Here is a 60,948-nt window from a genome sequence, read left to right on the forward strand (position 1 = left end):
AAACTTGGGATATTTATAGGTAGGGGTTGGGGAGAGCGGGAAAGTTTGGCGCGGTTACATATGATTGGATATATCAAACATCCGTTCCCAAGCCTGGTTTCCATCTAGCCCCCATTCCAATTATCCTAATTTACATCTGTATCTTGCTCCTGGGAGAATTCCTTTCAAGTGACTTCCGTTTACTCAGGTATTTTATTGCCTCTATCTTGGGTCTTTTGTGCCTTTGAAATGTTTATTTAAGCCCTTGGAATGCACCCCAGGGGCAGCTAACACTTGAGTGTAAATTGAAACTCTGAACCTAAGAAACCTATGTAAATTGAAACTCTGAACCTAAGAAACCTAATTTTGAGACCTAAAATTTCATTTTTACAATTTATTCTTTCACAGTCAGTATTTGTAGCATAGTGTTTGGCTTGTTAGGATGCATGTTATTACATAATCATCATTGTGTCTATTGTTTTTTCCTGAGTCATTCCCGTATTCCCCTTCATCCACCCCTGTGGTTGGCACAAGATGTCAGCGTATGTGAATAGCCTGTTTGAAGTAGCATAGGATCTTGTTATCCCAGTAAATGAAGAGGAATGGATGATTTCAAGACTGAGAACTCTGGCTGACCTTTTGGCTACCTCATAAATAATTCCAAAAAGGCTCTTTCTAGTTGCCCTGGGGGAAAGCCTGGAGGAGTAGTCCAGGCAAAGCCACAGAGCTTACCCCAGACTATCCAGAGTCTTTTCTGCTCATGGACATTCTATAGAAGCTGACCTTCTGAAAGGTCTGAAATAAGTCTGTTCTCATGTCCAAAAGGGAATAGCTCCAGGACCTCCTGTTTGTAGTCAGAGGAGGCAGTAATGGAGATTTTATTAAGAGTTATATTCTTATATTTAATACTTCATTTCTGGAACCAACTAATCTTATTGAAAATGTGTTACTCCATCAAGAGTTTGAAGAGGAGACACCCAGAAGTCCACCCATGCCCCTCCACCATGGGTGCCACTACCAAGTATGTGGTAAGTATGTGGTAAGTATGTGGTAAGTATGTGGTAAGTATGTGTTGTGCCAAGTATGTGGTGAGAGATAAGAGACAAAAGGAAGGTGAATTGTTTGTGTACTGTGAAGAGAAGTAGAACTGGAGATAGAAGGGTATGGAGGAACATCCATCTCCTGGCAGGTGGAAGAGCTGACCCTAGGTCCTGAGAAAAGGAGAGCTGGCTTTGTCCCTTTGCAGTACTTGGGAAAGCAGGGGCCTACACCTCTCCTGGGCAGTATAGAGGAGATGGCCCTGTTAGCCAGGGCATAAAAGAGCTAGTAGACTGACCAACTCAGCTTCTGCCCAAGTCCAGATCTAGGGCGTTGAGTTGGCCACCCAAACATCTACCCCATTATGAAGTTCTAATGAAATGAAGGAAGACAGCCCTGCAGATCTAAAGCTGCAGTGTCCCCATGACATAGGACAACAACAGGTTATCTGAGGGGAATCCTGGTGAGGATCCAGTATTGATAGTTGTAGCAGAACCCAGACCAATGACTTCATTGCAGTGAACATTTACAGGCAAAGCTGTTTGGGCCAAAGAGGTATACAGTGTGACATACAGTGACACTGCAGTTTCCACAGTGAGAATTTGTTTGTTGTTGCATTATATTTTTATTTTTTGTTTTTTTTTGGGGGGGGGGTTGTAAGGGCAGAGGGTGGGTATAAAAATGGGGAGGTGAGTGAGACTGGGGTGCATGGTGTGAAAATGTTTGAAGAGATGAATTCCCAGAGCCTTTGTGGGAAGCAGACCCAGACGAATGATAATAAAAAATTTATTATCTAAATTTTATACTTTTCCAATCCATCCAGGAGTCACTAAGACCATTACTCTTCCTTAGATCCTTAGTGGTCATTTTCTTTCTAACAATATGTGAATTGCAGCAATGGCAACTTTATAATCCATTGGGTAACTGGCCATGGCACACTGTTCTTCCAGTTCACACATATCTGCTATTCTTAAGTTGTTATGTATTTTACTTTTTAAAAAGATTTATATACATTCCAGCCATTGCAACCCTCCTCCCAGTGCCCCCTTTCACAGTTCCTCATCTCATTCCTCCTCCCCCTTGCTTCCAAGAGGGTGCCCCCCAGGCCTCCCCCTTCCCTGGGGCCTCAAATCTTTCCAGGTTTAAGTGTGTCTTCTCCCACTGAGGCCAGACCAGGCAGGCCTCTCTGCTATATATGTTCTAGCTGCCTCAGACCAGCCTGGTATGCTGTGTATGCTCCTGGTTGGTGGCTCAGTCTCTGGGAGCTCCCTAGGGTCTGGGTTAGTTGAGACTTCTGGTCTTCCTAAAAAATCACCCTTCCCTTCAGCTTCTTCAATTCTTTTCCTAGTTCAACCAGTTTCATGAGGTCCCATTTGTCAAAGGTTGATCTTAAAGCCTGAGTCATTGGTGTTCTGTTCAGGAAATCTTCCCTTGTACTGAGGTGTTTGAAGTTATTTCTCACTTTTTCTTTTATTAGATTCAGTGTATCTGAATTCAGTGTATCTGGTTTTATGTTGAGGTCCTTGATCCACTTGGACTTGAGCTTTGTAAGGAGACAAAAATGGATCAATTTGCATTCTTCTTCATGCAGACTGCCAGTTAGACCAGCCCCATTTGCTGAAAGTGCTTTCATTTTTTCACTGGATGGTTTTGGTTTCGTTGTCAAAGATCAAGTAACCATAGGTGTATGGGTTTACTTCTGGGCCTTCAATTCTATTCCATTGATCTACCTCTCTGTCTCTGTACCAATACCATGTGGGGTTTTTTTTTGTTTTTTTGTTTTTTTTTTTTTTTCACCATTGCTCTGTAGTACAGCTTGAGGTCAGGGATGATGATTCCCTCAGAAGTTCTTTTATTGTTGAGAATAGTTTTCAATATCCTAGGGTTTTTGTTTGTTTGTTTGTTTTTTGTTATTCTGGATGAATTTGAGAATTGCTCTTTCTATCTCTGTGAATTGAGTTGGAATTTTGTTGGAATTTGCATAGACTCTGTAGATTGTTTTTGGTAGGATAGCCATTTTTACTGTCTTAATCTTACTGATCCATGAGCATTGGAGATCTTTCTGTCTTCTGAGATCTTCTTCAATTTCTTTCTCCAGAGACTTGAAGTTTTTGTCATATAGATCTTTCAATTGCTTGGTTAAAGTTACACCAAGATATTTTATATTATTTGTGTCTATTGTGAAGGGTGTTGTTTCCCTAATTTCTTCTTTTCTTTTTTATTGGATATTTTATTTATTTACATTTCAGATGTCATCCCCTTTTCCCATTTCCCCTCCCTAGAGCCCCTCTCTTCAATCCCCCCTTCTCCTTTTTGCTTTTATACCATTTTAATTAATGCAAGTATTAAGATCAGTTCTAGGTTGAGGGACTAGCAATACAATAGATGCAAAAAAATAAATAACTCTCTCTGGGGGTCCATTTTCACGTGCAAGCCATGTACTTTGGCTGCCAACATGTTGATGTTATGAAAGACACACTTTAACAAGATGTTTCCTAATTTCTTTCTCAGCCCATTTATCCTTTGTGTAGAGGAAGGCTACTGATTTGTTTGAGTTAACTTTATATCCAGCCACTTTGCTGAAGTTGTTTATTGGGTATAGGAACTCTCTGGTAGAATTTCTGGGGATGCTTATATCACCTGCAAATAGTTATACCTTGAATTATTCCTTTCCAATTTGTATTCCTTTGACCTCCCTTTGTTGTCTAATTGCTCTAGCTAGAATTTTGAGTACTATATTGAATAAATTGGGAAAGAGTGGACATCCTTGTCCCTGAGTTTAGTGGCATTGCTTCAAGTTTTTGTCCATTTAATTTGAGGTTTACTCTTGCTTTATTATGTTTAGATATGTGCCTTAAATTCCTGATCTTTCCAAAACTTTTAACATGAAGAGGTGTTATATTTTGTCAAAGGCTTTTATAGCATCTAATGAGATGGTCATGTGATTTTTTTCTTTGAATTCATTTATATAGTGGATTACAAAGATGGATTTCTATATATTGAATCATCCCTGCATTCATGGGATGAAGCCTACTTTTTTGTTTTGTTTTTTTGTTTGTTTGTTTGTTTGAGACAGGGTTTCTCTGTCTAGCCTTGGCTGCCCTGGAACTCACTCGGTAGACCAGGCTGGCCTCGAACTCAGAAATCCGCCTGCCTCTGCCTCCCAAGTGCTGGGATTATAGGCATGCGCCACCACTGCCCAGGGGGATGAAGCCTAGTTGGCCGTGGTAAATGATGGTTTTGATGTGTTCTTGGATTTAGTTTGAGAGGATTTTCTTGAGTATTTTTACATGCATATGCATAAGCAAAATTGTTCTGAAGTTCTCTTTCTCTGTTGGATATTTGTGTAGTTTAGGTATCAGTGTAACTGTGGCTTCATAGAATGGATTAGATAGTATTCCCTCTATTTCTATTTTGTGGAATAGTTTGAGGAGTATTGGTATTAAGTCTTCTTTGAAGGTCTGATAGAATTCTGCACTAAAACCATCTGGCTCTGAGCTTGTTTGTTTGGTTTTTGCTTGGGATCCTTTTAATGTCTGCTTCTATTTCCTTAGGGTTTATGGGATAATTTAGATAGTTTATCTGGTCCTGATTTAACTTTGGTATCTAGTTTCTGTCTAGATCAACCATTTCATCTAGATTTTCCAGTTTTGTTGAGTATAGGTTTTTGTAGTTGGTTCTGAAGATTTTTTTTTTTTTAATTTCCTCAGTTTCTGTTGTTATCTCTCCCTTTTCACTTCTGATTTTGTTTAGTTGGATACTGTCTCTGTGCTCTTTAGTTAGTTTGGCAAGGGTTTATTTATCTTGTTGATTTTCTCAAAGAACCAGCTCTTTATTTTGTTGATTCTTTGTATAGTTCTCTTTGTTTGTAATTAGTTGATTTCAGCTCTAAGTTTGATTATTTCTTGCCATCTACCCTTCTTGGGTGTTTTTGCTTCTTTTTGTTCTAGAGCTTTCAGATGTGCTGTTAAGTTGCTAGTGTAAGATCTCTACAGTTCCTTTATGAAAGCACTCAGTGCTATGAACTTTCCTCTTAGCACTGCTTTCATTGTGTCCCATAAGTTTGTGCCTTCATTTTTGTTAAATTCTAGAAAGTCTTTTCTCTCTCTCTCTCTCTCTCTCTCTCTCTCTCTCACTCTCTCTCTCTCTCTCTTTCTCTCTCTCTCTCCCTCCCTCTCCTTCCCCCTCTCTCCCTTCCTTCCTTCCTTCCTTCCTTCCTTTCTTTCTTTCTTTCTTTCTTTCTTTCTTTCTTTCTTTCTTCCTTTCTTCCTTTCTTCCTTTCTTCCTTTCTTCCTTCCCTGACCAAGTTATCATTGAGTATAGAATTATTAAGTTTCCATCAATATGTGGGCTTTCTGTTGTTTTTGTTGTTATTGAAGACCAGCCTTAGTCTTTGGTGAGCTGATAGAAAGCATGGGATTATTTCAATTTTGTACCTGTTGAGGCTTGTTTTGTGATTGATTGTATGGTCAATTTTAGAGAAGGTGCCAGGAGGTAGTGAGAAGAAGGCATATTCTTTTGTTTTAGGGTGGAATGTTCTGTAGATATCTGTTAAATCCATTTGGTTCATAACATCTGTTAGTTTCACTGTGTCTCTGTTTAGTTTTGTGTTTCCACGAAACTGTCCATTGGTGAGAGTGGGGTGTTGAAGTCTCCCACTATTATTATTTGAGGTTCAATGTGTGTTTTGATATTTAGTAATGTTTCTTTTATAAATGTGGGTGCCCTTGCATTTGGGGCATAGATGTTCAGAATCAAGAACTCTTGATGGATTTTTCCTCTGCTGAACATGAAATGTCCTTCCCCATCTTTTTAAATAACTTTTGGTTGAAAGTCTATTTTATTGAATATAAGGATGGATACTCCAGCTTCTTTCTTGGAACCATTTGCTTGAAAACAATTTTTCCAGCCTTTTAGTCTTATGTAGTGTCTGTCTTTGACTATGAGGCATTTCCTGTATGCAGCAAAGTACAGAGTCCTATTTATGTATCCTGTCTGTTAGTCTATGTCTTTTTATTGGGGAATTGAATCCATTGATGTTGAGAGATATTAAAGACTAATCATTGTTGTTTCCTGTTATTTTTGTTGTTAGAGGTAGTATGTTTGTGTGGCTCTCTTCTTTTGGGTTTGTTGTGAGATAAATACTTTCTTGGTTTTCTTTGGGTGTAATTTCCCTCCTTATGTTGGAGTTTCCCCTCTATTATCCTTTGTAGGCCTGGATTAGTGGAAAGATATTATTTAAATTTGGTTTTGTCATGTAATATCTTGGTTTCTCCATATACAGTGATTGAGAATTTTGCTGGGTATAGTAGCCTGGGCTGGCATTTGTGTTCTCTTAGGGACTGTGTGATGTCTGTCTAAGATCTTCTGGCATTTAGAGTGTCCGTTAAGAAGTCCAGTGTAATTCTGATAGGTCTGACTTTACATGTTACTTGACCTCTTTCCCTTACCACTTTTAATATTCTTTCTTTGTTCTGTGCATTTGGTGTTTTGATTATCATGTGATGAGAGAAATTTTTTTTCTAGTCCAATCTCTTTGGTGTTCTGTAGGCTTTTTGTATGCTTCTGGCCATCTCTTCCTTTAGGTTAGGGAAGTATTCTCCTATGGTTTTGCTGAAGATATTTTCTGGCCCTTCGATTTGGGAATCTTCACTCTCTTTTATTCCTATTATTCTTAGGTTTGTCATTTTCATCGTGTCCTGAATTTTCTGGATGTTTTGTGTTAGGAGCTTTTTGCACATTGTATTTTCTTTGACTATTATATCAATATCTTCTATGGTATCCTCTAGGCCTCAGATTCTCTCTTCTATCTTTTGTATTCGGTTGGTGTTGCGTCTGTAACTCATGATCTCTTTTCTAAGTTTTCCATTTCCCGGGTTGTCTTCATTTGTGATTTCTTCATTGTTTATATATCCATTTTTATATCCTGGATGTTTTTGTTTAGTTCTTTCACCTGTTTGATTGTGTTTTCCTGTATTTCTTTAAGGGATTCATGTGTTTCATCTTTAAGATCTTTTACCTGTTTAACCTGTGTTCTCCTGTATTTCTTTCTCTTTTTTTTTGACCTTTTATTGGATATTTTATTTACATTTCAGGTGCCATCCCCTTTCCCCATTTCCCCTACCTAGAAAACCCCTATCCCATGCTCCCATCTCCTTTTTGCTTTTATATAATTTTTTAATGTTAACCAAAGGTTTTATAAGTTTGGTAATACTCAATATCAATCAGAAGTGTAACCCAATACCCAACCTAGTTATATCAACTATCTTTGACTGGCAGAGACATGTGAACATCTGCCTCCATGTCCCCCCCTCTCTTTTCTCTCTTTCATCACCTAGTTCCTCCTCTCCTTCTCCTCCTCCTCTCCTTACTCCTCCTTTCCTCTCCTTACTCCTCCTACCTTAACTACTCCTACATATCACCCTTTCTGTTAAAATAAAACTTTTCTCTCAAAATACAATTAGAGCATAACTATACCAATCTGTGTCAGTAAGGTACAAGATAGACCTAATACCCAGTCCATCATTTTGTTGACTAAACAGAACCTCTGTCATCTCTCCTAACTAAAACACTTAGTTCTGAACCTGTTTTTTTTTTTTTTTTTTTTTTTTTTCTTGGCTTTAGAATGAATGTCAGCTGAAAACCATCCTCTCAAATCTTTTCTCTCAAAGTAAATAGCCAGGATTGGCTATGAGACTATAAGTTTTCAATCCCGTCAGAAATCCAGAATGAATGAGTTAACTGAAATTATGGGAAGCTCAAAGCATAGCTTCTAAAACTTAGCCAATTTATAGAGACCGCTGAGCACCTGGACAGTCCCTATACTACAAAACATTGGAGCATCTGATCTTCAGCCTTCTGGCCCAGGATCATCTGACAGACCTAGTACTGCAGAATTACTAAGGGCTGATTACTCTGTATTGTCAGATATAATTAGTCAACTATTTCACAAGTGTGTCCTTTTCTGGACAGGAATGTGTCTGTAGATGGAAAAAGGCAATTCTAGCCTAGTGGCTGTCTCACCACAACTGGAGTAACTCCAAAGATGCTCAATTTCTTCTTAGAATCTAAGACAGGAAGCTACAAGGAGGAGACAGGTCTCTAATCAAAATGAACATTAATACAGAAATGTTTATAATGTCAATTCTGTGGACTTCTGATGTTTTGAAAACCAACTATCCATGTAAGGTAATCTGGACTGTTGTCTGTTAACTCCTCTCAGCTATTTCTAAAAAATATATAGAAAACATCCTATTAATAAACTCAGAGCCATGAATTTGCTATAGGCCCTTAACTCACAGGCTAACCATCTCAAATCAGTTAAAAAAAGTTAGAGAAGGACTGGGTCTAAGCCTTGTATTCCTAAATGTGTTATACAGGCACAATGCCTATGAGAGTAACAATATTCATCTCACTTTTATATCAATAAGAAGCTGATACCACTGAAAACCTTAAATTTGAAATCAAAGTAAATTTTGTACCATTTAAGAAATTATAACTTCATCTTTATAACAAGTATACATATTTCTACCAATAGGTTGTGGCTATGCAATAAATCCTAGCTAATCCTTCCTGTTCCAAAAACCACTACTTTTCCCTAGAAAGACAGCCCATAACTTCTTCAAGCTGATTATGGGCATTGAGATATTAAAAAAGGGCGGGGGTGGGGGGAGCGTAAATTGAAAAGCCTCTGATGCTGTGTCTTTACTGCATCCAGCTGGAATTCCAGGCCATCAGAGGTTCGAGCAGGTCTGCTCAGCTTGCTTGATGAGTAAATGTGTATTTTTCAATATACAATTCTCAAAACAAATTTTAGTATCAAGATTATGTTTTGTTTGAATTCTGGAATCTAGTCTTCTGGCAGCCTGCCTCTGTCATGTCTAATCCATATAATTCTGAGAGTTTCTATGAGGGTGTGTTCCCACCATCCTCCCATTTTCACCTCCCTACTCTCAAATTCCCCAACACTAGGGAATCCAAACTTTCAGGCACCAAGGCCCTCCACTTCCACTGATGCCTGGCAAGGCCACCCTCAACTACCTATGCAGGTAGAGCCATGAGTCCCTCCCTTTGTGTTCTCAGGCTGGAGATTTTAGAATGGCTACTCCAGCTTGTTTCTTAGGACCATTTGCTTGAAAACTTGTTTTCCAGCCTTTTACTCTAAGGTAGAGTCTGTCTTTGTCACTGAGGTGGGTTTCCTGTATACAGTTCCTGTATGGGGAACTGAGTCCATTGATGTTAAGAGATACTAAGGAACAGGGATTGTTGCTTCCTGTTATTTTTGTTATTAGAGGTGAAATTATCTTTGTGTGGCTATCTTCTTTTGGATTTGTTGGAAGAGGGTTACTTCTTGCTCTTTCTAGGGTATAATTTTTCTCCTTATATTGGAGCTTTCCTGCTATTATCCTTTGTAATGCTGGGTTTATGGAAAGATATTGTGTAAATTTGGTTTTGTCGTGGAGTATCTTGGTTTCTCCATCTATGGTAATTGAGAGTTTTGCTGGGTATAGTAGCCTGGGCTGGCATTTGTGTTCTCTTAGGGTCTGTATGACATCTGTCCAGCATTTTCTAGCTTTTATAGTATCTGGTGAGAAGTCTGGTGTAATTCTGATAGGTCTGCCTTTATATGTTACTTGGCCTTTCTCCCTTACTGCATTTAATATTCTTTCTTTGTTTTGTGCACTTGCTGTTTTGATTATTATGTGACAGGAGGTATTTCTTTTCTGGTCTAGTCTAGTTGTCGTTCTATAGGCTTCGTGTATGTTTATGGTCATCTCGTTCTTTAGATTAGGGAAGTTTTCTTCTATAATTTTGTTGAAGGTATTTATTGGCCCTTTACGTTGGGAATCTTCACTCTCATCTATACCTATTATTCTTAGGTTTGGTCTTCTCATTGTTTCCTGGATTTCCTGGATGTTCTGTGTTAAGAACTTTTTGTATTTGAGTTTTCTTTGACAGTTGTGTCAGTATTTTCTATGGTATCTTCTGCACCTGAGATTCTCTCGTCTATCTCTTGTATTCTGTTGGTGATGCTTGTGTCTATGACTCCTGATCTCTTTCCTAGGTTTTCTATCTCCAGGGTTGTCTCCCTTTGTGACTTCTTTATTGTTTCTACTTCCATTTTTATGTCCTGAATGGTTTTGTTCAATTCCTTTACCTGTTTGGTTGTGTTCTCTTGTAATTCTTTAAGGGATTTTTGTGTTTCCTCTTTAAGGGTTACTACCTGTTTACCTGTGTTCTCCTCAAATTCTTTGAGAGTGTTATTTATGTCCTTCTTAAAGTCCTCTATCATCATCATTAGAAGTGATTTTAAATCTGAATCTTGCTTTCCTAGTAATATGGGGAATTCAGGACTTTCTTGTGTGGGAGAACTAGATTCTAATGATGCCAAGTACCCTGGGTTGCTGATGCTTATGTTCTTGTACTTGCCTTTCGCCATCTGGAGTGCCTTAGTACTACCTGCCCTGTCTGACTGGAGCCTGTCTTTCCTATTATCTTGGTTGTATCAGAACTGTGTGGGGTGGGTGCTACTACTAGGGTAAGAGTTGGGGCCCAAAATTTGCTCAGTGCTCAGGGGCAGAAAGGAAAGAACCAGTGCTCCTGGCCAGGAGTGACTTCCTGGGTCCTAGTCGATCTCAGTTACCCCCTGTTTGGGGCAGGCATTACTGTCTGCTTACCTAAGATACTGCCCAGGTTAGAGCTCCTGGGAGCCTTGCTTCCCCTGGGTTCTTTGAGATTGGGGGCAGAGCTGCCACCCAAAATCTGCTCAGTGCTGGGGCCCAGACAGGAAGGAACCAGTGTTCTGGGCTGAGAGTGACTTCCTGGGTCCTACTGGGTCCCAGTTACTCCCTGTTTGGGCTGGGCATTGCTGTCTGTTTACCTAAAATACTGCTCAGATTAGAGCACCTGGGAGCCCTGCTTCCTCTGGGTTCTTAGAGATTGGGGGCAGAGCTGCCCCCCAAAATCTTCTCAATGCTCAGGCCCAGATCCGAAGGTTCTCCTGTATTTCTTTAAGGAACTTATTTATGTCCTCCTTATTTAAGTCCTCTATTGTCATCATGAGATGTGATTTTAGAGCAGAATCTTGCTTTTCAGGTGTGTTAGGTATCCAGGGCTTGCTGTGGTTGGAGAACTGGGTTCTGATGGTACCAAGTGGCTTTGGTTTCTGTTGCTTATGTTCTTGTGCTTCCCTCTCACCATCTGGCTATCTCTAGTGTTAACTGTCCTTGCTGTCTCTGACTGAGGTTTTTCCCTCCTGTGATCCTGGCTATGCTGGACCTCCTGGGAGTCAAGCTCTTCTGGATGAGTGTGTGTGGTGGGTGCTGGAGCAACTGATGTACCGTGGGCACAGTTGTGGACCAGATGGATGATGTGTCTCTAGCAAGGCAGATAGTTCTTGCATCTTCTGAGCCCCATTGCAGGGGGGTCACAATTAGGTCAGGAATTGGGGTTGGGGATGTCTCACCTGTGAGCCTGGCTATGACAGACCTCCTGGGATTCAAGCTGTCTCTGGGTGTGGAAGCAGGTCTAGAGAGCCAGCCCTACCTCTTTTTTACTTTTTAAGATAAGATTTAAGTTGACAGCAAAATTGAGATTTGGTTCTGACTTGTGGCCTGAAGTCAAACCTCCATTATTAGTGCCTTGTAGCTGAGTGGTACAGCTGTTAAAGTGCTGTTTCTGATGCATCATGATCACCTAACACCTGTGGATTGTCTTACAGCTCTTGCTTGGAGTGGTGCACTCTATGAACTTCTATAGTGATACATGTTCATCACTACAGTGTCACACAGAATATCTGGATTGTCCTCAGTCTCCTGTGTACCACCTCTGACATTCCCTGATCATTTACTGTTTGTTTTTCCTTGTCAGAATATCACAGAGTTGTAGTTCTATAAAGCTAAAATTGTGATTTGAAACCTTTGTTTGTTTGTTTGTTTGTTTGTTTTTTTGGGGGGGGGGCATGTTTTGAGATAGGGTGTCACTATGTAGCCTTTATTGCCCTGACACTTTCTATGTAGTCCAACATGGCTTCATGCCCAGCTCTTGTTTCAAACTTTTAATTTTGAGATAAATATAGATTTACAGAAAACTTGGAATAAGAGTACAGAGAGTAGCCACACATCCCTAACCAGCTTTTTCTAATGTACACTCTAACACAGTCATGTTTGTCAAAATTAAAGAATTGATATTGATGCAATATAATCCACTGAACCAGACTTTTTTTTTTTTGTACATCTCCAGTTTTTCTGCTAGCACCCTTTTTATTTAATGGCACAATTTAGAATGCTATGTGTTGTATTTCCTTGATTATAATACTATGTGTATTTCCTTGATTTGAATAGTTTCTGAGTTTTTCCTTTTTTTATGATATAAATAAACTTTTTCAGACTTCTAGAGCTGAATGAATTTAATACATCTATTTGTTTAAATACACATCTTGCCTTGATTTAGATTTACAAAATTCACAGACAGAACAGAGGCTTATGTGTCCCACACTCAGCTTCCCTTATTCTTAAAATCATCCACTAATATATTTGTAGTAGTATATTTCTACTACTTCCTTATTGGTCAGTTTTTTAGGGGTGCCATCACATGGTTCCTATATTCTTTGAGTATAGCTTTGTCTATTATATTTAATGTTTATTTAATTTATTTTCTTCACATGTCATTTCTTCAGTTCTGGAATTTGAAACCTCCAGGTACCTGAGAAATACATTTTTGTTCATTATTATCTACCCAATCTCTTATTTCAGCACAACATTAACAGGAAAAAAATTGTCAGATGTTAGAAACTTTACTGATATTGCTGGGTGTTTCCTAGAGCAGAGCTTTCTAGAAGCACACCCTGCTCTTATTTTGAAGCAAAAATGTCATAATTGGTTTTTCTGGGGTCTGTTTCCCTTACTCAGTCTTTTTATAGAGCTAGAGTTAATGTCTTTTCTGCTTGAATCGGGATCTCTCAGTTGAGAAGCAGTACTACAGGATTATAGGATTAATAGAAAATACTCTTTGTCTTTGAAAGGGTGTTGGAAATGAAACCTTTTGACTGGTCTCAGATTCAGGCAGATCACTTCTGAGATAACTATTCTCTACTGAACTGTTTTCATATTTCCCAGTGATGTCAGTACTCTGGCTCCCTGGGAGGCCTCCCTCTCAGGGATCATCACACCATCTTGCTGGGCCCTGGAGATACTATCTGCTTGTCCTGGCACAGCTCCCAGGCCTGAGACATGGTGAGAGCAGATATGGCTCCCTCCTGTCTCACCCACAAAGATGTGAATTTCAGCATTTTGAGTGATGGGTTTGCGGTTATAAATGATGAGAAATGTTCATGGAATGGAAGTAACAGTGAATTAAGTTAAGGGCACTGCCTAAAACCCAACTGTTGAATCTTTTAAGACTGTAAAACTTTGAGGACTTTTTTGCTTTCATAAATATTTCTTTATTATAAATCACCATTATGATTAGCACCTGGAACTTTCTGTAGGCTGAGGTAACCAAACCATGAAGACTGAGGAATTATAAATATCACAAAAATGCAGTGTCATTTTTGCTCTCTGTAGCACAGTCTTTGATAACTGTGGTTTTGGATTTGAATGAGTTTGTTAAATATATAAGCAACAATTAGAAGACAACAAGATAGATGCAGCAGATAGGTCACAAAACATTCGCAATGTTCAGTAGGAATTATTGGAGGAGCCCAATTGAGAGTATAAAAAAAAGTACCATGACTAGAGAGGCCCCATTGAGATGGTCACATTGGAATTACTGATGGAAAGAATTCTGGGGACACTATCCCAGAGATGAGCATATGCTTTCTTATTCCCTCCACAGGCTTTTAATGCCAATGGGTAAACAATAGCAACCTCTGTTGGGAATGGTTTACCTTTGGCAGTTTCAAAAACAGTGTTTTAAAAATACCCTTAGCTGTTTGCTATGTTCCTTTCTTATTATCACTGAGTTAGGTGACTGGGACAGGGAATTTTAAAATAAATATACTGGAGTTGTGGACAAAAGAGCCTTCATTACCCCCCAGACTCTGCTTTTAACAAGTCTCTTTAATAGCACATGACAATTTGCCAATAGAAAACATATTGCATATGTCTATAAACAGACATGGTTTTCATTATCTATATCACTGTCCCCACCAATGAAACAAAACTGCATATAGTTCCCTAAAAATGACTCATGTATTTTCTGTGATTTTATTCATAAAAGATTTTTCTTGAGACTTTTTTTCCTTCTAAATTGCAAATTGTCTTCTATATGGAAACATGCTAGATGGGTCATTTGTATACTAGCTTGCTTACTCATGTTGCTTACTGGTTTTCTAACACCCTTCTAGAAAATGTCTCCTAAGGCAGTGGACATTCTTTTAGGCAGTTAGTGGGAGCTGGAGTGTGAAAGGCTTAAACTGAGAAACAATGGACCATATCTTGAGATCCCTTTCAGTTTTAAAAATTTTCTCTTTCCAAAATAGCTTGTTTTTCTATAAAAATATGTTTTGTACTTAAGTATATCTGGAGTCTAACATATGGCTCTATTAACGCACACCTGAGGATAGTTACAGAATATAAACACAAATCGAGGGCCTCAGATTCAACTTAACCAGTGATGAGAGAACAGTTAAAATCAAAATGGCTTATCCTCTCAGGCCTAGCTCTTAAAAGCATTTCAAGCTAATGTAAGCTCTGACAATAGGTGTGAGTCAGGAATAGAAAGAGTTCTGAGATGATCACAGGCAGCCTGAGTAGTCTGCATCTTTAACGCTGTGCCTTGAACTAAATTTGACTCATCAAAACATTCTTATTAAAAGAGCAATTTTGTTTTTAATTATGCACATGAATATATGTGTCTGTATGTGGGCATATGCACATACGTATGCACATAGGTGAGGCCAGAAGGCACTGGGTCCTCTGGAGCTGCAATTCAGCTATAGTAAGCTGTCTGACATAGGTGCTGGAAAAGGAACTCAGGTCCTTTGCAAGAGCAGTGTACATGTTTAATCACTGAGCCATCTCTCCAGATCCTAAACATTTATTTACTTATTAAACTATTCATTTGTTACAAAGCATGTTTTAATTATGTTTTTCAACTTCAAACAACAGCAACCAACTTAGACTACATTTAATTTTAATGTGTAGATAGGAAAAAAATTAACAGAGAACTAAATAACAAGGCTAGAATAGTTCATAGTAGATTTGGCTATGCCTTTCCACTAGTTTGTATCCACACTCTGTGTAGTATGTTTTTGTAGCTTCTGATTAAGTAAGAGAGACTGTTTCTTATCACCTCTTAAATGTAGGATGATTCTGTGACTTGCTTCTGTCAGTGGAATACATGGATACCATGAAGGGACAAATTTAAACCTAGGCTTCTTTTTATCTTTCTTTATTCTCTCCAGGTATTATATGACCCACATATAGCCTACATTTGCCTCAAACTCATTATGTAGTACTGACTGGCCTTGAACTCTCAATTTTCTTACATTTGCCTGTTAAGTGCTGGGATAAATGGTAGACCTCCTACCTCTTCCTTGTACACAATCTAACTCCGTGTACATGGTATCCCTCAAGGATACCATAAAAGAACAAGTTTGAAGCTATTTAAACTATTCATTTAGAATGGGTTTCGAGAAATCTTGTGATTTTCTATTATCTCATCTGGAAAATTTCCCAGTTGTCTCAGAAAGAAATACAGAAGATGAGATACCATGAGATGAAGAACAGCCAATCTCAGCTAAAAAATTTCTAACGCAACAGCCTCCTGTTCTTTAAGAGACTTCTGTAGATTTATGTGCACGTCTCAAGTCTAGAAGAGATGCCATGCACATATAAGTCCAAAATTGTCATCATCAGAATTTTGAGATAACTTAGTGCTACCGAGTTTGGGATTGTTTGCTACACAGTAAAAGCACACCAAGACTTCAGAAAATAGGGCCTCTGGGACTCCTCTACAAATCTGCCATGTTGTATGCCTTTTACCATTCTTAGACCCTCTTCATTCCTTGGGTCAGATGCCATCAACTACGTAGGATGAAATAGAGTGGCTTAACAGAATTGTCTTGGTTCTGAGGGGCAGAGGAAGGAGAAGTCCATCCAGGCATGTTGGCACATGTCTGTAACCTCAGCATTTAGGAAGCTGGGGTAAGACCATCTCACATTCATAATCAGGATAGGCTCTGTAGTGAAACATCTCAGAAGCAACACAAAACAACAATTAAATCTCACACAAAAAGAAGTTCCTTAAAGGTTCATGCTAAAAGGAAAAAGAGGTTTTGGGTTCATGCAACACATGTTTATTCTAAACACTCATTTTGTGTTCTCAATGAAGAACTTAAAACCTTCACTCTCAGCAAGAAAGGATCAAGTCTAACAAAAAGTCTGGAAAGCCACTAGATGCTAGGCAAGGGACAGTGACTCATTTTCAGGAAAGGAGTTCTGAAGGAAACAGAATTGAACTGAGGTAGTGAACTGTATGAAAACACAGGGGAGGCTGGGAGCACAAGAGACCTCTGGAACATTTAGAGTTGCATGAGTAAACACTGCCATAGTAAGCTATTTATACCTGGTTTGCCCCTACAAGGAAGCAGGGAAATTATGTTCCTAGACTCTCCAGTTCCTGTAGTTTATCCCCTGCAGATTTACTTTTTACCTGCTTTACTTGACTCTGCTATCTGCTACAGGGGCTAATAGGCCAGAGATTGTCATTTGCCCGGAGTAACAGAGAATGTGAAAAGGTTAATGTGAGCCTTGAGGCTGGGCAGGTGTAGGTGCTTGTTAAAGAATTTATATTTATTCCTACCAACAATAAGCAAGTTGTTGGAGGTATGTGGCAAGGGTATTTGTTCTAGCTCATTTGCATTTCAAAGAGATCAACCAAATTAATAAAAATATTATCCTTAAAAATATAGGGTCAAGCCAAAAGCAAGTCAAAAAAAAGACAGCAAGGGACAGCAAAAGAGGGAGATCAATTAAGCCATGGTTTTGTAGGCAAGAAATGATGGCTTCAATTAAAGGGAGTGGAACAGAGAAATGGGAAGTTATGACATCCTGAAGGGAGATCTGAAGGAACCAGCAGCATCTAACTTTAATAACTCTATTGTTTTCTTGGAGGCAACTGAGAGTTTAGAAAACTTTCATGTCTCATAACTGAGTTTCCCTTATGTCAAATGATGTATACCTACTCTGAAGAAATTGGTGATAAGCTTTTGTCTACACAATGCTGTGATATACCCCCCCTTCCCGTTTTCATCAGGAGCAATAAATAGTTCTCTTTGGTTCCATTTGAGTTTAGATAGACCACATCCACTTGGAGTCATGATGTCAGACAGAGGCCAGATTGGAACTAGAAACAGATGGGAGAGTAGTCTTGCCAGTCTCAGCAAATCTCATGCTTTGCTCTTCATGATCAGAGGTTAAGTGTTCAGAGAAAGTGTGTCTGTCACAACTAGATCAACTGAAATAACAAGGCAGCAAGGTGTGTGTAACAGGAGGGACAAAAAGAACAACTGACAAATTTGTGTTCACTTTCTGGGAAGGGTGGAGGAGGAAGGGGTAGCATTCTTACTCAAAGGGGTTTGGACAGAAAGCAAAGAAAATAACTTGAGTTGAGATTTCTTTATATCTGATAGTGTGGACTTTGGCGATCTATCTGTCTGTTTCTCTGTCTGTCTGCTGTCTATCATTTACCTATCACCTGTTTATCTATCTATCTATCTATCTATCTATCTATCTATCTATCTATCTGTCTGCCTATCTATTCTACCTTGATATTCAAAGAATATCTGGAATGCAATTAGTATGTTACATATGAACAAAGACTAGATCACTTGGGACCTGGTGGTGATGGTAGACAGAGGAGGTGTCTAAAGGAAGGCAGTTAGGCCTCAAGACTCGGTTTTAAACATTTGTTTTTATCTCCAAATGGCCTTTTTTTTTTTTTTTTTTTAAATATAGATGGGCATGATTCAAAGAAGACTAATACACATTATAGCTCCTATCATTTGTCACCTTACCAGCCACATGGCTTCAATACATTAACAATGATGTTAATAATGAATTGTTTGTTTTTTGTAAGTCGTGAAATTGTATCATCAACTGCACAATTCTATTGCAGCGTGTTGCTGTAATGTGTGTGTATGCTTGTGTGTGTGTGTGTGTGTACAGGCTGAAAGTATTGATGTGTTGAGTGAAATGTATCAAGTTTACATTACATATATAACATTCTTATTTTTAGCATTTCCTATGGAAATTAACATTTGTTAATTTAGGAAATTAACCTGTTCTAGAGAATGGAAGTGAAACTGTCTTCTCCTGGTAGGAGTAATATCCTAACTACAATGCAGAAAAACATTTGAGTACTATATGACTAGTGGTCAGCTAACAAATTGTCATTTATGTACAATCTATTACTTACTTCACTTATGTCTTTTAAATTGTTATAAATAAAGAGAATGCTCTTATAGCAAAAGCTATGGAAAAGTAAGATAACGAGGAAAACCAACTGCCTTTAATACAATAGGAGATCTATGCAGAAAGGCAGACATGTTGTCTCCATGTCTGAGACCACAAAGTTAAGTGAGGGCCAGCACTGTTTAACTTTTGTCAGTGGGATTGGGAAAACTGAGGAAGAGACTTTTCAGGTGAGGAAGTCAAGAAAGGTCTCTGCAATCCTGGGCACTACTGGCCAGTCAGGGAATATGCTCCTAAGGTACCAGAGAAGCTGTGCCTGACAAATAGGAGTGGGGCAGGCTGCTGGGTAACCCTGCCTTAGCCATGCAGCCTTTGGAAAATGTGCCTTTCCCCGAACTTTCCCTGTCCCTGATGAAATGTGCATGATGAAACAATTAGCCCTGCTTTGCTCATACATAATGATGAGTCTGGGCGTGAGGACTGTACTAACTCTCCTGCCAGGAGCCCTAGGCCTGACCTGCTGTGCCATTGCTGGGACCTAAAGAACAACATCTGCTTTCTCTCTCCCCTCGGGCTTTCTGGCTGTTCTGAGCAGTTTATTGCATTTTTCATTGTGTCTTTTCTTCCCTTGTTCTGCCAAAGGTAAGGGCAACAAGTTTGCCTTGGTGAAGATGTCTCTTTAGCATAGTTAGGATATTCCATTTTACTAAAGAATTTTTGGGTGGGTATAATTTAAAGGAAAAGTAATGCTGTATTTAAAGTTGGGCTTTCACAGGGTTGCACATTCTGACATCTGGAGGCCTTTCTCTCTCTTTCTCTGCAGCATATCAAACACATTAACTATATCCATACTCCACACTAAAAACCTTCATTTTAAATTTTTATAAGGATTTTTTATTTTTATTTTAGAAGTTATTTGGCTTTATGTAAACTTTCGTTTAACTTGTGCTTGCTTTATGAGTTCCCTACAATCAATGTGTGTACTTCAGGGGATCTGTGAAGTGAGAAAACTGAACCATTAAATTGCAGTAGACATAATGAAATCTTTATGAATGTGAATTTAGACAGTTAATGACATTAATGTGCTGGTGCCATTTTGCAGACATTTAATTAGATATTTATTCATTTGAATTCTTATAATGTTCTTGGGTAGTTCTGAAGCCAGTAACTGTTTTTCTACCTAGGTTTGCCTTACAAATTTTCTTGAGTCGCCAGGAAGCTCTCAGTTCTGGAATTTCATTGCCTTGCCGAGGCTTCAGTACAATGGTGCTTCTCAAAAGATTTTGGCTCTAGTACAATTTTGTACTCTTAAAAAAATTATTGAGAACCCCTCCCAAAATTTGTATTTTACATCTTAAAATGTGGATTAGATAAATAGCTATTTATTAAACTAGAAGTTATAACTGAAAAACTTAGTTAATATAATAATGAATTGATTACATAATTACCATTTTAAGTTTTTGAGACTTTCATATGGGTATAGTGTATGTATGTCATTTCCATCTCTTCCCCACTCTATATTGTAGAAAAATTTTAATCCAGTAATATGGTTGCTCTTGAAAGGGATCACATCCAAAGAAAGACCCTCTAGGTCTGTGTGATCCAGCTGGAATGATTTACCTTTAATCCCTTTGGCTGGAATACAGACATGCCCTTAGTTTGCATTTTCAATCCCAAACAATGAAGACAAACTTAGTTTGTAGAAGGAAGCAGCCATGTTTGAAAGTGACACTTACTTGAGGAGCAGACAAAGTGACTAATCAGAAAAAGATTTGTCAGAATGAGTCAGAGGGAATAAGTTAGCTCTCATGAGAATGGACAGGAAAGAGAGGTGACTTAGGAGCAGCACAAAGTGAGTCAGAAGTGGAAGGCAATTTAATGAGTGTAGTTCAGTTGAGTTTAGGCAATGCAGTGGAGTTCAGCTGAGTTCAGTTCAATGTAGTTTGGTGTAGTTCAGTTAAATGCGGTTGAATTCCATTTACTTTATGAGGTTCTGTCCAGTCCCATTCAGTTCAGTTCAGTTCCTGCAGTTAGTGCAGTCAGTGTCGTTTAGTTCACGGAATTCAGAGGCAATTTTTCTAAGCAGAGCAATTCAGTAAGAAGCTGAGAGAAGCCAGTTTGAATCAGTCAACTTAGAGAAGAGTTTTGAGCCAGAACATCTGAGTTGAGACAGCCAGCCAGAGCCAGAACATCTGAGTTGAGACAGCCAGCCAGAGCTCAGAAAAAAACTAGAAAAGGTGAGTTTACACCATATCACACCACCATCTCCTCTCATGATCCTTTTCCTATAATTACTATTGTTATATATGCATATACACTGTATCTTTAAAATCTACTTAAGCTAATTAGTGTTTCCTATATGTGTATGGGTTTAGGGCTAACCACTTAGAAGTGGGAATCTTATCAGGGGGCCCATCATTGAAGAAAATGAATTCTCCCTCCCTCAGCAGCCATTGACTGCCTGTAGCTCTTCATCTAGGAGTGAGCTTTATGAAATTTATTCCTATTCATTTTGGTATGATAGGAGGTGTCTTCTTTTGATAGCAACCATATTATTGAGAGTTCATTAGAGCAACCAAGTCTAGAAGACAGTATCTTGAAGCACTTGTCTTAGTCCTTTGGCTTTCACAATATTCCTAGCCCCTCTTCTGAGATATTTCTTGAGACTTGGTTGTGTTGCAAATATCAAAACTAGGGTTGGGGGTTTGTAACTTACATTGTAGCTCAAGCTGACCTCAGATTTTTGGTAATAAGCCTGCTCTGCCTCTTGAATGCTAGAATTTCAGTTTTGAGCTATAGCCTTTAGTTGGAATTAACATTTTAATTAATTATGTCAAACAATTGGATTTCTCTAAAATATATAGCTAGAAAATTAACAGTTTTATGAATTTCTTTAACATATGACTTAGTGGAAGACATATTCTCATAATTCATTTAGAACTTAATGTGTTCCTGTATATTGGTTTAGTTGTGGTTAAGAAAATTATCTCCATATAGATATGCATTTATAGGAAGGTATATTTTAATAGATTTTCTTGATACTATATCAAAACATAAAATTGTTGTGAGTGTCTGTGTGTGTGTGTGTGGGGGGGGATGAGAGTCTATAGGAGCATCTGTATTTAGAGGCCAGAAGTCAACACTGGGTCTTTCTCAGTTGTTTTTCACTTTATTTTATTTATTTATTTATTTATTTATTTATTTATTTATTTATTTATGACAACCTGGAATTCCTCACCTTAACCTTAACTAAGCTAGAATATCTGGCCAGTAAGCTCCATGGATCCTTTTATTTCTACTTCCACGGGACTGAATGTGCATCACCTTGCCTGATTTTTATGTGGACCTAGGGATCAAATTCAGGACCTCATGCTTGTACAGCAATACCTTTACTGATCAAACCATCTCCCCAACCTTTTGTATACAAATTTTTTAAACGTTATTTGTAGTGTACATTTGGAATCATCATAGTGGAAATTTTATATTATCTTAAACTTTATTAGCTAGTTTGTACTTAGAAGCTAAGTATTCCCGCACAATACCAGGGTCTGAGTACCATGAGTGCTCCTCTGTTACATCATGTACACATCGTGATCTATGAATAGAGAATCTGGTTAGGATTGCAGCTGTGACATTCACACAGGTGCCTTCTCTCCAATGTGAATCAAGGTATAATGAGCTTCCCATTTTCTCATGTAAAATGATAAAAAGTCATGTGCTCAAGGACTGAAATATAATGAATAATTATTCTCTTTCGTCAAATACACATTTACGTAAAGTGCCATGTTTTTCTACAGCAGGCAGATGGCAATGAAGAAATCAGTTCACTGGTTTGGTTTGTGACACGGCCTTGGTTGTGTTATAGTGCTGGTGGCTTCCCATATCTTTCCTATCTCACTATCAGTGCAAATGCAAACATAACAGAAAGGGAAAACAATCTCTCAGTGTTAATATAAAAACCCTTTAGACTTTATAGATCCCTTGTGAGGGTCTTGGGGACCCAAAGTTGTACATGAGAACCCCTGTGGTACCTGGTAGAATTATGAATATTCCAATAAGTCATTAAAAACCTTCTCCTGGAGCTCTTTGGAAATATTCCTTTGGGCTTCCATCACTGATGTTTGACAAGACTTTTTTCTCTTGAGGTTTTCAAATGAGGTCCCCCTGTTCCCTTTTTATCTTCATTTCTCATGCTGAAATTGTTGCTCCTTCTGGGGACTTGCTCCTGCATACACCAGGAGGAGGGTCTCACCAAGGACTTCTCACTGGTTTGAGGGCTACAGAAAGCTGCAGTCATTTTTTTCTCAGCTCTCATAATCTAGTCTAGACATTCTGAGGAGGTGGAGGATATAATTACAGCTTGAAGCACTGTGCAGGCACCAGCAGTACAACTCCTCCAGCACATGTGGGCCTCAAGTCCCCAGGCGGCAGTGAAATCTGACGATTCATTTGCTCAGATAAGCTGAAAATGAAACGTTAGAGGTCCAGGGTCCAGTTGTCCCTTCTACATTCCCTTTATGCACAACCGATTTCTCCATTTGGCTTGTTCAATTCAAAGCAACAAATGTGTCTTGTGCACTTACTAGAAGCATCCCCCTTTGGGGCCACATTGCATCTGCTATTGTGCTGTTTAATCTCCACTGGTGGCCCTAGACCCATTTCTGCTTCTGGGGGATACTGCTCTGACATTGCTTTGTATGGATGACAACAGGCTCTGGCCTCCAGTTGGATTCCGTCTGCTGCAGATGCCACCATGATGGAGATCGGAAGGCAGAGCAGAAGCAGGCTGCTTTCCACTCTCATAGCTTGTGCTGGCTATCCCTTTTCTTCTTTTACAGCAGGCTACATCTTTCATTGTAATTTGTGGTACTATCTGGTGGTTTGAATGAGATGTCCCCCACTGTCTTGAGTATTTGAGTACTTTGGTCTTAGTTTGTAGTGATGACTGTGGAGGCTTTTGAAGTATGGTCTTGTTAGAAGAGGCTCGTCTTTGGCAGAGGTCTTTGAGAGTTTAAAGACTTGCCATTTCTAGGAGCTTGCTCTCTCTGCTCCCTGTTTGTAGTTCAAGATGGGAGTCCTTATCTTCTTGGTCCTTCCACCGTGTGTTCACTCTGTCTTCGTGGATTCTAACCCTCTGGAATGGTAAGCCCAAATTAACTTATTTTTTTTCTATAAGTAGCTGGTAATGTTATTTTTATCACAACAATAAAAAGTAACTAATAAATGCTACTTTCTACCTTTGTCTTTTCTTGGGGCCTAACAGTCTCATCCTGTGGCTAGTGCTTACCAAGTCACTACTTCCTTTCTCCTTGTCTGATCTGTCTCTATCTCTATAAGAACTGTCTCCCTGATATTCTTTCCAGTTGGGATTTGAGTTTGCCCTGGCTGGTCTTGACTTCTACTGACAAAAACTTGCCATTGAGAAAGAAGCTCATGATCTACTGAACTTAGCCATCTTAAGCATCATTTAGGTGCATGTCTTTCATACAACCATTAAACCTAACAGCATCTCTCTTTTCATGCACCATATTTCTACATAATTTGTCTCAATTCACACACACACACACACACACACACACACACACACACACACACCAATTCAGGTTTAAAAAGAAAAGAGAAACACAGAATACCTTTTGGCACCAGGTAGATAGAAAATAGGTGTATTTACTGCTATAGTCTGAATGCTGGTGTTCTTCTCAACTTCTTTTTTTTTTTTTTCAACATCATTATTTTAATATGGTAAAGGAGTATGTACAAGATGTCAAAAATCTACAGTGAGGAACACAGTTGAGGGTACTTGTGTATCAATTTTCCTGAAGCACTTCCAAAATCTTCAGACAAAAGCCCTCAGTATAAAGGAAATAATAACTTCAACAATGTAAGAGTTGTAATTTCCAGAAACAAAAGACAAATTAACATACACAATTCTGAAAACTAAAAAAAAAAAAAAAAAAAAAAAAAAAAAAAAAAAAAAAAAAAAAAAAAAAAAGTACAAATAGACCTTGGAATTTATCATCCACAGCAGAAAACAAAAAGGAAACCAGTATGACAAAATGGGAAGTAATACAGTATTGGAGACATGAGACCGTTATGCCGTTTTCTCCTCCTATTTTCTTTTTTTTTTTTTATTACTTTTATTTATTTATTTATTTTTAAAATCCATTCGTTGCCTCTGGGTCTCCCTCCCACAGTTTCTTATCCCATTCCTCCTCCCCCATGTCTCCAAGAGGATGTCTCACTCCCCATCTTCACCAACCTCCCCACTCCCTGGGGCCTCAAGTTTCTCAAGAGTGTTCTCCCAGTGAGGCCAGACCAGGCAGTTCTCTACTCTATATGTGTCTGGGGCCTCAGACCAGCTGCCTGCTCAGTGTCTGAGAGATCTCAGGGGTCTGGCTTACTTGAGGTTGCTGGCCTTCTTATGGGGTTGCCCTCCTCCCCAGCTTCTTCCAACCTTTCCTTAATTCAACCACAGGGGTTCCCGGACTTCAGTACAATGGTTGGGTATAAGTATTTGCATCTGTCTCAGTCAGCTGCTTGTTGGGCCTCTCAGAGGACAGCCATGTTAGGCTCCTGTCTACCACAGCATCAGTAATAGTGTCAGGTCTTGGAGCTTCCCCTTGAAATGGATTCCAAGTCACTGAACTTCCTTTCCCTCAGTCTCTTCTCCATTTTTGTCTCTGTGGTTCTTTTAGACACCAACAATTTGGGTCAGAGTTTTTGACTGTGGATGGCCACCTCATCCCTCCACTTGACACTCTGTCTTCCTACTGGAGGTGGACTCTTTGAGTTTCCTTTCCCCATTGTTGGGCATTTCATCTAAGGGCCCTCCCTTTGAGTCCTGAGAGTTTCTTACCTCCCAGGTCTCTTGTATTTTCTAGAAAGTCCTCCAACTCCTGAGGTTGCATATTTCTATTAATTCTGCTGACCCTTAGGGCTTCTCTCCTGTCTCCCCTCCTGATACCTGATTATTTCCCCCCTTTGTCCTCCAGACCCCTCTACCACTAAAGTTTCTCACTCCCTTTGTGTCGGGGACCGCTCTGCCAAATGTTGGAACCTGCACTGACAAAAGCTTGGGGGCCAAAATTGTTAGAGCCCGCACTGCCCCAAGCTTTGGGGGCTAAATTGTTCCTGCTCGTACTGCTGCTCCGGTCCGTGGGGCAGGGTTCAGCAAGAGAGAGAGAGTGAGGGCAGACTTGAAGAATGGAGACCAGACAGAGTGTGATTCAGTTCCGTTTATTCTCAAGTCTCTCTTCCTAGTCCAAGTCCCAAGTCCCAAGTTCCTAGTCCCTAGTTCCTAGTCCCTAGTGCCTCCAAGTTCCAAGTTTCCAGTCCCCTCTTCTGTCTGCCTCTCGCCTTTTATAAGTCTCACTTCTTAAGTCACACCTTTAAGTCACACACACCCAAGGGAAAATCCTGGGTATATGAAACAAGATGTTATCAGAGTGTGCTCAGCTGTTGTAAGCTGTTGAAAACAAGTCTCTTGTCAGGGTATATGGCTCAAGATGGCTGCAAGGATGATAGCCACCTTCTGTCGGCTCCCCATACCTTTGCCTCCATGATTTTCTTCTACCTCACAAGTGTGGATTGTATCCTAGATATTCTGTACTTTTTTTTTTTTTTTGGCTAATATTCACTTACTAGTGAGTACATACCATGCATGTACTTTTGGGTCTGAGTTACCTAACTCAGGATGATATTTTCTAGGTCCATCCATTTGCCTGCAAAGTTCATGATGTCTTCATTCTAAATGGCTGAATAGTATTCCATTGTGTAAATGAACCTCTTTTTCTGTATTCATTTTTCCTTTGTGGGACATCTGGGTTGTTTCCAGCTTATGGCTGTCACAGATAAGGCCTCTATGAACATAGTGGAGCATGTACCCCTGTAGTATGGTGGGGCATATTTTGAGTATATGCCCAGGAGTGCTATAGCTGGGTCTTCAGGTAGATTTATTTCCAGTTTTCTGAGGAATCTCCAGATTGATTTCCAGAGTGGTTGTACAAGTTTGCAATCCCACCAGCAATGGAGGAATGTTCCTCATTCTCCATATCCTCGCCAACATGTGCTTTCACCTGTTGTGATCTTAGCCATTCTGATTGCTGTAAGGTGGGATCTCAGGATCATTTTGATTTGCATTTCCCTGATCAATTATGGACTTGAGAAAGTTTCTTTAAGTGTTTCTTGGTTATTTGAGATTCTTGTGTTGTGAATTCTCTGCTTATACCCCATTTTTAGATTGGGTTGTTTGGTTTTTCTGGAGGTTAGCTTTTTGAGTTCTTTATATATTTTGGATATTATTAGCCCTCTATTGGATGAGGTTAATGAAGATTCTTTTCCCTATCTGTAGGTTGCCGATTTCTCCTATCAACAGTGTCCTTTGCCTTACAGAAGCTTTCCAGTTTCATGAGGTCCCATTTATCAATTCTTGATCTTAGAGCATGAGCTGTTGGAGTTCTGTTTAGGAAATTTCCTCCTGTGCCCATTGAGTTCAGGCTCTTTCCCACTTTTTCTTCTATTAGATTCAGTGTATCTGGTTTTATGTTGAGGTCCTTGATCCGCTTGGACTTGAGCTTTTTGCAAGGTGATAAATATGGTTATACTAGCACCATGTATTGAAGATGCTTTCTTTTTTTTCGATTGTATATTTTTAGCTTCTTTATTAAAGATCAAATATCCATAAGTGTGTGTTTTTATTTCTGTGTCTTCAATTCTATTCAATTGATCGATCTGTCTGTCTCTGTACCAATATCATGCAGTTTTTTTTATTACTATTTCTCTGTAGTACAGCTTGAGGTCAGGGATGGTGGTTCCAGCAGAAGTTCTTTTATTGTTAAGAATTGTTTTTGCTATCCTGGGATTTTCATTTTTCCATATAAAATTGAGAATTAATCTTTCCATGTCTGTGAAGAATTGTGTTGGAATTTTTATGGGAATTGTATTGAATTTCTAGATTGCTTCTGGTAGGATGGTCTTTTCAACTTCATAGGTTGAAGTCTTAACCCCAGGTTGTGATAATAGGAGGAAGAGGCTTTGGAAAGTGAAGAAGTCATGATGGTGGAATTTTCCTGATTGAAATTAATGACCTTATAAGAGAAACTCTAGAAAATTATTAGGTAGTTTGTTCACCATGCAAAGATTTACTGAGAAGCCACTTCTCATGAGCTACTATGGCAATGGCAACATTATAAAATATCTCCTACATTGTAATGAACTGAAACTTTTGCTGGACCTCATAGCCAGAGTTAATAAAAAAAACAAACTTTAAAATTTACTTAAGACTATCCCACTGTGTACTCAGCCTGTTTGTTTAACCTTCCTTAAGAGAAGAATGTAATAACCAACCTTACTTGCTGTGGATTTCCTTTGTAATGCATGTTTACAATCTAAACTAATAGAAACTATAATCTTAAGTTATATACTCTTCCATCCCTGACCCAACACTAATGCATATGTGTTGTGATAATTATTTACTGGAAACAGCAAATAGGCTGAAAGTGACCTTGTATGTGAATATCCACAATAGCATATAAATATTGCTCGTTAGTTAAAGATGTTTGTAATGCTTTTGGTTTTATGGGTCATCTGAGGTCATTTGGAGTTGATGATTTAATACCTTGTAAAACGGTTACAAATTTTCTGTAAAGTATCCCTCATGACTTCCCCATGTGATGCTTTCTGTGCTGTTAAAGGAAAAGAAAATCCCTTTAATAGGGACAGACACAACAGAGACCTACTCAGACATATTCAAACACATTCAAACAGACAGACAAACAGGGACAGACACAGACAAAGGGACAACTTTACAAACAATCTTTAGGCAGGCAAGGATTCATGCAATAGACAATTTGGACTCGCTGTTGCTTGACAGAGACCCAGGAGAAGTGCTTTGGTTTCTGTCCTTAATGAAACAGCAATGTATTATCCTCGACTCTGAGTTTATCATTAATGCATTCAAACAGACAACATTTGTGTGCCTTGTGTGAGGAAGTCATTAATGGATTAAATCTATGCAAGCCATGAGATGGGTGCTAACCAACCTAAATCACTCAGTGCCTTCATTCTCTCTTACTTCTTTGCCTCAAGAGCTCTTTAGAAATATATTTCTTTTGTCGTAATTTGTGTTTGTGTTGTTGTTTTTATTACAGTTCAGGCTAAGATGCCAAAAATACAAGACAAGAGTAAAAACAAATAATGTGAGAGCTATGGCTGTGCCATTGTGTTTAAGAGCATGAACCTAGTCCCAATTTTCTGAGAAACTGCCAAATTGATTTCCAAAGTGGTTGTATAAGTTTGCACTCCTACTGACAATGATGGAGTGTTCCTCTTGCTCCACATCCTCGCCAGCAGGTGTTATAGGAACCTCAGTATAGTGTAGGAACAGCAACCTACCCACAAAACATTCAACCTAAAATTTATCCTATCTACAAGAATTGAAGAGACTGAAGCTAACTAATAACTGGCCCAACTTGAGACCCATCCCATGGGCAAGCACCAATCCCTGGCCCTATTAATGTTACTCTGTTCTGCTTGCATACAGAAACAGAAGTCTAGCATGGTTATCCATTGAGAGGCTCTACCCAGCAGCTAACTCAGAAGGATACAGAGACCCATAGCCTAACAGTGGATGGAGCTTGTGGACCCTTTTATATCAGTGGAGGACTGATGTGCCCAAAGGACATAAGAACTCCACAGAAATACCAAGAGAGTTAACTAACCTGGACCCTTGGGGCTCTCAGAGATTGACCCACTAACTAAAGAGCAGACATGAGCTGGATGTAGCCATCCTCCTCATGACCCACACATATGTACAGATGTGAAGCTTGGTCTTCATGAGGTTCCTGAACAACAGGAGTGAGGCTATCTCAAAAACTGTTGCTTGTCTGTGGGATATGGTCTATCTGGGCTGCCTTGTCTGGCCTCAGTAGGAGAGGAAGCGCCTAGCTCTGCAGAGACTTGATGTGCTAGGTTGGAATGATACCTGGGGGGCCTCCACCTTTCAAAGAAGAAGGGGAGGGAGGATTGAGGGAAAGATCGTGGGAGGGGGACACAGGGAGGGGGGAGTGAGATGTAAAGTGAATTAATTAATTAGTTAATTTATTAATTTTAAAAAAGAACATGGACCTAATGGGCACAGGCCTGCAGTTCTAGCTACTCAGAAGGCTGAGGTGGGAGTTCCCAAGTTCAAAGCTTGCCCAATCTATACTACCAGTTGAAAACCAGCATGGACAACTAAGAAAGAGCCTGTTTCAAAATAAATAAGCAAAGGAAGGCCTTCAGATAGAGCTCAGTGGTGGAGGAACTGACATCCTATGTTCATTCTTAGCACTGTAACAGACATATAAACAACAGAAATACAGACAACACTCGGAGGGGCGGGGGCACATACTTTGACACTACATAGATTTGAATCCTGGTTCTCCTGCTTCAAAGTCATGTAATTACAAGCCACATTAGCTTTCTGTGCATCAGTTTCTTTGCCTGTAGCTTAGAAATAATGACTTATCTCTTCATAGAGAATTGGACGTTAGGTGAATTTATGTTACATAAATGTTTGTATTTAAAACCACTTCCAGGTACACAGAACTCCCTATATAGAATGAAGCTGCCATTGCTCTGATGATGGTGGTGGTGATGATGATGGTGGTGATGTAATTATTACTCAGACACTGAGCAAGAGCATAAAGATACTTTATCCTGAGATAGCACCTCTCCTCAGCAGAGTCCAGAGACAACTGAATGTGTCAACTTCTTTACTATTTGATTTAATGTTGTTTGCTGTAGTTGGGAAATCCTGGTAAGATGAACAAACAACTGTTCATCACAGAGAAAGGAGCCACAAGCTTGGTCTGAGTTGGAAGGAAGTTGCCGGCCTATCTCATCAGTCAGTTAGGACTGGGAAATTGGCAGACAAAGCTGCCAAGAAGGTAGAACTATGATCAAGCTTACAGGCAGGGGAGTAACTTAACAGGAAAGGATATTCAACCATGAGTATGAGAGCACGCACATACACTATGCACTACGCACTACACACACACACACACACACACACACACACACACACACACACACACACGCACACACCACACCACACACCACCCTCTTCCTCAGAGAGATAGAGGCAGTTCTACTGGAGCTGCCTAGAGGAGCAGTTCTCCAAGTGTGGTTCCCAGAGCCTTGTCCACAAGATCTGCAGAAGTCTGAGTCTCACAGGCCTGCCCCAAGATCTACTGAGTCAGAATCACTGGGGTTTGATGAGTCCTCCAGATTCACTCATGTTCTTAGGGCTTCAGAACACCCAGTCTAGAGGAAGAGGGCACATGCTACCAAAAACCACATGTCAGATTTTGTGATCACTTGCTGAGATATTTCGAAGCATCTAGTTTTGTGCTGATTATTTGACCTTCACAGGTTCCTGCAATCCATACGTTGATATGCTCTGCTTACAGATGTAAAAGTTGAGGCTTAGACTGCAGTTTAATAACCGTTTGTCCATAAGCCTCTGGGACCTTGAATAATGAGGTAATCAGATGGAACAAGAAAAGTATAGGATGTATTATAATGAATTATTGGGAGATTGTCTAGACCATCACTGTCCAGAACTTTCTATGCTGATAGAAACATTTATATATTCTGTGTAGTCCGAAATGTTGAGCTTCTATGGTGTAGTAGAAAAGTTGAAGTAAAAGTTTTAATTAATTTAAATATGAATAGATACATAGCTACCCCCTTTGATGATGCATTTCTAACATCCTAGATCAGGCAAATGTGGGAACAGAGCATAGCCCAAGGTCTGTCCAATTTAAAAAACTATGATCTTGTCCATTTTCTTCTGACCTAAGAGCTTTTCTTGTCTATTCTCTGAAAAAGACTGAGCTATCTTCCTAGTCAAGTGTCTAGGAAACTATCTTGGGAGTTAGCAAAGCACCCTAGCGTTACTAGATCAGTTGTGGGGAATGAATGGAAAAGAGCCACAGCAGGCTGGGTGTAAAATACTCCCCATGATGGATGCAAGAGCTGACTGGTAGCTTTCAGGGCAAAGAGAATGGGAGAAGAGCTTGCCATTCCTCAGTTGTAGTGCCCTGCTGGCCTTTGTGTTATTAGACTTTGGATGAACTAGACAGAGTTCTCTGGAAAACAACTGTTTTAAGTTAAATCCTGGGACATTTTGCTTTATTTGTTTGATCATCCATGGAGCTGATGGAACATTGAAAACTCCTGTTCACAGGCATTCTTGGCTTCATCAGCCCTGTAAATTGTTCAAAATCCTCCCCTTCCACTTTTCTTTCTGTAATTCAGGGATCTCATTATTCCAGGCAAGAGACTAGCAAATGTTTCCTATGAAAAGCCTGATAATAAATACATAAGACTTTGCAAGTAAGGTCTCTGCTTCATATTCTTCTTTGTGTGACGTTCGACTTTTGTGGGGTTTTATTTTTTATTTGTAGGCAATCTTTTTGAAATGTAAAAATGAATCTCAGACTCATCAACTTTGATTTGACTTGTTTCTGTGTAAAAGTGTGGGCTTTTCTATGCCTGCCTTTTCTCTGAATAATGACATGAAGACCTTTATATGTATTAAAAGCTTCGGGCACTATAGCTGGGCAAACACTCAGCTATCCTAACCTGGTGATGCTGGCCTGGCCTACTTTCCAACCATGTGACCTGCCATCTTAGTCTTGGCCTGTGCAGTGGTTTGAATAGGTTTGGCCTTCATAGACTCATGTGTTTGAATGCTTGGCTCACAGGGAGTGGCACTATGTATGTGTGTGTCCTTGTTAGAATAGATGTGGCCTTGTTGGAAGAAATGTGTCACTGTGGGGAGTGAGGGCTTTGAGGTCCTATGTTCATGCTCCGTTCAGTGTGGAGGAAGGTCAGTCTCCTTCTGACTGCCTTTGGATCAAGATGTAGAACACTCAGCTCCTTCTAGAACACCATATTTGCCTGGCCACTGCCATGCTTCCCACCAGGACGATGATGGACCAAATCTCTGAAACTGTGAGCCAGCCTCAATTAAATGTCTTTTATAAGAGTTGCCTTCGTCATGGTGTCTCTTCACAGCAAGGAAACACAAACTAAGACACCTTGGCATCTCCTTCTTCATCTGTGTGCAGATTGCAACTCCCTGGTACCTACCTGAGACACACTTTCAGTCTCAGTCTCTCTCTCTCTCTCTCTCTCTCTCTCTCTCTCTCTCTCTCTCTCTCCATAAATAGTCTCATCTTTTCCTTTCCTGCCCAGATATAGAAGGTGATGGAGAACAATGTTTTACAAATACTGAGTAGAAAAATGTTTCATAATTAAGACTGGACTGCAACCAGAACTTGGGGTAGGAAATCAGCATTTGAATACACAGTGCACAAAAAGATCCGTCAACTCTGACACTCCTGTTTCAAGCATTGATAAGCACAAAGACTTCAGGTCAGTTAGTTTCAGTGACAGGCCAGGAAGGGTACTCTGACGAAAATTGCTTTGGCCCACCTTTTGAGAGACACTGTCATAGGAAGGGCTTAAAGTGATCTACCTAGTAACCAAGCCTTTTCTTTGACAAGTCAGGGAACTGAAGTCCATGAAGAGGGGACTGTGACTTGCTCTGAGAGTTCGAGTTTGGGCTCCCCAGGGACTTAGTTGTGGGGGAGAATATGGCATCAACCCAGAGAGAGAGCCAGGAGATGGGAGGAAACAGGATCACTGGTGATGTAATTTTTAAATGGTCCCCTGAGTATGGCCACACCAGTGCATGTTCAGCCATTCTGAGTCAGCGTTTCTTGATGCCAGGGGAAGATGCTGTATGGGTGCAGCCTCCTCTTTGCTGTCTTTGATCTGCCTCTTCTGAGAGAAATATCTTTGAAGAAATACTCTCAAGCTGTCATCCAAATGTTTAATCCTTTAAACGTGCAGGTCTTTGTAATGAGCTAGGCAGGACCCACGCAGCTCTCTGCACAGAAGGCAAAGTAGATGGAGCTGTCAGTTAGCTGGGCCCAGAAATGGGCAGTATGACTTTCAGTCTTGCTTTTATCACCGAATACCCAGAAAGGGCAAATTCCTGAACAAACCCTATGGGACTTGCCATCTCATTGGAAGCTGAGATGGGCAGAAAGGGCCATTTCCAGGTTTCTTTTGTGTTAGCTATTGCCAGAAGGCTAATTGTTGACTTGGTTTTCATGACATTCTCTAACTCCTCTTTTCCACTCACTTCCTCTCTCCTTTTTGTGTGGAGGGAAAAGGGCATAAAGATGAAAGCACTGGCTTGGCCAGGTCTATTCTTTCTTGGCAGAAATTATACCCTCGAAGAGTTATATATGTGCGCATTTAAGTCAGTAGCCCTCAAAAAGTTTCTCTAGAGAGCCTGGACATTTTCTTCCCAGTTCGAAGCATGGAGCTACTAACATGAATTTGGATTTGGGGAAACACATCCCCAAATTTAAAAAAAATTAAGGCAAACCAAATTGAACACTATTAGTAACTTTTAGACAGTGCACCAACTAGCCTATTTAGGGATGCTGTTGGCATGGATTGCCTATGTCTGACACCCCTGGGTGGTAACCACCCCTCCTGGCAGGAGGATTTTCCTAATTCTGACTCTAACATGTTGTGACAGGAGACTTGCAAGCCAAGGGAATCAAAACTCACAGTCACATGGAGTTAGTGTTTGGTTTCTCAGAATGCTTGTAATTTTTTTTCTTTTAAACCTTAATGTATTGTATGTTTGATACAGTAAAATTTAAAACACAGAAAGCAAGAGGCAGCCACACAAATCACAAGTCAGAAATGACCACATTGGTTTAAAAACAAATAAACACACAAACAAAAGAACACATTTAGCTTCTTTTCTAGTCAGTGGAGTAATGTATGCTCAGGGCTCTAGCAAACACTAAAGAAAGAAATTAATCCTAGCTCATTCCCCAGCTGATGATGTGTCCATGAAGTCCTTCGATGCCCAGCCTTCTGCTTTGCTCACTGGCGCATTGTTCCCAGTCTCCATGCTTGCAAAGGCTGGGAACTGGTAGAGAGGCTCAGGCATGTTTGCTTTAGTGCTTTGGAATGATGCCTCCCTGAGGGCTGGACCCGGGGAGAAGCAGCATCTCAAACACACAGTGGACACCACTGTCCTTCCCTGTGTACTCAGCAGAATTTAAACAAGATGTTTGGCACCTTCCCAAAAGGGGGTTCAAGCTAGTGTGAATGCCAGCTGGACTCACAGGCAGCAATACTGTGTGTTTGCAAAGTTAGCTGTGGATGCCATCACACTGTGACTGTGACTGCTGTGGATGCCATCACACTTCGACTGCTGTGGATGCCATCACACTGTGACTGTGACTGCTGTGGATGCCATCACACCATCACTGTTGTAGATGCCATCACACTATGACTGCTGCAGATGCCATCACACTATGACTGCTGCGAATGCCATCACACTGTGACTGCTGCAGATGCCATCACACTGTGACTGTGACTGCTGTGGATGCCATCACACTGTGACTGCTGCGAATGCCATCACACTGCTACTCTCCTTTCCTGACCAGTTCCCTTATTAACTCTGACAGAAACAAGACTGCGTTTCCAATGCCCAACGACCTCTCAGTTATTTGCCTAAACAATGTCCAAGAGCTACGACTTACTATCTAGCTAAAGATGACTTGGACTCTTGATCCTCCTGTCTCCTCTCCCAAATGCTGGCCCTGCAGACATGAACCACCATCCCTAAGTCAGGCTTCACTTTCTTTCCCACCGGAAACCTCCATCCTTTCTGCCTTGGAAGAAAATGCGGGGTATTATTATTTTTTTAACTAGGTATATGAGAAGCAGCAATGTAACAAACACCCTGTTGGCACTGAAGTCTGATTGACTTGGATTAAGTTCTGGATGGTGGGCAGCGACTCGGGTGGTCTGTTACCCTTTTGGGAAGCAAGCATTTACCCCAAAGGGTATGTTGAAAACTGAAGAAAAGTTTAGCAGCGTCTAACCAATCCATGTGCTTTACCTTTAAAAAAAAAAAAAAAGTACAAATAAAAGAGTTAGAACATTTTCCTTTCTAAATTTTATGTTGTTTTTTAATCTTCTTCTTTTGCTTGATGAGGGCATGCAAAACAATCTCCTACCTTTTATGAATGCAAATGGTCTATCAAACTGTAATGACCAGGACACAAAACACAATTCAGTTTTGTAACTTTACTATGTCTCAAGTAATGTCAAAAATATTTTAAGTGAATGATTTTAATGAGTTCTCATGAAGCCACAATTCAAAGTGAAGTTGTATTGTCAGAGCCTTGAACCTTAGTCGTTCTTGCTAAAAGATGTCATTCTGACACCTTTATTTGACTGAGAGGTGAGAGTGAGCAGAAGGAGCCAGTATATTCTGTGGCAGGTAATGGACAGCCATCCAGAGAAGCATTTCTATCTCATACAACAATGAAGGCACCACTGCAGGACATTGAGACACACAGGGAAAAGCCTTGGCATGTGGGCTCAGGCACTTGACTTAAGGTGAGCCCTCAGCCTTGTCCTGGTTCACATTTAGGCATCTCTGATAGGTTTTGGGAAGGAAAAGGTTTCAGTATAGGGAGCCCCATTATGGGAATCTGGGGGATATGCTGGTAGATGGTGGGACTGGAGAACAAAAGTGTATTTACTTTAAGCAGAAGGAGGTTTGGGCAAGGACATTTTCGTGGTTGGTTTTATTCTTCTCTTTGCTACTGCAGTGTTTCCTTTGCTTTGTGTGAAGAGGGATGGGGGAAGAGCTGATTTTGTTTTTAGAGCTCCTCCCTTGTCCTAGGTGTCTTATATAAACATCATCTCTTCTGGGTCCAATAACAATGTTTTGAGTAGGCAGGTAGTGCTGGTACTTGTCTTGGTTTTAGAAGAGAATGCCGGGGCCCAGGAAGGGGATTTGTTTAGTATTTTTGAAGGCACGGCATGCTAATCTGGACTTTTCAAATTAGTTCTATAGGACTGTAAAAAGTTCCCACTGGGCCTAGAAACAAAACTACATCAGTGTGTGTGAAGGCCAACTAGCATTTACCAAGTGATAGATGGGTATACTGCAATGCAGGTAACAATAATTTAGTGCCCAGTTCAAGCAAATATTCACAGGAAGGAGTCAAGACTAGTCTCTGGGAGGGGAGGGGGTGAGAAGTGAAATTCTTCACATGCTTACATTGCTTTCTAAAGTGAGGACACTTGTGGTTTTATTCCAGAAATTACCCTCCCCCCTCCCCCTTCAATTTCAGTTGATAGAATGAAGAGGCTGAGAATGAATGGCAGAAATTGTTTTCAGGGAGTGACCGGGCAATGCGGTGACTTGCAGTGAGTGAGCTCATAGAAAGGCATTTTTATTGGAAGTTTCTTTCACTTCAAGCTGCCTGCCCTGGATGGCTGCTCTGAGAGCCTTTCTTCAGCAGCTTGCCCTGAAAGTCTTGCTGGACCTCTTCCCTCTGGCTGAGAGAATCTCCATTGCTGACCCATTTGAGAGCAGCCCATGGGATCAGTGGGATTTGTGTCTGAGACAGGGGGACCTGCTCTGGCAAGCTAGTCAGCCACTGCAGTGTTCCCTCCTGAGACAGTTCTGGGACTTTCAGGCCTTTGATATTCCTCTACCATGGGGAGTTTGTTCAGGCTGGGTACCTCCTAAAGCCTTTTGGTTGTCTCAGTTTGGAGTGGGGACTGAGGGTAGTGTGAAGCAGAGTCCACAGCCATATGGGCAGAGTGTAGTCAAGGCCATATTGTCCTCTTCCTGCAGGCAACCATTCACTGAATTCTCCCTGATGTCCCTGTGGGTCTCAAGTTTCCTAACCTGTTCACTCTTAGTATAGGGCATTGGCTCTCCAGCTAGGGGGAAATACTCATAGCTTCTAGGCCCACTGTTTAGCCTTACGGGAGTGGGAGCAACAACTAAAAAAGGCCTCTCTCCCAACTAGATAGTTTATTTTCAAAGATAGTACATTGTTTATGTTGCCATGAAGCCAACAGAAAGGACTATGGGTAGATTACTGCTGTAGGTATCACATCCAGCAGCTGGGGACCTCCTTCTCCCCAACTGACTTAAGTCACACTCATGATTGATGATTGGAAAAAAGGAAAAAAAAAAAAGCCCACTGCAGATGGACCACTAGTGGGAACTTGAAAACCAACATTGCTTTGCTCCTGGCAAAAGTCTTTGCCTGACATTGAGGGAACACTGGGAGTGTTGCAGTAATCAGAGACAGGTGTTAACGGAGTCAGACAAAACTGGATTCAAGCCCCCAAACATATCTTTCACTAATATGGTGACTCTGAATGTGTTCCGACCTTTCAGTCTGTGCTTCGGAGCCCTAGCTGAAGAGAATAATACTGCTTTTCTTTTAGTGCTGTTCTGTGGGTTAAATGAGACAAACAGGAGGAGCACAGTACTTAGAGCAGGGCCTGGCAAGCAGCCAGTGCTCAGCCAATGCTGGCCATGGTTATAGAAAAACGCAGCCCAGCATCTAGTGCCAAGGACACGCTCCATGAATGTAGCACTTCCCTAGGATCCTGGAATGCCAGGGCTGAAAAGGACCTCCTCTAAAGTCAAATACATCAAATATATTTTCTTGTCTCCTTGAAAGTGAGGGACTCTGAGGGCCTAAGAGGGTCACAGACCAGTCCAGATCATGTTCTGAATTTAGGAGAGAGAGAGAGAGAGAGAGAGAGAGAGAGAGAGAGAGAGAGAGAGAGAGAGAGAGAGAGATTGAGATTGGAGAGCTACATCATGCTTCTTGCTTTCTTTCCTGTCATCCTGTCAGAGACTTACTCTCACCCCAGCTTGGCTCTTCAAACTCAATGTAGTTCCTAAAGGTGGATTTGTTGTGGGAAATTTTATTTTTATTATGTCTCTCAGAAAGAACAGATGCTCCAAGTTCCATTTGATTTAAGAGCTAGTTGTACTATGGGAAAATTGAAAATACTAGACTAGAAATGGGTTTTAATTTGATCGGCAGCTCAGTAATTCTATGGTCTTTATTCAATGACTGAGATTTGAGACTCAGTTTCTTTGTTAAATGGAGATGTGAGCAAGACTCACTCCAAAAATGTGCTTGTGCCACTTAAAGGAGTTAACTTGAGGATTTTAAAATGTTGCCTGCCAGAAGCTGAAATGGTGGGTCAGCACTTACTGCACAATCATGAAGACGGGGATTTGGATCCCAGTAGCTGTGGTATAAGCTGTGTGTTTTGAACATGCCTGTAACCCCAGCCTAGAAAGGGAGCAGAGATAGGAAGGTTGTGGGGGGTCTTCCTATTTTCTACCCTATCTTTGAAAATTCAAAAACCATGTTTAGAGAGAGACCCTGCCTTAGAGAAATAGAAAGAGAATTTGTGATAGAGGAAGGCATTCTTGCTCTCTTTTAGACTCCATACATGTGCATACTTACACACATGGGTATGTGTACACACACACACACACACACACACACACACACATTCACACAGTAAAGTTTTTATTATTAGTTAATTATGTTATTTATTTATATCCCAAATGTTGCCCTCCCTCCTAGTCCCTCCTTACGGAGTCCTTCCCCCATCCCGTCTCCCCTTCGCCTCTGAGAGAGTGCCCCCCATAAAGTCTTAAAAATAAAAAGATTGGTATTTATTTCTCCACAAACACCTATCTACTACTACCACTAAACTTCATTTTGTTAGAAGCCACTACTTAAGAACTCTGCCTGTTTCTGGCCAGTTTTGCACCTCAGTGTCAGAACTAGTGACCTAGATCACATGACTGAGGAGACAGAGTTGCTGCCAGGTGGAGAGGTTGCTTGGATTCATGGAATAGAAGGGTCCTGGCTTGCATTCCCGGCATGGTTTTAGGATCCCAGCGGGGCCTGGCTCTGAGGCCTGTGGCATTGAGAGTCACAGATTGCATCATTTTTCGTATTTATTTCTCCCTAGAGGAAGGCAGAGGCTCTTCTTTGTTCAATTAGGAGTGGTGGGCAAGGCCAAGCAGTGAAGCAGGGCAGCTGTCAGGAGAATTCAGGCTGGAGCAGGCTCAACAGGGAGGAACCCAGGGAAATGTGATATGTACTACCCAAGTCACTCCCTATGCCTGCCTCTCCCGGGTCCAGCTGCTCAGGAGAAGGGAGGAAGCTAACATTTTCCCTCTGCCATTGTGTTCTGGACAGGTTCATCAATCTCAGCTTATCTCTCCCTCGAAGTCACCTAGAGCTGGTTATCGGCATTCTTTATGGAAGAGGAAGAGGAAGCTCAAGGGCACAGAGAGGCAAGGGCAGCGTCCTTCGATTCACGTCCAAGATCTGAGACTCTTAAGCCCCTGCTCCTTATGTCACTGGATAAATCCTGCTGGCCCAGCCAGGCAATTGCCAGGAGCATCTGCTTCTCATCAATCACTGCAACCCACGGCAGGAAGAAACAGAAATAAACCTTAGAGGCAGGGGTTCCTGGAGTTAAGAGCCGAAGACATCAGAAGATCAAGCCTGTGTCTGTATCCTGATCCGGAGGTTCCTCACTCTCTTCCCACCACCTCTGCCCCTTAGCCTTACTGCCCCTTGTACACCAAAATGCCATGGACAGAACGTTGCCTGGAAAAGGTACCTGTCCTGGTGCCAGCCCAACATGCTTGGCCTTCACAACAATAGCTGGAAGGTCCTCTTAGAGCAACTACTTCCTGAAGTGCCCAGAGCAGCCACTGTCCCTGCTGCTCAGGAACAATCACAGCACATGCCAACTTCCGTGTTGTGCTCCGTTTTCCAGTCTCATGGGCCCGCTGCTGAGGCACTGAGTTCTCTTCAACAGGCAGGCCAATGACATTCGGAGAAAGCCAAGGCTCAGACTAGGAAAGGACCTAAATATTCTAGGATGACTTTAGATTTTTTTTTCCCCAAAAAAATATATTCAGAGGAGAAAGAAATCAGAATTTCCAGTTTTTTTTATTCTTCCTACAAATTCGATGCCTCTTCCTTCGTCTTTGTCTGTCATCTTTCTACATTGAAAACAAAATGGGAAGGGGAAGGGCTTGGGATTTACCTCGGTGGTAGAGCCCCTTGTCAAGTATGTCAGACACACACACACACACACACACACACAAACACGGGAGGGGGTGCAGAGACAGAGTGACAGAGATAGAGAGTTAGAAGGGGGGAAGAAATTCAATATATATATATATATATATATATATATATATATATATATTATATATATTCTGTCAAGTTCCAAGTATCACTATGCGACATTACCCTGGGCAGCTTGAACCCCACCACTGTACACTGCTGGAGATGGCCTGAAGCCAACAGGTGAAACTTAGGATTTCTGTGAGACTGTTGAGAAGTACAGCACAAGGTGACAGAAGCACGGACAGCAGAGACCATTGACTGTCACCAAACGGTTGAGGAATCAGGACAGCTGGCTGCAGAATATGAAGGAGAAGACATTAGATTTGGGGTTATATGAACAAATGGATACTTTTAAACAAATGTAAAAGAGGTTCATGAAGCCGCAAGACTACACGAGTGATGTAATGTTCAAAGTCTCTGAATTTTAGCTTACATGGTTTAGTTACATTTTGGGGCCAGTTAGTACTGTGTCTCCTTGGTTAAGAAGTTAATCAACTTTATAACTCAATATTCTTGTTATTAAATGAAGAAGAGGACAATAAAGCAGCTACCTCATGCTTTGTGGTAGAGACTTTAGAAGTGTAAAGTGCTGGAACCATACCTGGCAGACAGCAGAGATACTATGATTCAGAATGGGTGAGGAATGGGGCATAGGGCAGAAGAGACTCCAGGAGTCAATCCTAGCCCTGTGCACGTCTAATGCTTTTAATGAAAACAGCAGTACGTGAAGTCCGGCTTCTGCTTTCAGCGAACTTCCAATGCCAAGTTGCTGAACAACTTGTATCTTAAAACCAGACCCCTGTGTCCAAATCTCATAACCTCTGTGTGGTCATGGACAAATCATCATCTGTATTCTTTGAGCCCCCTTCTTCTGATGTATAAAAAGGGCATGGTCATAGACATTCCATTTTGGGTTGGGGCGAGGATCAGCTGAGATCCTGTATGCCAGCAACAGGAAAGATACAATGCTAGAAAAAGTGGGGAAGTTGTCAAGAAACTGAACAGATGTAAACACAAGAGAGATGCCACTCAAGGACCATGTTGCTGTCCCCACTACACCCTATTTTGTATCTTTTATTCCTATGTGTCGATCACCCACGAAATCATGGTTCATATCTCTTTATCCATAAATGTATCTGCAGCACTATCTCCTTCACAAGAAGCCAATACACATTTACCGAAATGAACAAATAAACACAAATAGGACAGGACTCTGAAACAGGGAGACGCTGGAGCCTGTCCTGGCAGCTCAAGTAACAGCCAAAGAGCGTGATTTCTCCAAGGTCCCCTTACATCTCAGAGGCGAAGCTGCATAATTTGTGGTCCTGGTCCTTTGCCAGGGCAGAACTGTAACTGATGCGTCCACTGTGGTGAACCTGAGGGCTGATTAAGAGTTTATGTAAATGTTGAAGCTTTTGGCAGCACTCTTTCCTCTCTGATTTTGACATGCTCAGGGCGGGAGAAGTTTTCAAAGAGCTCTGAGAGAACACCCACACCCAACGATGGAAACCTTAGAAGAAAGGACCACAGAAGAGCCCTCCTCAGCAGGGATTAGGGGATACTGAACAGGTTTTCAGAAGCATATGGAGGCAAGATGTCAGCGTGAACTTGTTTCTCTGATGGAAGCTGAAATGTTTTTAAGCAGAGGGTTCCTAAGCAGCTTTTAAGTGGAGAGAATAGCATTGCAGATTCATAAATAAATGGAGGTTTGGGGTGATTTCTTTGTGGTTCCTGTGTAAGGGTGAACCTTGACAAGAGGAAATTAGGCCTTGAATTAGCAGCCTACAAGGTTTTTTTTTTTTTTTTTTTTTTTTTTTTTTTTTTCCTTCTGCTTTGAAGATCAGCAAGCAGGAGGCAAGTGAGCACGGGATAAAGAGGCTGAAGACACCTCATACCCTTACCTAATCCTGGCCTTCTGACCTTGTCTCTGAGGAGGAGACTCTTAGGCAAAATATTAACCACTCTCAGTGACAGTTTCCTCATCTGCCCAACGAGACTAAACAACCCTTGTCCATTCTTTTTATAAAACTGACTCTTAGCTCTGTAGCTAAAACTCGCTGAGTCCTGGCTGTGTGTCAGCCCTCGTGTGATCTGCCAGTTTTCACAATCTGCCAGGAGACACAGATAATCTACACATTTAGCCTGAGAACATCTGGCTAAATAGTGGTGGAGCTGGGATTTGAACACAGGCTACTTGACTTTGGAGCCAGATCTAATGGGTATGCATGCTCTATTCTCCTACCTCTGGGGAGATGGAACATGTCAGACAGGGCCTTAAAAGGAAGAAAGCCCAGTTGTTTGGTAGCTGACCAGGATCTCAGCAAATCTTAATGGACAGGAGAACGGCACGGTATCTACCAAAGGGTAACAGTTTGTGTTCACAAAAATTGTTCCCTCAGCTTTTTATGACTAGTATTAGAAAATGAAACTGCGTAGATCCTGAGGTTGGAGATATAGATAGGTTTAAATTCAGGCTTGATAGCCTAGATTAATTCCTGATTGGAATATCTCAATTCACTTTAAGAACAGGAGTATTAAGGTTGTGGAGTTTGCATTTAGATTATACTAGATGTGTGGTATATGGTAATGAGAAAGTTTCTTTCTTTCTCTTTTTATCACAGATCTAAGAAATTAAATTTGTTTGATACCAATCACATTATGAGACTGTCTGAGGATATGTTTATTCTTTGGAATCTTTAAGATAGCCTGTATTTGAGGTTGAAGGTGGTTTTTGTTTTGTTTTCTGTCAGGGTAAATGATAGCTTTCCAGATTCACTTCCTACAGTGTGATCCATTTTTTTTTTTTTTTTTTTTTTTTTTTTTTTTTTTTTTTTTTTTTTTTTTTGTCCTTTAGTCTGAGGCAAACTATCACTTCCAGTGTTGAAGTTAGAGTCTGAGCCTCATTTCAATGATGAGCTGATATGGACATGGACCATGTGGCCAAGGGGTACCATATGCTTTTCCTGGGCACCACTTTTGTTTGGCTCAGTATCTGATCTTTAGGAATTTGATGGACTCAGCTAACATGAGAGCGTCTATCTAAGAGTCACAATTTAAAGGGAGCCAGAAGACAAATGCATGGAATCCATAGGCTCCATGCAGTTAAATATCAGAGAACTGAGACACGCAGTCCAGTCAGAGCCAAGAAGAACGGAAACTGTGCTGAATGACAAAATAGTAACAGTGCACAGATAGCCTGAGGTAGATCTCTGTGACAGGAATTGATGGAGAAGATGAAAATGCGTGAATGACTCCTGGACGATTTAAAACCAGATGGTGGGTCAGACATTTGACAAGCATCCAGATAAATCTTGGGGTGCCATGGCTATACCAGACTGGCAGTGATCATTCAGGGATTCTACATTATATAAGAAGTAGAATTGATTGGTTCTTGGTGCCTATTCATGACTGGATGATAGTGGTATATATTGGATAATTAATGTGGACCAAAAACTGTGAACATACAATTGTCTTTAATCTTTGTAACAATCCTATAGCATAGGGAACTGCTTTTACTGCCTCACTGGTGGAGAACCTGGGGCTCAGGAATATGGAATGGTTAACTCTTTAGGTTCAGTAGCCAATAGCAGACCCTCACAGGGCACCTATGCTTTACTTGTGGCTTCCTCTCAGCCTTTTTTTCTGCTAGGCTCCTAAGCTTTATATACTCTCGTCTTTCTCATCCTGGCCTCCCTGGTGGGGTCCTGGAAAATCTTGTGATATAACTGGTACCAGAAAATTTTATCCACTGTCCCCTTTCCTCTACTTGCAGAAGTATGTGTGTGTGTGTGTGAGAGAGAGAGAGAGAGAGAGAGAGAGAGAGAGAGAGAGAGAGAGAGAGAGAGAGACAGAGAGGGAGGGAGGGAGGGAGAGATAGAGAGAGAGAGAGAGAGAGAGAGAGAGAGAGAGAGAGAGAGAGAGAGAGAGTGTTTAGGCCAGAGGAGGACATTAGGTGTCCTGCCTGCTTTGTGACTCTATGCTTTATCTCCCTTGAAATAGGGCCTCTTAAGAATCCAATGCCTGCTGAATTTTAGTTAAGATAACTGACTAAGTTTCTCCCTTGATCCAACCTTTTCTGTCTCCTTTAGAGCCAGACTTACAGGTGTACATAGCCTTGCCTAACCCTTATGTTGATCTTCAGGATTTGAACTCAGGTTCTGCACACCAGGCTTCTTCCTCATTGAATCTTTTTTTTTTTTTTTTTTTTTTTAAATTTATTTACATCTGTGTTCTGCCTCTGTGTAACTCTGTGTGAGCCAGTGTATCTCCTCACTTTCTGGTCCTCTTAGAGAGGCTTCTCCAACCAGCATTGGAATTTCAAGGGTAAACTTGTGTGTCCCTCACAAACATGACCTATCTGCAGACAACTGCTGGTATTTTGGGACAGAAACTCGACCTTTTATCATTCTACATTTATCTAATAATGTGCTTGTCTACCAAGAGCTCCTTCTACTTTGATTTCATGTTCTTCAACATTTCTCCCAGTGCTGGGTAGGTTGTCTGTTTCAAGGATCTTACAGATGTCAACTCAAGCTTTTGTGAGTTCTTCTATGAGGCTACCTGAGGCAGGAAGAGAGTATTCTCTTTTATTAGAAAACAAGCAAAAGACTTTGTTTTCTCAAGGTGTTGTGCTACATACAGATAGAGAAACATCGGAGCCATCTTGCTGCTCTGTCCTGTCCTTTCTTAGGGATCTAGGGGTCTGTTTGAGATCAACTCAGTCATAGAGTGCTATAAAGGGCAATCCTTTCCTCCTACCTCACTAACCATAGATTATTTGTGAGGTCTAGTACACACCAGAGTGTTTAGACACTGGTGGCTTGAGATGGCCCCTGTGTCAGTAGACCCTGTCTCCAGGCTAGCTGGAACTAGCAGTATGATAAATGATCACATTAAGGAAGTTGGAGGTGGGATTAATGAAGCACTATTTAGTAAAATCGTGGAAGACATATCAGAAGAAGTACAAACTGAACTATGATCACATGTACAAAGGTCTGTAGGGGGAGAAGCTCTCCATGAACTACTTATAAAAGTTGGGGAATTTTTTTATGCCAAAGACATAGTCATGTTTAGTATATATATCAGGCCCGTAGAGAGATGTAAGAGGAAGACAGAAAGCCAAATTTAAAACTCATGCTTAAAATTTAAAAAATCCAAACAACCTGAGCTCTCTGTTGTCTTCACCTTTAGCGTTTGGAGGATCCAGATGAACACGGTGCAATTCTCGGAGCTCTGACTGATACCAGCAAACAAGTGGGGATTAGAAGATGGGGCACTAAGAGGTGAACAGACATGAAGCCTCATCGTATGAAACACAGGTTCCTGTTGAAAAGTATCCCATGAGGATGAGCCACAGCCAGGGAAGACTTGCTTCTTGTCCAGCATTGAGCAGGCACCACCCTCCCTCTCGTTACACACACATTCCACAAAGACTGCCCTCAGCGATGACTCAGAGTCATTAATAACATGACCACTTGTGCAGCTCAAAGATTAGACAGCCACACGCCAAGAGGCTGTTGTGTCGAAGTGGCTCTGGGTGGGAAGCACTCTCCTGGGAGAGTGGGGCAGGGTCTGACTTGCCAGGGGAGGTTTGAAGAATCTTCAGACTGTGACTCACGAAGGTCTGCAATGAATAAATAGCTCTTTCTGCTGTGACTGTTGACAGCACTGGTGACAGCTTACCTTTGCAGTTGCCAAGGAGAATTGGATTGATTTTTGACAAGCATAAATTCCCCAAGCAGCCTGGCCCTGCAGCGGGACCACCGTGAACAAATGCCTGGCCAAATGCAAAGGGTGATGAAGGAAGGGTCAGTATTTGGGGTCAGCAAGCCAGAAGACCAAATCTCTCCTGCTAGCCAAGGAAAAGAAGGAAGGCAGTATTGTGTTTCCAGGGTTGGGCTAGGAGGGATCTTCACATGCATATTCTCTCTCTCTCTCTCTCTCTCTCTCTCTCTCTCTCTCTCTCTCTCTCTCTCTCTCTCAAGTTTGTTTAGATTCGAAATTCTGGTAAGAAGGCAAATTATCCTCTTTTCAGAAGTATCTATATAGTTTAAGACTTATTTAGTGACTAGTAACAAGGAACTCCGACTACTAAGCCATCTAGATGTTTAAGCCACAAGACTGAAAAGTCAAGAGACAAATAATTTAAGGTGAGAACAACAGTTTAACTGTGTTTTTGAATGGCAGGCACTTTTCTGTATTCTATACTTATGTAGGTCATTAAGTCTTCTGCCTTCTGCCTCCTGGCTGCAAGACAACTGGCACATTTCCACGTATCATAATTATAACAGTGATAGGAGTTGGGAATGGGGAGTTTGAATTGGCTTGCTTTTTTGATGTATCAGACTATTAGTACTTAGAAGTAGTGCCACCTGGCCACTTGTAGGATCTAGGGATTCTTGGGAATGAAATGTCTGACAAATGATAACGAAAGAACTGTGACCTATGTAGACTGATCTGGATTTACCTCTTCTGGGAGGAGGTATTTTAGAGTCTTGAATAGACTAATACTCTTTTGGCAAGGAAGAAGGTAAGGAAGAAGGTTGTTGGAATCAGACGGATGACTTCTGCCACATAAATTGGGACGGTAGCTCGCATTATTCTATGAGCACATTCCACTTATAAAAATAAAATAAAGTTGGACGTGGTGGCAAAGGCCTTTAATCTCAGCAGGAGGATTTCTCTGAGTTCAAGGCTAGCCTATTCTTACATAATAAATTTCAACATAGAGAGACCTCCATAGAGAGACCCTGCCTCAAAACAAAACAAACAAACAAACAAAAAACCAAACCGAACCAAAACAACAAATTAATTAATTAATGAAGAACAGAGACAGGGTTATGACTTTGGAAGCATTCTCAAGTGATTCTTAAGGTACGTGACAAATTCCTAAGATGTCAGTGTATGGTAATAGAAGACTGCAGAGGAAAGCAAGCCTTTGACAGATACTTGACAGGGACATTTGTTACCCTTCTTCAAGACCCTTGTCAATTTCACCTGCTTTGTGAACATTCCCAACTCTCCAGGACTAGCTAGCTGTTTGCTCCTGAGCCCAAGTGTGTTCAGCACGCACTTGGATAACAAGCATTGCACATGAATTCTGAATCTCAATATTGATTGTGTCCACATGCAATTGGGCCTCATGCTTAGCGTCTGTCGGTTCAGGCGAGAACTCTCATGGCCTCCCATTGTCAGCAGGTAACAGATATGAGTGGACAGTAAACTTGGTGAATCTTAATCTGGCCTCACCAGACCCCAGATGCTGACCTGGCTGATCTATTCAGATTCACCTTTGCCATCTCTCTTCCTTAGCACTTTGTGTTCCGTTCATTCTCAGCCCTTGAGAGCCACTTTCTTTGTTGTCTACGTCTTTGCATTATAAGGTTCCTCCTGCAAAAAAAGTACTCTTCTGCCCCACCCTCTCTTGATTTTTCACTGGCTCTAGAAAGCCCTTCCTAACCCTAGGCCCAGATGGCCTTTCTCTATCACTCTTCCCACCTGCTCAGTATACCTCTATGCTTGAGTTTCCAGCAGTGGAACCAGGATGACTTCAATTCCATTAGATATTTAGTGCTGGATCAAATGGCCAAGCTTACAGCGTGGCTCTGCTCCCCTGAAGGTTGCTGAACACTCACGAAGACTTCCGTGGAGTAAGCTGTGGGTAGCTTGGCCTGCCATTGTGTGACCATGCTGCCAGGATGTCTTTTCTCTAGGCATAGACATTTTTAATGATGTTGATTTGCTGCAATTTACTGTATGACAACATAATTCAAACAAAAATAATAAGGAATGCTTGCCCGGAGCTTACATAAATTGAAGTTCAACTTGACTCAGAGAGAAATGCGAACTTAAAACTTCACTATTTATTATACTAGCAAAAATGCCAGAAAACAATCCATATGGAGTCCTTAGGCTAGTGTATGACACCAGTGTCTAGAAAATGTCAGCTGTCTTCATGATCTGCTTCCTAAAAACCCTTTCCATTCTCATGGCTGGGCCTGTCACCTTACTTGAAAACACATCAGTACAAGATGGAATGAGAACAGGTTTTCCTGGGTCACTCAGCATTTCAGTGAATGTTTTTTGTCTCAATTATTGTGGCTTTAACATATAACATATTTTTGTGCTTATGACATTGGCAACTTTTTGAACATCCTGGAAAAATGGGAAATATGGTAGATACTAATGAGAATGAAGAACGTGGGTGGAAGCTAGGGTCTGCCCAGAGTGGCTGACATTATGTAGGACTCTGTATTGATTTAAGAACCTATGAAAGGGCTGAGGCCATGGCGGTGAGACAGTGTAGGAAGCAAACACTACAGGGTTTACCAATAATTAACCTTAAATTTTATAGCATCTGGAAGAAGGACTATACTCTAGATGGCAGTAAAAGTCCAGCCCTCTAAGGAAATAGCCCCTGTGCCACTTATGAAGAAATTGACCTGTAGACATTACACGAGATGAACATCTTCCTTCTCTTGTCTTCAAAGCTTCATAGAAGTAACTTTGTGTTAGAGCCAATCAGGGTATCAAGTGTCAGTCCCTTCAGTAGGAGGGTTTTTATTTTCTTTCTTTCTTTCTTTCTTTCTTTCTTTCTTTCTTTCTTTCTTTCTTTCTTTCTCTCTTTCTCTCTCTCTCTCTCTCTCTCTCTCTCTCTCTCTCTCTCTTTCTTTCTTTCTTTCTTTCTTTTCTTTTTGATTCGACCACTTAGAGAATTCGGTCTTAAGCAAGAGACTCAAAAAATATTATTTTTGTTGTGGTATGATAGAGTTTGTGTGTGTGTGTGTGTGTAAGTGCATGTTCTGTATGCTAAGGTGCATGTGTGGAGGCCAGAGAATAGCCTTTGAAAGTTGGTTCTTTTCCTGAGTCCTGATCACAAGGCTTCTCAACAAATGCCTTTACCCACTGAGTCATTTCACTGGCTCCTAACACAGAGACATAAAATATGGACAAAACTTCATGTGCAGAGAAGCTGAGTACAGCTTTATTCATAATGTGTCTAAATAGAAATCATCTTACATTACTTGCTATCTGGGGAAGAACTTGGTAAGTTATCATATGTTCAAGTAAGGGAATATACAGTTGATGAGTGCAGAAACTTTGAAACACACACACACACACACACACACACAGACACAAAGGGAGGGGAGAGAGAGAGAAAGAGAGAGGGAGAGAGAGATAGATAGATAGAGAGAGAGAGAGAGAGAGAGAGAGAGAGAGAGAGAGATTATAGCATATTAACTGAAAGAACACAGTATACATTTGTCTGTTCTACCATTGTGTTAGGAAGTACATCAAAAGTTGTTTGTGGTTTTTCCTGTAAGCATTTGGAATATAGGAAAGGGTTTTTTTTTTTTTTTTTTTTTTGTTACTGTTTTCCATCTTTCTCAGCCTTACATATTTACATACCTTAGACAGCTTGTTTTTGAGTCCTGCCCCCTACTGGCCTGCAGCTTCGCCTCTTTGGATCTCAGTTTTCATGTGCATCCTGTGGGAGAGTGTTTATTCCCACCTTATAGGATAAATACAAATATGAAGATAATTTAAGAAACAGGCTTGATGCAGGCATCCCTCACATGGTGAGTGTGCAGAGATGCCAGCTGGTGTGGCTACTTTCAAGTTACAAAACTTCCCAGTAAATCTAGAAACTTTAAACAGAAAAACGTTGTCCATTCTCCTGCCTTAGATCAGTCAAAGATGAGAGATGTACCCACAGTACATCTGTTAGTTAACAGTTGACTGTTAGTTAACAGTCTTTTCTAATTTGTTATCACCTGATTGCTGAGAGCATTTTAATTTGGAGGATCTCTTTCAAGTCTAGGCTGACTTTGAATCACTGTTTAGCTGAGAATGACCATAAACTTCCAACTCTCTTGCCTCTACCTTCTGAGTGTGCGCCACTGTGTTTGATTTATACTGTGCTGGGGATTAAACTCATAGCCTTGCGCATGCTAGACAAGTGGGTTACCAGCACAGCTACATCACCCAGAAGCCTTTTCAAAAACAAAAGTATTGTTTTATGAGTATATCCGCATGTATATCTGTGCCTCATGTCTGTACATAGTGCCCTTGGAGGCCAGAAGGGATATTGATTCTTACAGATGTTTGTGAACTGCCATTTGTGTATGGGGATTGAGCATGGGTGCTCTGGAAGAGTAGCCAGTGCTCTTTGCCCCTGAGACATCTCTCCAGCCACCTTCTAAATGCCTTTGAATGAGAGTGCTCATTCAAAAAAAAAAAAAAAAAAAATTCTAGCTTTCTTTGTAACCCATCACAATCCTCAATCCCCTGCCTTCTTTTAGCATCAACTAGCGGCCTCAACATTGTATGGAGACCACCCACATTGATCATTTGTGTAGCCACCAAACACATTTCTACGCATAAGGGAAGACAGCTATAGTAGTAGCAAGGAATGTGTTCAGTGCCATATTGCTGCATAACAAACTGCCACCAACTTAGTGACTTTAAACAGCAGTTACTGATTAAGTTTCTGTGGGTCTTGAGTCTGGCCATAGCTGCATTGGGTCCTTAATGCAGGACCCCACAAGGCTGCACTAGAGGTATTGGTTGGGCTGCACTTTCATTTGGAGGTATCCCTAATGAAGAATCCCCAGCAAAGAGATTGAGAGCAACTTCTGACTGACTGGGGCCAGACTCAGTTCTGGAAGGCTGACCTTCATTCCTCAGTGTCTCCCACAGTTCCTTGTCACATCAGCTTCTCTCATAGGGAAGAGGTATATGGTTTGTGGGCTGCTTGCTCCTTCATTAGCCGGAAAGCTCTCTAGACTGTATCTGCTGTTAGATGAAGGCTTACATACAGAACACACATGGCTGCAGCTCAGGTATTCTGTCACCTTCGCCATTCTTGTTTTTATTGTTTGAAACAAGTTTCTCCCTATGCAAGGAAAGTTGAGCACACAACCATGATCACTAGGATACTAGTAGGTGAAGATTGTAGAATAAGTATTGTTTTCAATCTTTCTACTGCTATAAGAAATCTCCCCCCTCCCCTTGTGCGCATGCTTATGTGCTCGTGTGTGCGCATGCGTGTGTGTGTGTGTGTGTGTGTGTGTGTATGTTAGTAGTAAACTTGAGCATACACAGTTTGCAGTTGAGAGAGAATCTCTCGAAGACTTTCCATGTGTCGTTGATGCTGTCCTTTCTGCTTGGGACCTTCTCCCTTTGATCATGATTTGAAGGCTGCTTCTCTAAACCCTACATCCTTGTTCAAAGAGGCAAGAAGGGGAAAGGGCAAAAGACACCTGTCAGCTAAGACAGATTCTCTTCATCAGCAAAACAATAGGTTCTCAGAAACCCTACAGTGACTCATTGCTCTCCTTGACTTTCCTCCACCTCACCTGTATCAGCAGGCAATCTAGATTATGTGGGTCAGAGGGAAACACACACACACAGACACACACACACACACACACACACACACACACACACACACACACACGCATGCTCGCATGTGCACGTGCATAAAGAGAGACACGCGCACACACACAGAGACACACATGCACACACCAATACCCACTGTTATCTCAACAAAATATGCCTTCCAGGCATGGGAACACGGGTGAAAGCAGTAAGTAAGTTATAAAGCTTGAATAAGGAAACCGTGTGGTGCCTGGCCCACAGCAGAGTGTCCAAGGTCACCTCTTTTCTCTCTCTCCCTGGTTTTCTTCTATTGTTGCTCCTGCGTTTAAATGTTCTAAACAAAGCAGCACTTCCAGAGTTAAGCGCCCAGACAAGCAGGCAAGTCTGTATTCAGAGCTCAGAGGAAAGTTTATGAGGGAGGAATGTAATAGCCCCAGCTGGAGCGCTGCCAGAGGACTAGCAACTGCAACACCCTTATTTGCTCTGGGGAGGAGCAGCTTGGAAACTTTTTATGAGATTCCAGAAGCAGCAAGGTCATCGGTTTTATGGCCGTCTTGCTCCATTTGTAAATACAGTCTTTGAATGATAATGTTTGGGCTTTTTGACCAGAGCAAGGCTGGCAGTTAGCTCCTCTGAAGCAGGCGGCAATAGAGTAAGATGCTCTGCTCTGTACGATTACGAGATTACGAGGTATGCAGAGTAATTTTAGACCCCAACAAACAATGCTGATAAACCATTCCTCCTTTCAGAGAACTTCATTTCCAAATGGCCTCACCATAAATTCCCTGGTATGTATCTGAGGCAGGTAATCTGATTAGTCAGGTCCCAAGAGAAGCGACATGTGTTTACTGTCACGCTCATTTTTCAGCCAGCCGCAAGGGTCTGGAGGAGGGCTCTTGGTCAGGCCTGTTGTTGTGATCCTGTCAAGGCCAAGGAGGAGGGCTATGTCCTTGCCAGGACCCACATATTCTTTCAAGTAAGAAAACTTTCTCTGGTGACACCTGGTCCTCTCTCTAACTGCTCACTAGACCATGCTTTTTACTAGACTGGGCCCAGGAAATATTTGGCACCATTTTGGCCAGTGCTAGGTCTTACGTGGCCTGCAGTTGACCGTGGGAACAGGGTCATTCCACCACTGGGATCCTGTTCTGGCTGGATGGCAGCAGAGGCAGAGGCAGCTTGTTCACACAGACTCTGAGTGTGCAGTTGGTTTAGGTGCTGGCGTTTGTTGGATCAGAAATTATCCACAATTCCTTGTAGTCACATGGAGCAGGATGTGTCTTAAGTTTCTCCTCTCTCTCTGTCTCTCTTAGTCTCTGTCTCTTTCTGTCTCTCTCTGTGTCTCTTTCTGTCTCTGTCTCTCTGTCTCTGTCTCTCTCTGCCTCTCTGTCTCTGTCTCTGTCTCTCTCTCTCTCTCTTTCTCTCTCTCTCTCTCTCTGTGTGTGTGTGTGTGTGGACATTTACATGGCAAGAGCAAGAGATGGTATTGAACGCAAAGTGTTTAGTGGAGAGTTTGTTTGAAACAGATGGCAACCGCCTAGACATCTCTTCTTAAAAGAGGCCAGTTAAAAAGCTGTTCTCTGAGGACCTTGGTAAACTCTATACAAATATCTTCCTTGTTTGGACAATTAGAAGTTCCTCTTGTGATGGCATCTCACTGCCTGATCACCTTAGGAGAAGGTTCCAGAAGCAATCATTTATTGCCTTTTTGTGAATATAGACAATTTTACTTCACTAACCTATTGACATGTCAATACATGGATTGCAGAATGTTTCTACTTACTGAGTTGCTGACCTGCAGCAGTTATATTTAATAAAATTAAAGGGTCCTTGGCCACCACAGAGATCATTGACTTTAATCCTCGCAGAACCCAACAGCTTTCGAAATTAAAGTTTTGGTATCTAAAACGCATACACAAGATGGAAAGATGTTCAGTACATATCATTAACTATGCATTACTGGTAAACTTCCATGCCTAAAATATGGTAAATGTTAATATTATTCACATACTACAATTAGACTTTGAAGAGTATAATTTCTTTGTCTTTAAAAATCAGTATAACTATGTTAAAAATAAAAATTTAGTGCATACATGAGTTCTGTGTTGTTGAGGGATACATGACGTTGTGTGTACTTGGTCTTTTCTTGGAAGCCATTTAGCTTTTCTGAGACAAGGACTCTCACCGAACCCAAAGCTTAATGATTGGACTATCCTGGCTTCCCAGGGCACCCCCAAAGATTAACCTGTCACCATCTCTCCAGTGCTGGGACTGGAAGAACATGTCCACACACCTGTTTTTTTGTTTGTTTTTGTTTTTTTAAACCTTGATTCTGGGTATAAAATTCAGGTCCTTCTGCTTAGAAAGAGAAATACATTACAAATAGAGTCTTCTTCTCAGCCATATGTGTGTGCATGTGTGTGTGTGTGTGTGTGTGTGTGTGTGTACACATAAAACCATTTATACCTGGTTAGTACCTGGTTAGTGAATTACCTGATCATGTGTTTCCTAAATTATCTGAAGATTGATCCAGAGGGAAAAAAATGTGGGCAGTGTTGTCAGCTAGCACAGGAGAGAGTCTTTAGATTTCCCTAGGTACTCTTTTATTTTTACGGGGTAAGAGAAGCCCTAACTCGTAAAGATGTAGGAATAGAATGTAAGGAGGGAAGTGTAGCAGGATCAGCAAGGTGGTAGGTAGAATACTGCATGCTCTGAGAAGCCCTGGCTCTTCCCTGAAACTTAATGCCAACTTTGTGCTAAACGACTTTAGTAAATGTTTCCAAATGGTCTTTCTCAGGCTTTCCAATTATTACTACCACTCTGTTAAACTCACTTGTCAAGTCTGTAGAAATGCTTTACTGTCAGTGAAGCATCTGCTGAACTTCCAGCTGGAAGTAACCATTAATTTCCACATATTCTCCACACATTCTTGTTGTATACTCAAATTAGACCCTCTCGTCTGTCTGTCTGTCTATCTATCTATCTATCTATCTATCATCTATCTATCTATCTATTGCCATATCCATCCATCTATCTATCCATCTATCCATCCATCTATCCATCCATTCATCCATCCATCCATCCATCCATCCATCCATCCATCATCTAGCTTTTTGGCTACTATGTGCTCTATCCTGTGCTAGCCACTCTATGATTTATGTCACTCAAGTGACTTTCCAATGAATTTTCGTACTCAATTATTGTAAGTTCTATAATGCTAAAGTTAAAGATGGAAACATGATATTTTTGTAGATTCAAAAATTTTGACTACAAATTAGAGTTCTGTGAAATATCCAATATTTAATAATTTAAGAGAATACAATTAAGTGGAATACAATAAACTAAATTCTCAACTTATGTCTGTATTCAAAGGTCTATAATGTAAAGTAGCAAAGGCATGTGGAGATCTTAGACGGCAAGGGAAATGCATACTTTTATAATCAGATTAAGTTGGGTTGGAGTTTGGGCACCTGTGAGTAGCTGACAGGTCAAAGGGTATATAACTTATGTGCCAGGTTGTGCTCATGTCTCATCTGGGCTTTCAGAGTTATTGGCATTACTGGAGAGATGAATCAACTTGTTAAGAGAACTAGGTATTCTTCCAGAGGGCGCAGGTCCAATTCCCATCACCCATATGATACCACACAATTGTAGGTAAAAATGGGGAAGGCAGGGTTCCTCAGGCCACGCTGTGTGCAGTTGGCTGGGAACTCTCTGGGTTCCTCCAGCTAGAAGTTAGGCCTGGCTGCTCACTAAAGGCCTCTCCGAGGCTCCTCACCACTCGGGCCCCAACACATGAGAGAGTCCTTGGGTTTCCAAAACCGGTTTATTAGCATGACGGATAATGGATGGATCTGGATGCACCTCTCCTAAACCCAGGGCAGTCCTGAGTTAAATAGGGAGGGGAAGTGGGGGGAGGGGCTGGGGAGAAATGCTTATTTGGCTCCACCCTCTGGCCTTCAGGTACCTCATTAGTATGGAAATCTCTCTAGGGCCTGATGCCTGTTTATCACACCCTCTACATGACTGACTGAAGGGTGAAGGGTGAAGGTTGAATGGAGATTAGACTTGTCAGGCCCCAACTCAACCATCTGTAACTCTAGTTCCAGGATATCCAACGCCTTTGGACTTCCTCAGGCACCAGACATACTTGTGTTGTATAGATGCTCATGGAAGCAAAAACACTTATACACATTTTAAAAAGCCACTCAAACTTTGACCATCAGCAACACCAAGAATGCTGAAGAAATAAGTTCTTGACCTTCTTTAGATGGCTTAACAGATATTTTTAGTTTTTATCAAGTGTGCCATCCAAGAAGCTTGCATTCTCAAAATTGTGTTGTACTGGTGTGGCTGCCTTGTACAAGCTGTGTGCTGTTAGTCTTACTTTACTCTTTGACTCCATGGATACCCATCACCCTGTTCTTAGGAGAAAGGCCAACCTCCCTGGTGACACCCATAGGGTCTAGCCCTGCCAACCTCTACTCTGCCCTCTCCGAAGACACTGGTTTCATTTAGTTCTTTGACCATAAAAAGTCTTCCTTTGGTCACTCATGGGGCTCCTTGCGCTTTTCCTTCAGGCACTTGCTAGAATGCAATTTTAACTGTAATGGTGCAATATCTTCCTCATTTGTACCTTGCTTGCTTTGTTCAGTATTTGTATGGGCTTAGCAAATAGACATGTTTGTTTTTGTTAACATTACCTTTTAGTGCCTATCTGTTGTTGAGATGGTGAAAGAATGCATAGTGAGCTTTTGGACTGGCTGGATCGATGTTCAGCCAGGAGGGGCTTTAGATAAAAATTTATCAGACAGATAGAGGACTTGATGTCTGTGATTCTTTCCAGGCCAATGAGCCTTTTCCTTCAAAAGGCTTTTTTGTCAGTTTGCTTTAGCCATTCCTTTTGTCCTTATTACAGGGAGGGGGAGAGAGAGAGAGAGAGAGAGAGAGAGAGAGAGAGAGAGAGAGAGAGAGAGAGAGAGAGAGAGAGAAACTTTAAGGTGATGTAGAAAGACCAGGAAGGCCCTAGACTTTGGTTTCCCTGCTTCCCTTACTCAAGCAATGAGGCCCCTTTTGGAAGGGAGATGGGGGTCCATTGCAAATGTCAAACTCCTGGACATCAGTGAGTTTTGTATTTCCCAATGAAGGTTTATAATTAAACTCCAATAACTCAAATGCACCATCCGTGAAGAATGCCAGCTCCAACTGGTAATTCTTGTTCTTTTTAATCTCCTCCTCCTTTATTTAAAAAAACTCCCTGCCTCTGAATTTATCAAGCCACAGGCATAGGAGGGGAGGGGGAGGGATGTTTGCATTCTGATGACACAGAGACACTTGCCCACAAATGGAAGCCTATACTGGCAAATACAGGGAAAGACAAAGCGTCTGAAGCTATAGAGGCAGGTGGTCTTTACAAAATGTAAGGACCATTCTTTCTTAATCAGAAAGGCTGGGGCAATAGTGGCCTCAACCTGGAGATGGTGTGAGTTCCACCAGTACCTTCAGCTGTGGTTGCTGGATGCTGGCTGGCAATGTGGAGTTAAAAGGCAGCATTTGAAATCTACACACTGTCTCTGTACCCCCACTTGACTTTCCTCCTTCACAGATGATGTCATCAGCATTTATGTGATACATCAGCATTTATGTGGTACGCCACCATTTATGTGGTACTCTCATGGGCTCCTGTATTATTCTAATTATTCCCAACAATGTTGTCAGGTAGGTTTTACAGCACCCACTTTTCTGGTGGGAAAACTGAGCTCACAAGAACTTTTTAACTTGCCTAGCACACACCATTATGAGGTACATGAACCAGTACTCTAAAGTCAGGTCTGTCTGCTCCAAACCTCCTGGCTGCCTCTGAGAAATGCCAGCAAGGGGCAGAAGTCTGGTCCTTCTTCCCAGGGGCCTTCTCTTTAGGAAAGGTATCACAATCTCTGCGCTTGTTGGTTCTACTGCTATGTTACTGATTTCTGTGTATAGTCAGAAGCCAGGTCTTTCTTTCAGAGAGACCTTTCCTGGCAAAGCAACCAGCTGTCTTCTAATCCCTTCAGACTCCCATGATAACACTTTGCCCTCATAGATCAAGAGCTATGTTTTAAGCCCAGGGTTACTGGCTAGCCTAAGTAGGTTAAAGCAACCTAATAATGCCCTAATGGAGAGTTCAAAAACCCACTTGGGGCTTGGAATGTTTTTAAGCTCAGTCTGAGTGGTGAAAAGACTTCAGTTCCTATATTTAAATGAGGAGGGCAATCAGGATGGAGGCAAATAGTTGAGCATTCTCTCTGAGGAAGTGACTGAGCTGAGATGTGCGTGGTGGGGTGTACATAGGAAGAGGGAGGGGCCTTGAAGATAAAGCACGGAGGGGGGGGGGAGTTGCTGCAGCTTCTAAACTATGAGATACTAACTCTCTGGTCTCTCCCCTCATTGCTTTGTCCAGAGAAAAGAAGCTAGCCTGTTATCTGGATATATTCTTACTAACAGTTTTATCTCACTTTACGATATCTTATTATTATAAAGAACAAACAAAACGCAAAAACCAAACAAAAAAAACTTTATTTCATGTAGGTAATTAAATAATGACATGTGGAGTTTTTTTTTATAACTTCTATGAATAAAATATTACTTTTGTTTCAAATCATGGATTATAATATGTAGGCCACAGTTTTCCATTTCTTACTATAGCAATATTATCTCTCTAATGACAAAAAATACTTCTCTTTTATTGAACTATGTTTATTTATTTGTGTGTGTGTGTGTGTGTGTGTGTGAGCCAGAGGTAAACATGAGATGTTATCTCTTGTCTTTGTACCTCACCACCCCACTGCTTCAGGCCTGTGCCTGTCTTTATTTATTTATTTTTTTTCAAATTTAATGTGAGTTTTTGAGATGAAGGTCCTTGTGTTTGTTTGGCAAGCAATTTATCAACAGGGCCATCTTTCTTTATCAAGTACACACTCCCACGTGATTCCTTTAGTGAGTCACTCACTGTTAAGAATTCTGGTTGTTTACTGAAACTTGCTATTGTCAGTGCCACCAGGGCAAAGCTACTTGGATGTCTGTGGGACGTATCCTCGGGAGGAATGTTCAGAAGTCTCATTTCTACCTTGCTTTTGAAAATGTGGGTTTGAATCCCTCTTTAGACAAGTTGCTGTACCCATGGGTGGGCATTTTCTCACACTTCAGCATTTGCACAGACTTCTTAAAAGGTACAATAGTTCAACATAACAAAGCATGTCTTACTGTACTATCTAAAATCGTGCTAAGATTTAAGTACTTATCCTCACACTTTCTGACTAGTTGTTACACTTATGTTTAGGGAAGAATGACAAGAAAGTCTATTTATGCTCAGTGTGGAAACTTTTTAAAACTACTTTAAATAAGAAATTTGAATGCACATATCTGTCTGTATGGAGGATAGGTTATAGCAGAGAGACCAGCAACGGTCTGCCAGAAACTCATGGCGTAGTGGGTGAACGAGACGTGGCTGAGCAGAATGAGTCCTAAAAACACTGATAGCCTAAAGCTGAGTCTGGAAGGACAGAGAAGTCCAAGTCCTGAGTTCTTCTCTCAGAGATGCACTACTCTCTGGACCATGGTAGCTATCAAGGTCTTTGAAGGGGGCTGGCTGTTGTGTGTGGATTTGAGTTTTTGGAAAACCCTCTGGCTGCACCTTCTTTTGATTTTTTTTCTTAATCATATGTTTGTTTTGCTTCATCCAGCAAGGAAGAAAACAAAACAAAACAAAACAAAACAAAACAAAACAGGAGACGGGTTCAAGGCCGGAACAGGGAAATGGAAAGTTTGAACACATTTTCCCAAGTTCTATTAGGAGGTAAAAACTCCTTGATTGTGTATTTTTGTGTATTAAAATTTATTTTGAAGACATTTGAGAGAGATGGTAATGAAATTTCTAATAATTTCACCCATTTCTATGGTTTGTAACTGTCTTCCTTCTTTCCTTCTTTCCATCACACAGAGAACACCTCCGGAGCTGTCGGACTCTCTGGCCGTGACTCAAGGTATACAGCCCCATACAAAAGCAGGAGCCTCGCCTAATTGTGATTTTCAGTCTCTATATAAGCAGATTGACTTTTGGGCCCTGGGGATAACAGACAAACAATTAATCTGGAAGGAAAAAAAAAAAAAAAAAACCAACAAAACAAAAACAAAGAAAAAAAATCTCACAAATATGAAAGCTTAAAAAAAATTCTTCCTTTCTGAAGTTGTTCACAGTAAGTTCTTCCCTTAAGAAACACAGTAAGATACACATGAGAACACATGAGACCCCATGAACCTGTTGTCAGAACAGAAGTTTCCTGATAACAGATATTTCTTCCACATTGTTACCAACACAAAACCAACCCTAGGCTTATGATTGGTGCTGGGGCTGGAGAGATGGCTAAGTAGTCAGTGTACCCTTTCCTCTTAGAGATGAGCTGAGTTCAGTTTCTATCACCAAGTCAGAGAGTTCACACAGGACTCCACACCACCCTCTGGTCTCTTTGGACACACATACACTTGTGGTATATACTCACATAGTCACACAGGCATTCCACACACACAAAAAATTCTGTATTTGCTCATCAGCTGCCTCTAAAAACCAAAACTAGGTTTACCCAGAATTCTTTTGTTGGAGATAAATTTTACTAATTGTTCTGATACTGTCTTATATATTGACCTGGAGTCTTTTTGTCTCTTTTATTAAATGTAAATAACAATAAAAACTGGAGTAATCTAATCCTTACGTGCAAGAATTTCTAATAGGCATAATTTCTGCTGTCATAGCTCTTTCAGTTAAAATGGGTCAGTCTTCACAGTCTACTTTTGTTAATGATTCATTTGTTGATCTCTGCATTAGTTAATTAGAGACTATAAAAAAATACCCAGGTGATTCTTATTCCTTGGCTTCTGTTTGAGAAACCCTCAACTGTCACTCCTTAAAAATGCTGACAAATTCTCCTTGAGAGCCACCTCTCCCTACATTTTTATCTCTCATAGTGTTAAAAGTAATGTCTCTCCCCCTGCTATGTGCAGCTGGAAGCTCCCCAACTTCT

At 41.0% G+C, this 60,948-nt stretch overlaps 2 long non-coding RNA genes across 4 annotated transcripts in view; one reads left to right on the plus strand and one right to left on the minus strand.

Moving 5' to 3' along the window:
- The window catches only part of LOC143441391 (uncharacterized), a 6,116-nt gene extending 5,730 nt beyond the window's left edge, over positions 1–386 (minus strand). For both annotated transcript variants that reach the window (XR_013108737.1, XR_013108736.1), the window contains exon 1: positions 1–386. This exon is cut by the window's left edge and continues 223 nt beyond it. This is a non-coding gene — a long non-coding RNA (uncharacterized LOC143441391).
- An 18,550-nt stretch (positions 387–18,936) lies between these two features.
- LOC143441392 (uncharacterized) lies at positions 18,937–60,733 on the plus strand. Of its 2 annotated transcripts, none has more exons than XR_013108739.1 (3): positions 18,937–19,073; positions 59,614–59,726; positions 59,871–60,733. It is a non-coding gene; the product is annotated as an uncharacterized LOC143441392 (long non-coding RNA). The 2 variants fall into 2 exon arrangements; XR_013108738.1 differs by lacking the exons at positions 59,614–59,726; positions 59,871–60,733 and adding exons at positions 39,566–42,732; positions 45,704–46,320.
- The last annotated feature ends 215 nt before the right edge of the window (positions 60,734–60,948 follow it).

The sequence above is a fragment of the Arvicanthis niloticus genome, chromosome 2 (assembly GCF_011762505.2).
Source record: "Arvicanthis niloticus isolate mArvNil1 chromosome 2, mArvNil1.pat.X, whole genome shotgun sequence".
Lineage (NCBI taxonomy): Eukaryota > Metazoa > Chordata > Mammalia > Rodentia > Muridae > Arvicanthis > Arvicanthis niloticus.